The sequence below is a fragment of the Seriola dumerili genome, unplaced genomic scaffold (genome assembly GCF_002260705.1).
Source record: "Seriola dumerili isolate Sdu_G_001 unplaced genomic scaffold, Sdu_1.0 BDQW01001845.1, whole genome shotgun sequence".
Classification (NCBI taxonomy): domain Eukaryota; kingdom Metazoa; phylum Chordata; class Actinopteri; order Carangiformes; family Carangidae; genus Seriola; species Seriola dumerili.
The window spans coordinates 987432-1059520 of NW_019176100.1; the positions used below are offsets into that span (position 1 = coordinate 987432).

Sequence of the window (72089 nt, forward strand, 5' to 3'; positions counted from 1 at the left end):
ATTTTTAAACATCCAAGCGACTGCACACCACTCACGGTAGCCTGTTACATTTCTATTCGTTCTTGTTCTGCACCTTTACTACAGAAACCCACAAAACCAAGTCATGGTCAGTTGAGGTGCAGACATTTGTTATCCCTTTGATATCCTCCATTGTTCATGTGTGTCTCATTGAAGACACACATCAATCACAATAGCTTCTTGCGTCATTGCTATAGTAACGCCACATTGAGAGAGTACTGTCTGCAGTGAAAAAAGATGTTCCTGGCACCAAAAGCAAGTGCAGGTACAATGTAGTTGAGTTGGTACCATGTGGTGGAAAAAAAAAACGCTATTATTATTGATAATTCTCCAGTCAAGTTCATTTTAAGAGAAGAGCCCAAGTTAAAAAACGATGTTGAAAACACGATGGAAATGTCACAAGTTTGTGTCGTGTGATTTGGGGAACAGGGAGAGTAACCACGTTAAATATAAAGCTACAGCCAGCAGCCACCTGCAGCGCTTTGCTGCTTCCAGTCTTTGTGCTGAGCCACTGTAGCTTTATATATTTAAGGACATAGATGAGAGAGGTATTGATCTTTTAAAGCTTTTTATTGATCTTCTAAAGCTGGAATTACGCTTCTCTGGGCTGCATGTAAGCGAACGCACACAGGTGTTGTTCGGCCATGTTTGAATGAATGAGGATATACAGGACCACTAGGTAGCAGTGTCACATTTAGCAAATCACATTGTTAAAAAAAAGAAAAGAAGAAGAACAAATTGGCAAATTAAACTCAATTTCACCCTGATGACAATGTAAACAAACTTCTAGATCTCATTTGATTCTCGACAAGAAAGTGATTATGAAGCTGTTTCCCCAAATGTCAAACTATTCCTGTCAGGGACACAGTGTCTCAGTCTCTAAACTCAAACTCTATAACTTTATCTAATATGTATCACGGAGTGTGACAGGCAGATTTATGTCTGGTGTTGATGGAGGCAAAGGGAATCAGACAAAATGTCTTTCAAACGTCATGATGCCCCCCCACCCCCACCCCCACCCCCGCCCCACGACATCAGCATCTCTGCATGTGTGTGTGTGTTCACATGTTCTTACCAGCACCAGACAGCGCGTATAATTACCTAAGTTGGTGTGACAGTCATGGTGCATTAGTGATTGTGCATGCACCAACTGTGATGTGGATCAGAAACGAAGCAGCTGGAAACTGTGTGCGGACGGGAACACTGATGTTAACACATGTTTAAATCACTGTTTAGCTCATAAAGAGGCTGAATCACATGGTACCTACCTGCAAGCAGCACTGTTGGTAAACTAATTTGTTAAAAACAAACAAACAATGTCAGTAAAAACCTTTTTAAAGCCAATTGTTCTATTTGCATTCCTCTCTGCCTTGAAGCCACTGAGGGCTGTAATCTGACGGCAGATCAGTACTTAGGGGCCACTTGTGTTGCGGGGCAGGTGGACTGTTCTCCCTGCAGCCGCCCCATCATGCTTTCATTTGCATACCGGATCAGATTATCATTACATTATATATTCCAAGGACAGGCCTGAGCGTGATGGATGATTGGTGCAGTGTAGTAATCTTCACCAAGGTGCTTTGTCCAACCTCGTATTTCTGCCTCCAAACCCAGCAGCAGTGATCTACTGCTGTGCTGATCCAGGGTCAGACTCTCGGTTTACAGCTCCATTCAGAGATACCTTCAATTAATCTAAGATATCATGCACTGTTTTAAATTTCTTATAATCAATGATTTCTGTATATGTTTGTTGTAATGATCACACTCACGGGAAACAGTAGAGAAGTGGTTGAGTCTGGATTTAAAATCAACTTTTCCCACACAGTTTCCATTGTTTGATGTTTGACTGAAGCTCTTTTAATTATGTCACCTTGTTGCACCCTCCTCTGCAATGGTTTAGTGGTATCTGACTGGAGCATTGGCGCACAGCTGTTCATCTTGATGACCTCTCGATATTCACATAGCGGTAGCGAAGGGAAAGGTGCATTAGTTTGCATTTTCTTTTGCCGACTTTCTGGAAATTTGGTTACAATTACTGTTAAATTTGGATGCTTGAAAAAACACCAAAGCTTTTCCAAATATAAGATGCATAAAGTCTTAGAACATACAGTCATATACAGCTGTGCAAACATCTCAGGCACTAAAAGTAAAGTTCCTTCAATGACCACTAGAGTCTGGCTCCGAAAGTGAGTCAATCCACATAGACTCTAAAATGTCCAACTTTACAGCAGAAATAAACGTGATCACAGTCTGGTACAATGAATAGTACGACAGTGCGGCTCATACTTGTTAGTTGGATCAATTCATTGTTGTTTTTTTCTTTGATTTGTTGACAGTAAGAAAAATGTAGAACCTTTCTTTAATGTGGTATTATTGTGAAATATGATATATAACCTGTATAAAAAGCCACTTACAGCCATTAAAGGAAGTGAAAGAGGGCAGTGATAATAAGTTTCTGTTTTGTTGAGTGGTTAGTGAAGCAGAAAGATCTCTTAAAACTGTTAAATTAGAAAATGTCACCTACAACTAAATCTTATCTCACTGTTCTGCTCTCCTGGGACAAACCCTTTCTTTTTTTTTAGTTCCCATCACAGATGGATAATACAGAGTGGATGGCTTCACTAATATGGCAGCAGGAGTGGAATAACAGGCTGGTCCACACAGGATATGTGTGATTAAGGGTGATAAGATTTATCTGTGGTGCCAGTTACACAGATGGGGTTACAGAAATAAGCTGCTGCCTGGTTACAGGATGTGCTCCGATTGACGTTTTGGTGTGTGAGCTTCAGAAAATAGGCTGAAGTAGCAATAATGTCATCAGATACAACATCATGTGTATAAATATATAAATGCTTCTGTGTGGAGGCGTGTGAAAGACAGATAGATGATGGTGTGATATTGGAGATGTTCCAGTTGTTGGAGGCCATTTTAAAATGTGAATCTCCTGCTGAAGCTACAAGTCAGAGAACAGAGTGTTTGTGTTTGTTCTTGAACGTCGACTAAAACATGTTGGTGTAAGAGGAAACAACCCACTGAATGAATGACTGAAGTTTGGAGAAAAGGACTGAGACAAAATGAAGCTGACACGATGAAAACTGGAACTTATATTCTTTGGTGTAAATAATAATAATAATTATAAATAATAAATTGTTGTTAAAAAAAAAAGTTGATAGGCCTTAGAAACTTAATTATGAGCATTATAAGTGAAAAAATGAATGTGCCAAAAAAAAAAAATTAAGCTAGCCTGAGAGAGTCCTGATTAATAAAATGTACTATCTAACTAAATTATAATACAAAATGTTATAATTTAGTTAATTGTTTATCAGGTGACTTGAGTCACATGGTAAGAGGCTGAAAGCTCTGGACAGTTTCCAGTAAATGGACCTTGTGCGTAGAATTTCTTGTCAAATTAAATAATATTAATTTAGAATTAGAAATATTTATATGAGCCTCCTTGTGTGTGATGATTCACTTTAGATTTTTCTCATCAATACTCAATCATCAACATCTGGAATCTCAAAATGATTCAGTAGTTAATCTGGAAGTTGAATCTGCAGCCAAAAGAAAGAATGATGCGTAGAGACACAATCGTAGTGTGAAAACAAAGATGAAGTTGACGGAGTAGGGAGCTTCTATACGCCCAGAACTGGACATTAATTTAGTCAACTGAAGTCTATACTTCCCCGCAGTTGGACCACATTTCCATCATTTAATGGTCCTCTGTTTCCGAAACAAAACTTCCTTTTTTTAAGAGCTTCCTGTCCATATGGGTCCCTGTTTGCTGTTGACGAGAGACAGGAAGTAGATAAGGAAAGCTTAAAATTCCCAAATTATCTTGTGCAGGAAGTAAAATGAGAACTAAGAGAAATTATGACTTCCTCTTTGTGGGCACTAATCTGTGTGACTGTTCTCACAAAATCCTACATTAAAACCTTCGGATACATGTTTTTACCTCCAAATACAGTATATACACTGGTGAACAGACTCCTAACAAGCTATGTAATGAGGATTTATATTGAAAGCAACTCAAGAAACCAAATCTCCAATTTACTAATCACAATTTAGAGAAATGGACCAGAGTAAACTCCAGTCGCAGACCACACAAGGCCAGAATAACTGGATGTACCAAAAGAGAAAACTTTGACGTCTGAAACAAGCAGATTAGAGGAGAGAGTCTGCAGAAGCAGCTAAAGCTCCTCAACAAGATCAAACCAGGATCCAAATAATCCATTAACTTCTGTGGAGTCTCTGTCTTCACACATAAATAAATAAAAACTCCTGCGGTCATCCTCTCATATACATCAATGTACTTTCTTCTCCTCCCTTCTTTTTTTGACCCTGGTCGATTCGAATCAATAGACATGAAGATCTTGGTGAGAATGTAACAATAAGTGGCCTTAATCGAGCACCAGCAGTCTGGTCATTAACTATCCAGGCCTGTTGCCAAAGGAGGACATCGGAGTGTATATTATTATAATTATAGTTGTCTTGTTACACCCCAGCCTCCTGGTCCCTGTCACCCATAATATTAGTGTTGATCCGGTGTGTCAGAAGGTTTGGATTCAGACGGACTAAAATTTCGAATCCAGCTTTCAAGCAACAGTCTGGTTTTATCATGAGTGCCGACTCTGTGCCGCCAGTGTAGTTATTACTATTTCTTCTTAGCTCTGCTGTTTCTATATCGTCATAACGCCACCGTCCAGATGTGACTCACTGTATTGCATGAACACAAGGGCGTAGGTTTGAATATGTACGGTAGGGACATCTCCCTACCAATATCTGAGTGAACTCGTTCGCACTGTGTTTGGAGTGAAGTCACATTAGATCATTCCAATGTTTCCTCTAAGAGGTTACATCTCCAAGTCAACCGATTTAGGCATGCTATATTCTCTTTTGTTAGTCATTAGTTCATTTATATCATTTGCTTGTTTGTTTATATGAGTAACACTGTGGGTATTTGAGGTTATTTAGGTAGGTAGACAGATGTAGGACCAGCATGCACCTGGGTAAGCCTGTGGAGAGGCGGCAGGAAACATGACGCCTTTGTTCTTCTGTTTGTTATTTACTTGGATTGGATCCTGGTTTTGAGAAACCAAGTTACATAGTAGAACAAGAAATCTGACGAATGATGGATCAGTACACTAAAGTGAAGGGAAAATCTGTCCTGCCATGAATGCCTCATATTTCTCTTGGTTTCTCTCACGTTGCTTCATATGAGGCATTCAGAGGATCTGTTAACGACATTCAGTTATAATCAATCTACATTAATAATCAAATGTTACATGTCAGCACCATTAAGTTTTAATTGAATTCACAAAGCCATGTATATTTTCTTACACTGAAGTTGTTAAAAAGTTAATTAAAATAAAAAAGCAAATATCTTTGACCCTTAGATGACTGAGGAATTTTATTTTATTCTCCTATTATGGTGTAATTAATATTCAATTCATATCATTTGTGGACGTGTATCTTTACTTTCATTGCTTTCCAGATGATGGAAACACTATAAAAATCACTTTTCAGACTTATATTGAGAGATGTTTCACAGCCTATTTAAACTTATAATTATAAAGTTAAATAATAAATCAAAAGGTGTCAAATTCTCACACAGATTAAAGAAAAATAAAGTGGCTGAAAGAGCTTCAATAATAAAGAAACCAGATGTCATCCTGCTGTCAAAAAACTAATTTAATCAAAACAAAATGTTGATTCATCAACAAGTTTATAAAACAGTGATTTAGTTACATAAATAAATCAATCAGTGTATCAAATCTTAGTTTCAACTTCATGAGCATGTTGACATGGTTGTACAATCATTTACCTAACGCAATAAATAAAAGGGAGTAAAATCTGGTTTCTAAACAAAGAGGAGCTACTGACAGACTTTTAAAGAGACGACACTGAAAACAGATGAAATGAGCTTTTAAAGCACAGAAATACAGAGCCAAGTTCAGCAAAGAACGAAAAAAGACACCAACAGGTTGTAACCGAAGTCGGCTGGCGTATGAAAAAGGTTTGGTAGTTAGAACTCCCATTTGGTTATTTTAAAGCATTAAGACAAGGCAAGAAAGAAGGCTGTTCTCGTGTGAGGAATTCTAGAGAGAAATAAAAACAGTAGAAGAAGAGGAGAAATAAAATAATAATAAAAAAAAAAAAACACATAAAAAGTGTAAAGAAAAGTGGAACAGTCAAAACCTACAGTTTAGACCAACTTCCTGTAACGGTTTATTTAACCAGTTCTGTGTTCACCATTTATTATTCTGGAAATTTTCCTCCATAATTTCCTGCAACATAAGATGGATGTTTCCAAGAAAGTTTGTCCATTTCCCTTATCATTCGTACGTGTTGAGTTTATTATTGACATCCAGATACAGTTTAATGAGAGAAAGTGCTCATTTAAACCCCCAGTGAATATTTATTACTCTCAGTTTGTTTGCTGCTATCCTCTGATCAAAAGTCTCAAGGTTGTACTAGCTTAGCATTTAGAAATAACTGGATCACTTTAAATTTTACCGATAATTACTAACATATTATATGCTTCTTTCCAGGAAACATATTTATTATTTGGAAATGGCACCAAATTGCATAGGCCTTTCTTGGAGGTATCCTTGTAATTTACAGCTAAAAACAAGCTAATCTTCAGGAAATGATGAGGAAAATTTCCAGGAAAATTTGCTGGAAAACAAAAGGAACTCGTAAAATAAAGCCTTAGCCAACTTTCTGTCCTTCACAAAGTCGAGACATCAGCAGAGGAGGCGTGGACACTGAGCGTAAAACAGCTTCATTTTGTGAGCGAGTCACTGCAGGAGACGACGTGAAGAACATGGCAGCAGCTGCTCTGCCTCCACAGTCCTCTCTTTCTCTGACTTCTACCATCCTCAATACACTCCTGTGTTCAGGAGAATACACTCTTCCCGTCTTATGAGTGTCCAGTTTCTGCAGTTCATTACATGTCTGCAGAGCCAAACTTGCCTTTGTATGTACTACAGTTTGAACTGGCCCCTGATGCAAGGCGAACGTTTTGAAGTCCTTCTGATACGTTTTTTTTTTTCTTGTTTCAAAAACCAAAAGTACTGCAGCTTCAAGTATTGTGCCTTACATAGAATATTCTGTCATAAATTAGTTAACATATACATTTTTTTTTTCAATATTCAGACATATACTTTCATATATACAAGACAATAAAATGCTTTTCTCTTTTTTTGTCTGCTTTCTTTTTTTTTTTTTCTTTTTTTTCTTTTTTAGAGAAATCCCTGAGAATGTATGTTGACAGTTGCAAAGTTTCCACAAGAGCGAGCACTGTGACAGTTTGTCGTTGTGTTTCCGTGACAAATGCGTCTGTAAAATAAGCATATTGAACGTTTGAGACAACACTGCAAAGCCAAAAAAAAAAAAACAATCAGCCTGAAGATGGCCAGTAACCAGTAAAATAATTCTGATTGTGGATCTGGAGTTTTTACCTTTCACTCCGTTCAGCAGGCGGGGAGGCGAGGACTGGGTAAGGAGGGGGTGGGGGTGGGGGGGTAAAGCTGGATCCTTTAAAAAGAGGTACTCGTCACTTCAGATGGAGTTGCTCCGTTTGGTTTAAAGCCGTTTTGTTTTCTCTTTGAGGCTGTGAACGTTAGCTGAGGGACGTAGGAGGAGTGCAAGGTGGACATTTTGCCACTGGACAATACAGTATATACTCAGTGTAAAACTCTTACTCTCCTGCTTTCATACATGTAAAGGGAAACACACCAACTTCCACGAAATGACAGTTCTCTGCGTCTGCAAACGTAATGGTTTTATACACATCAAGACCAGGTGTTGCTTCTTTTTTTTTTTTTTCGATTTCAAAATTTACCCTAAAGCAGATTCATAACTAATTACTATTAACTTGGGCTGTCTAATTAGTTTTCCATCACTAAAATCAACCAAGGATCTGTCTGTGCTAATGCTGACACCAGTGCAGCTTGAATTAAATAGGAATTATTATTATTCCTATTATTATTTATTATCACATTAGATGAAAGACGCCTGCACCCTGACTCCAAGTCACAAACTTTATTAAAGGATCGAACCTAGTTGGAAATTTATCAGGTCAAAACTCTTCAAACTTAGATTTATTTTAAGTTGTAATGTCTTATCTGCTCAAATGTAAAATACAACACGTCTGCAGATTTTCTGAAGGGATTTCATAATTATGGGAAGGTATTGAGGTATGAAAAAATATCCATTTTAAGATGCTTTTTGTATATTTATTGATTTATATTCACATTTTCTGATGTATTGTTGATATTTTGATGAAATTCCTTTGTACTTCTACTCTTTGAGATTTAATCTTGCATTGTTAATTGCTTTGAAATATATATTGTGTTATATGTATGTTATCATATGGGTGTCGTATCCATTTTTAAGCATTGTGACCTTCTGCAAATCCGACTGGAAATCGAAACACTGCCTTTTTTTAAAAATAAGTTTTGTGGTTTGGAAGTTTGCAGGCGTAATTTTTTTCTCATTGATGCTGCTTTTTAAAATGGCCTCACACCTATACGTGATGTGCATATAATAACACCCCTTCAGTCCATTATCACATTTGACCCAGCAGTCCCAAATCATAGGAATAAGATTTGTGTGAATTGTTTTAAGTGGATTTTCACTTCAAGTTAGAAAGGATAAAAACAAGAGACTCAAGTAAAAAAAAAAGAAAAAAAAGAAAAAAAAAAAAGGGGCAGTTTGGTCTTTTGATACTCTTTCAACCGAATCTCTCTCGAACGAGCATCATGAGTTTCTTCTTGCCCTTGTATATCTGTTTCAGGTTGTCTATGAACTGTGTGAACTGGATGTGTCCGTCGTGCGCCATGAGAAACGTCTCTCTGGCTTTGCTAAGGAACTCGATGAACTCGCTGTAGTGGCGTGGGCTGATGTGCGTCAGCCGAGAGTGCGTCGTGTTGATGTAGGCCCCGATCGTGGCGTCCAGTAGCTGCCTGAGTGGAGCCTTGTCCAGAGACATCAGCTTCCCAGAGTTTCTGCGACTGTGCAGCGCCACCATGCCCGGCGTCGTTAACGTGCACCGCCGCAAAATGTCCGACAAGACAGTAGCGCACTTCACGCTCTTCACCACCAGGGGGATGACAGCTGCCAGTTCGTTTTTCCCCAACGAGTGGCTGAGCGCACAAGCCCAGAGCACGTCATTGATGGCCGGGTGTGTGTCTTGGTTGTAGCTGAGGTTCAGGTGAGTCATGGCTAATGTTGCTAGTTTGTACGCCCTCATAGGATAACCGCGGTGCTCCATGTAGCGTGCTATTGTAAACAGCTGTGTGTAGTTCATTCCTGTGGCGGCTGCATCCAGTACAATCTGATAGGCTGTCTCGAAGGCAATGTGGTCCTTCTCGCAGAGCGTCAGCGCTGACAGGGCACAGTTTTGGGGGTCCTTCATGGCACACTGCAGGGCCAGGGTGCGGGCGGAGTTGGCCAGGTTCTCTTGCTGGTGGCAGTCCAAATGCAGGCGGACGATGGTGCTGTTGGACATGACTGTGCTCGCCACGACACTGGTGGCTTCGGTGGGGGTGAAGAGGGTGAACCAGCTCTGCATGATGCTGTCCAGTGCAAACACACCTAGACAGAAAGGAGAAGAAATCTTAGTAAAGATTTAAATCTGGATGGAAAAGTCTTCTGCCTGTTTTAGAGTTCATTTGGTGTTCCCCAAGGCTCAATCTTAGGTCCCCTACTCTTTACATTTTATATGCTTTGTACTACGTGCTGTTTTGACAAAAATATGATATTCTCCTTCACTCTGGGTATTACATGGCCTTAACATTATACAAAATAAACCCTGGTTAAACAAAAAGGTCCAGTGATATTCTGTATTTTTCTTAGGGTTAACAAATCCCATGAAAAGACCGAAACCAACAGTAAGTGGGTGTTTCCATCCACCTGTTTTTATGGGCATTTTACACATAAAAAAATAAAGTGGTAATATTGAATTCCAAATATTACACGTATATACTGTATATATATATATATATAACAGTGGTGCTTTATTTATCCTAAAATCCCAATCCCACCATCCTGCTGGCCCAGACACTCACCAAATATGGATTAATACAACACTAAAAAAATATAGTCCAGCAAATGCACCATGTACTCCCGTTTGAGTAATGATTACAAAAACTAGAGTACCAAGCTGTTTTAGGAAATCACTTTCTTTAAAAATTGAATTCTATATTTGTAAGCTATTTTGATTTTAAAGTTTGAGATCTCTGAGTGCCACAGGCAGAAAGAAATTATCGAGAGATGGACTAACACGTTGATGGCTTTGGCATTTTCATGGAATTTGTTGACAAGAACAAAAATATAAAATGTCACCAGCCTTGTCCTTTAAATCCTGCAGTCTAGATAATATAAAACAGTTAAAATGACAATTATTTCCTTCTGGCAAAATTATAACGCTCTTTTTAGAGATTAAAAATCCAACTGCCACATGAATGTACAGATCAAATTACTAAAAATCCCTATTTTCAACCTGAACCTCTATAAAATCAGAATATTTTTCCATCTCCAGGGTACGTCAAACAAAATGTGTTGCCAGTTTTACAAAGGCTTTTTACCTTTTAATTCAATACTCTATTTCTAATGCTGTGACATTATACGGCCTGGCCCCACTCTACATCACCAACTGGCATGTTCTCAATGAATCCATTCAAACTCTGCTCACAGAAACAGGGACTCCTTTTCACTCCCTCTACATTCACAAGAAATCATCAGGGAGGAGGGTTTTCCCCTCTGGACCCAGCTTCCTGTCCACTTCAGGGAAATCAGCCGCTGGGTTTCAGTATTCAGGTCCAAACATAAGGCCCACTTAATCAGCCCCGAGCCCACAATCTTCCATAATTACTACGCTGCCAGTCATTCCTCCCCTCCTGCTGAGAGGCCTTCGAAATCCACTTTTAAGGTCTTTTGAAGACAGACCTGGTATTTCTCAAAAATCTGTAACATCTCAAGGCGTATACAGGGACACATCACATCATGGATACGTACATCTTTCCAAGTTATTTGAAACTGACATTTGTTAACATTTGCTAACAGTAGGCCTGTCGAGCTTTGGATTTCCCTGCATGTTGAAGCCGTGTTCATATTCAGAAACTCAAGAACCTGGATAGTTTTTACTTTAATCACCAATAATGAATGGATTAAACAGAGTGTTTGTCTGCTCTGATGTGAGCCGCAGCCATTAGACAAGCTCCTCTAACTAGCTAAATATAAATGTGTTTCCATCCACCTATTATTATGAGTATTTTGTTGAGTGAAAATGCTGAAAATATCAAAAAAGCTTTTTAGTTTTTGAGGCAAAATTGTGTAACTCTCACTGAACAAACTCCTAATATTTAAATAAAAGTCACGTACATTTTCTTTTGGACAATTTTTCTGGAAATTCGTTGAAATTTGCACCAAATTTGGACAGTAAACCTGTGTTTTTTGACTATTAACAGTAACCTAGCTTTACTTCCAAAGCGTATATTATGATTTATTGAGCTTGGGTCACAGGTTATGTTAGAAAAAGCCGTTACAGTTAAACGTTAGCGGCCCTGTCCTGTTCTTTACTTGATTTGGGGAAGTTTATGCACCAATAACCCCAGACTAACTCGTTACCCGAGATAACATTGTGTTTGTCAAACTCAGACAGACATGAAGACCTCATCATCCTAAAAGCCTTCTGTCTCTGAAAACATGAACAGTAAAGCATGAAACTAACCTTTATGTTGCTTGTCAGAGTATGTATTTCTGTAGTTACCATCCACACTGATTTATTTTAGAACAAAATCACATTTAATTGCCTTCGCATTTATGCTATGCTAAAATACTTGGGCTAACTAGCTCTAAACTGCAGTACAAGAACAGTGCTGCTCATTGGTTTTCTATATGTATCATTAACTGTTGAGGACACTAACATTTTTCTGGGATTTGATCGTCGGCTAGAAAGGAAAATTCAGGAATAGTTGCTTCAGAAATTTCCAGTGGTAAATAATCTGCCACTGTTATTACTGTAAACTGTGTGAGGTTATTTTCTTGTGGGAAAAACAAACTCACCAACTTCAGTAGCACAAGTGACGAGCCATCGCACCATCTCTCTCCTCCGCCAGTTCAAAGTCGAGAGGGTCATTCTCATCACCTGTAGGAAACAAGATATTAGCTCAGAGTCTGCATGATACGAAGTGTGTGTGTGTGTGTGTGTGTATATATGTGTTTGTGTGTGTTTGTGTTGCTCACCTGGAGGCCCAGCTCCAGGGAGACTTTGAGCAGCGTGATGTCCGGCAGGCTGTCCATGAGAGTGGCGATTTTGAAGGCATCCTGGGCCAGTTTGAAGATGTGGGATGAGGAGTGGATGTTCTTCTGGATGGACTCTAACACTGTTTGTAGCTTATGAGCATCGCCTGAGAGCACAACAAACAGATACAGACATTATACAGATATTCTTACTTGCCTGTAACATTACTAATGGATTAGTGCATCGCTGCCATCTTGTCAAAAAAATTAGTGCTTATTTTCTCATATTATAAAACTGTTCTTATTTCAAAAGGATCCTTGTCATGTTACAATGAGACATTTTCCATTTAATAATAACATTTTTCTGATTAATATATACCAAATTATACAACTCTTTTTTTGATAAAACTACAGTGGCAGACAAGGGCAAATGCGCTGCAACGGCCCAAAATAGAAACAAGTTGCAATTTCATAAACGATGCAGATTCAAAAACACATACGAAAATACCAAACAAATACAACAACGGCAACGTGCTGCAAATGAAAAACACACAAACCCCAAAAACAAATGGGACAGAAAAAAGCGCTGCATATTCAGACAACACAACGGAAGTGCTCCAGGCCTCTAGGGGGAGCGCTAAGTGGAACACCTTGACGTACGTGTGTGTGTGTGTGTGTGTTGGTACCTTTAGCAGCAGTGAGCATGGTGGAGGCCAGTTCACACTGTTGGGTCTCTATGTGGCTGAGAGTGAACCAGCGAGGGTAGCGGTTGGGCACCACTGACACTATATGGTGAGGCCGGGACAAGTCACCGGAGGGGGCCGTGGACTCCAGGACCGGCAACCTGAGCACAGAGGGAAAAAAAAAAACTTTATTAGACGCAGAAAGAAAAGACGTAAACACACAGGAACTGATCCGTCTACTCAGAGGAAGATCTCATGGAGGTGAAGAAGTTATTAGAGAGCAACGCTCCAGTTATAGAATCAATCAATAGTTTTCCTTTGCATGTCTGCCCACATAAACTCAGGTGGAGCTTCGCCTCAGGCCACAATAAAGACGGGTTTAAAAATAACAGCTCAGCTCCTTTTTTTCCTCCTCAAAACACACTCCTGATGCATCCAGTTATAACTGCTGTGATAAAGAGTTTCATATTCCTCCTTTGTAATTCAAGTCTGGAATTAAAAAAAAATGTAAAGATTTACATATAAAAAAATCAAAGGCGAGAGGAAATAGATTTTCCTGTGGCGGTCAGAGAGGAAAGCAACAGCATGTATTTATTATTCACACATTTTATAAAACTCGTTTTCTGCACTGTTGAATTATTTAGTGAATATTCCAGCAAAAGGAGGTTTTGTCATTAAACAGTGGCCCAGATAGCTTCCAAACTCTCTCCTGCTCCATGTCAGGAGAGCACAGAGAGCAGGAGGTGGATGACAACTCTCTGGCATCTTTAAATTTCTCTAATCAATCATTTTCAAACGTCAATACAGCTGATCTCATCACGCTGTGACTGGTCAGCTTAAGAGGAATTTGGAACATATGGATCAGTATCTGCTAAAACAATCTATCAATACTCAGTCGTTTCTTTACTGAGCTCTGCGGTGTTCTGTGGTGTTGCTGCTCTCCTGTACAACACTCAGGCCACACGGTGCAGCATTTCACTGCATATCAGAGTGTGTGGGAGTGTGTGTGTGTGTGTGTGTGTGTGTGTGTGTGTGTGTGTGTGTGCATGTGAGAGATTATTTGTCCACACTGGGGACTGACTAAGTTCAGACAGAGGTTGCATGTGTTTGCAAAGCTACAACGCTAATTATCATTAGCAAAGAGCAGCGTGCAAAGCATTCTGGTAGCAGCTGCTTCTTCTGAGAGTAACTTGATAACAGGCCAAAATAAAACTTGTCTGTTAGCAGGTTTGTGTTGCTCTCTGTGGAAGACGCTGCACTCTGTAACACCACTGAACGATCCAGTGTTTTTGTAGTTCCAACAACTACAACAGAGTGAGACATCTTCTCTCTAGTGAATGACTTGACATAATAATCAGCAGTTGAACTCGCACATCAATAATTGAAGATTATAAACTTAATAATTCTTGGATTTTTTAAGCCGGAGCTCCAGTATTTGGATCGAGTAGCTCATGCTGCAGCTGTTATTTCAACGTCAACTGTCAACACCAATCAGATTCATATTAAAGTAAATGTAAGCATCGGATCAGGTTTGGATTTTGGCAGATCCCCAATATTAAAGGACATCTCAAGTGTTTCTCTTGCTCACTGTGGACGGATATCTCTAATCGTTGACACCAATCGTTTTCTCACATAAAAAACAGTGTTGTAAGAATTAGCAGGTGAAACGTCGACATAATCTTGGGTCTTCTTAGACAGACAAGTGAGGTGGGTGTGGTTTATTTTTTATTTTTTCTTACCTCATGGCCCTCAGTGCAATTTTGTACGCCAGTTCGGCGTCGTGAGGTAGCAGCGAGGTGAAGAGATACTTGGCAAAAGTGTGCATGGGGACGCTTTCTCTGTAGAGTAATTCTCCCAGACCACTGTAAGGACCAGCTGCAGGAAACGGGGACACAACACAGAGATCAGTTCGGTCTGTGCACAGAGATGTGCAGCATGACGGTTCACATATGACTGGACTGTGGCCTTGTGGACCAGATATTTCCCTGCCTGAGACGTCAACAAGTTTTGATACCGCTGATCAAACGCGCAGAGCACAGAGAGTATGACTCAGCTTTGTATCAGTATGACGACGACTTTTGTTAGTCAAACACCAAAAGACTTTTGTCTAAGCCTGAAATAACATGAATTTGCACGTAGTGCAAGAGGGAAACTACAAGAATCACAGAACAGTTTGAAGGTTGACGGGTTCTAAGAAAATGCATTAAGATGGACCCAGCCTTTATTTCTCTGTACAGTTTGTTTGTCTTTGTACTTTAGTCAGAGCGAAACATGAAAAAGAATGAATGGCTAAAATTTCTTATATTATTTTCATAATTTTCAGTAAGTCAGTTAAATGAAAGCAGAGTTATTTGTGTGTAAAGATACAAACTTTTTAAAGTTCATTCTACATTTTTTTTCTTTGATATGAAGAGTTCATCTCTCTCGAGAGACTTTCTGACTTCTCTACCCTGTCTGCAGCTCTCATACGGGATTAGTTTTGTCTGTCGGATAACAAACCAGCCAATAATAATTGCAATCCATAATTAATATCAGCCCAAAGTGAAAATGTGAAATGCAAAACAAACATCTCGTGCATCTAAAATGCCAGGTTTAGTGTAACTGTGTTGCCTTTATTTGGTTTGACTCAGTGTTTCAGATCTTGGTCTTTACTGTAAATTGTCAAATAATCCAACACCTGTACTTGTGCACTCTGCCGCAAACCCACAGGTTACTACTTCAGATGTAAGTCTTTTACAGTGGGTCACAAATATATATACAGACATGTAAAATGGTGCATTCGTTCAAACCATTTGCTTTAATGACACAGAGTGAGCAGATGCCACATGCCTTGAACCATGATGAGCCACATCTTACACACACACACACCCACACCAGACACACGCATTCATCTGCACTACATCAGCAAGTACAAACAGTCAGAGTCTAAACACAGAACACACAAGTACACGGAGTTAAAACAACAGCACACACAAAGAGCTGGTTTGCGGTTACGGGTGTGAAAATGTGTCACTACTGGATTCGCTGAGGGGTTTAACATTTTTTCACTTTCTTACTGAGAGTTATATCAGAAGATCGATACCCTCATGTCCGTACAGTAAATATGAAGCGGGAGCCAGAAGCTGGTTAGCTTAGCTTAGCATAAAGAGTGGATACAGGGGGAAACAACTAGCCTGGTTCCACCTACCAACATCTCCAAGCTTTATTAATCAACACGTTATATTTTGTTAGTGTAATCTGTGGCGGTTTCTGAGCAAAAATACCAAACATTTGCTGATTTCATCCTTTCAAAATGTGAGCGTTTAAAGTTTTCTCATTGTCGTACACAGTGGTAATGTGAATATATTTGGGTTCTGGACAGTTGGTCGGACAAAACAAGACATTTGCTAATGGGTCCAAGGTGACACCTTAAATTTGTTATTTTGTCTCGACAACACAAAACCCCAAAATATTCTGTTTACTATCATATACAAGACAAAGAAAAGCAGCAAATCTTCACCATGTTTGAGTCTCACTCACCCTCTAGCAGGAAAACCGCTTGCTTCCGGAAGATCTTCACCAACGAGTCGCTCAGATCGACTTCTTGGAGCTTGGCCAACAGCTGCTCTTCGTTGCGACACACTTTCTCCTGTGCGTAAAGGCCGTCGGGCATCACCCTCTGCTGCCCCAGGCCAATCAGAGCCGTCTCCACGGCCAGCGACACGAACGACTCTCCTTCCTCCAGGAAACGCTGCGCGGGGGAAACAGGATGCTCCGTCTTCCTACCTGAAGCTAGCGAGCCTAGGGGGGGGGGTGAAGCAGAGAGGGGGAGGGAGACAGGATGAGAGGTGGACATGGGATTTTTTGGATCTGGTTACCAGGATTCCTTGAGTTCTGTGGCCAACGACTTTAGTCTTTAGTCTCCTTCTCTGACTCTGCAAGTATCAGTAAAGAAGAAAAAAAAAGTTTGATAACAATTTTATTGAATCTGAATTCTTCTGATCTTCCCTTATCAAATCTTTTTAAGGAGTTTGTTGGTGAAGATGTGTCCAAACAAACGACTTAAAAAGGATTCGATAAAGAATTCAGAAAGATCCAGATTTGATGAAGCTGATTCAGAATTGTATTGAGATTTGATAAAATGCCGTTGAACCCCAGCCGCAGTGTGAGTGACGACTCGGGGAGGAGAACGCTCCCTTTGGGCTGTTGACTGAGCTGAGTATTGATAGATCTATTGATCTATTTGTTCATTTTCGCGTTCCTTTTTCAGAGTGTGTGTTCTCCTGAGGACTGTAATCATGTGTTTTAATGGCTTAATGATGTCTTGGCAGACCTCACAGTTCATCCCAGGAGGGTTGACAGTCCCTAATGAATACACACACACACACACGCACGCACATGCACAGATATAAATAGCAGAGCTTTAAGTGAAATCTTTGAAGACTTCGTCCATCCAGCGGCTTCAACATGTCACTTCACCTACTTTCCAGGAGAAACAAACAGTGAGTGAGAGCTGACGCGTCCTCTCAGGCTGGAGTGTGTTGAAATTCGTCTTGCTGAGCTCCCTGCATAATTAATACATTTTAATTGGAGTGTTTTTCCTGCCGCATTTCTTATTCATGAGCTGTTATTGGAGGATGACTGCAGGCCAATCAGCGCGCTCGTGTCATCACTGCTGATTGCAAGCTGAGGGCCTGCAGCTCCAACAGGAAGACGCAATCACTGCAGTGTAAATGTGTGAGGCAGGAGAACGTGTTTGTGTTCTGTATCTGCAGCACTGAGCTGCTACTTGGTGCATTCACTACAGTTCTGTGCTTTAGTTTCGTTTTGAGGTATTTTGAGTATTTCTGTTTGCTGCTACTTTATGCTTCGACTTTTCACTGCACTACATTAACCTGACGGCTTTAATTACTTGTCAAATTAAGATTTTATACAATGAAATGCATTATTAATGACTAAACTAGTGGTTCTTAACCTTCTTGGCTTGTGACTCCTTCAAAAAAAAAAAATCTAACTCCTTCTCACATTTTAGATGCCTGAGTTCAACGTCTTCTTTCCTCTCCAATTAACCACCTCATGACCCCTCAGATTTGTCTGGTGACCATCTGAAAGGGCCCGCCCCTGAGGTTGGGAACCACTGGACAAAAACAATAACTGCATATAAAGCAGCAGCTACAACATATATAATTATTGTACATCAGTCAAATCCCTTTTTTCTGCATTGCGAGTACTTTTTCTTTGATACTTTAAAGTACATTTTGCAGATAAACGCCAACAACCTTTATGTCCTCAACTCCCTTTGACTGAACCTTAATTACTCATTAACCATCTTGTCCTCCTTCTTTGTATTTATGTTTCTAACATTTTAAGTTTCTTTAAAAAGGCTTATATTCTTTTATTTTGTATTTTAATGTTTTTATGCTGTTTTTCTTTCTTTTTTTAAATATTTTACTACATTGTGTGAAGCTCTTTGAATTGTTTTTCTGTATGAAATATACCACATAAATAAACTCTCCCTGCCTAAATAAAGGATCTGAGTGTGTATCAGTGTGTACCTGAGAAGTCGAGCAGGACCGTGGCCCCGTCCTCGCCGGCCTGACCCGTCTCCATCAGGGTGCTGAACAGTGTGCCGATGGGGTCCAGAGGGTGGCCCACCCAACCCTCCAGGTTGGTAACTGATGTTATGCCTTTATGGAGCAGCTCTGCAGTAACACATGCACACACAGACTGTTAATGAGCTGTTTACACTCTGGTGGTGTTACAACGGTGTTACACTGAAACGCTGAGTGTAGGGAGACAACGCAGAAAATGAAAATAAGTGCATACTTGTATTTAAAGCTCCTAAAAGCTCATACATGTGTTTTTAGAGTATTTTTATGTCTTACAACATGTCTGGATGAGATCTTTAAAAGGCGGAGCTACTGATACAGAAGATAATACAGAAATGGTTAATGAAGATTATGAACCAAAAAACATTTGTAGTTTTGTAAAACGAGCCTGGGCTAGCTGGTTAGCATGCTAACTTCAGTAGATGAAAAGGAGCGATAGAAATAGAAGCAAAACAAGGGGGTTGCTAGCTGGAGACAACTCTTGGCGAGTAAAGGAATTCTAGACTGGTCAGTAATCAGCTGTTGATTCTAACGTCGGCTACGTAGTGACACACACCGTAGCCTAAAACTTCCATATAGCACTTTCATTAAAGAATACAGTCATTTTAAGCTAACTTTTTTTTTTTTTACTGCTTTTTAGTGTCTAGGACGGTTTGATTGCGTCATGATTGACAACGCTCCAGCTGAACTCATATTAAATATGAAATCATGAATGTATGAAAGTTTATAGCCTAATATTAAATGTTCTGACACATGTGATCACTGGCTCCTCAGTGATGGATCACTGGAGTTATTTCTATGCAGTTTACGAATGAGCTGTGACATGAAAAACAATGAGTAAAGAAGCCTTGTATACACAAAGACACACGGGATGCCATGCTTTATATTCTCAATAATCATTAAAATGTTTTAGGAGCCTAAATACATACCTTAAAAAAGATTTAATAGCAACTTAATGGCATCATTTCAGTCAAATCAAACTAATTATAGTCATATAGTCCAAAATCATAAACCACAAATTTGCCTCAAGGGGCTTTACAATCTGTACAACAGTCAGTCAGATCTGGAAATACTCACTCAAAAACCCTTTAATGGGGAAAGAATGAGAGAGAAGAGAAGAAGCAGAGGAGAGCAACAGGGGCGGGATCTCTCTGCTATTAAAATGCTTAAATGTTAAAATAAAAAAAAATAAAAAAAGCTTGATGGAGGATAAACTGACCTTTTTTATGAGTGCGGAAGAACTCCAGCTGTTTCTGCTGTTGCCTCCTCAGTGTGTTGACTATGGCGATGGCCAGCCTGAGCGCTTCCTTGGGGTAACCGTGTGATCTCAGGGCGTCCACTCGGGCGCAGGCCGTGGGGACGTGCTCTGCGAGATGGAAGAAGCGGAGACATTTTCATTTTCTGCCTGTTCGGTTTCATCTCATTAATTTGACTTGTCTCGCCTCCGAACCACGTGCGGCCGCCTGCTCTCTCACCGTGCCACAGGGGCCACCCTCGGGCGTCGAAGAGGGAGCTGTCCAGGTTGTCATGGTAACAGTAGTTGGCATAGTGGTCCACGGTGATTATGTGCTGCAGGTGAGGGTCCTGCCAGTGCAGGTCGCAGGCCTCGATCGCTCGCGTGAACACGGTCCGGTGAGGCCGAGTCAGTGAGTCTGAGAGACAAGAGGTCAGGTGTTTTTAAAACCCACATGCTAGCACAGAGGTTTTCTAAGTGTGTGTGTGTGTGTGTGTGTGTGTGTGTGTGTGTGTGTGTGTGTGTGTGTGTGTGGCTGCTGATTTGCCTGGTTTATCGGCAGCTGGAGCTGCAGTTGCTGTGACAAACAGCTCATGGAGGCAATTAAGCGACTTGAAAAACCCTTAGCGCCCCATTTCTGCAATTAGCTTCAAAAACCATACTCCCTTCTCTGAGTCATAACTCTGTCAAATATGAACACACAGACATGATTCATATATTTTTTAATCCGGCGTGACATGCGCTTTCTTAGGACATCATTATCTTCATTCTCCACTGTGAATTAACATCCATAAACACGCTTCACAGAAATCACAGAAAAAAAAAAAGATAACTGGAGAACTTCCCTGAGAATCATCTTGTTTTTAAGATTTCTTCACTATGAACGTAATCCAGTGATAGTTGTGTGTACATCCATGAGTACACTGCAAACAGGAGCTGCTTTTACTTTTAATGGTGAGAATTTGCCAAAATCTAAACAAATATATACGTTAACAGCGCTAAAGCTGTAGCCGACAGCGTAACTCACTGAATCCCTGGCAACATTATACTTCCTGTTTACATCCCTCAAAACACAGGGACTAAATCTGAAAATTATAAATAAAGGTAAGACTGATAAAAAAATATTAATAGATAAAATAAAAAAATGTAATAGAAATGTTTGTGTGCTCGTGTTTTTCTCGGCTTCAGTGGAAGCACGAAGGAATAGAGGCCAGAGAAATCTCCAAGACCTCAACTGTGTTATTAGGCTCATTCTATTAGCTGCACTAAATGGGTAATAAGGCTCGCAGGCACGAGATTGAAGGAGGGAGACTTGATTAAAAGAGAGGGGGGAGGGTGGAGAAAAGCGACTTAAGTGTTAATACAGCAGCAGAGGAGGAGGGAGGAGGAGGAAGAGGAGGAGACACAGACAGAAACGTTCAGAACCTGAAGTGAGAAAGGATTTGGAAATAAAGCGATTTGATGTCTCTGCTTCAGCCAGGTGTCATCTCACCTGGGTTGCCGGGAGGGCCCTGGGGCAGAGCGTTGGTCAGATTGGTCAGCTCGCTGCCATGGTTACCGTCCTCCAAGGGGCAGACGTCCACGCTGTTCCACCTGCGAAGCTGTCGAAGCCAGAAGCCTTTCTGTTCGGGTTTACAGTGTGGGTTCAACACGATGCACATCCACAGGGCCCCTGCACAGAAACACACACATTTACAGTTAAATACAAAACACACACACACACACACACACACTGTACCCTCATAACATAATTCCAGATTTAGTGGCATTCATCAGTCTGTACACGAGGTAAACAAAGATTCACAGGATCTTTGTGTTTTACCAGTAATTCTAGAGTTAAAATGAACAGAGGGAAGTAAAGCTGCAAATAACTGAAAAAGTTTTAAATCGTTTGATAAATGAGGAATAAAATGTCACTATTCTCTGACGCTGCTGAGCCTTTTTCACTAAATCTCAATCCTTCATCAAACACAACAACTTAGATGACTGGATGATTTCAGCTCTTATGCCATGAATGACTGTTGGAAGACATTATTAAAACATGTCCATCGCAGCGTCCCAGAGTCTACAGTGATGTCTTTAAGTGTCTTGTTTTGTCCAACCAAAAGTCCAAACTCAAAGAATTTTAGTTCACAACAGCAGCAAACATTCCCACATAGAAACTGCAGGGAAAAAATAAAGAATAAAAAAAAAAAAATCTATTTCTGATTGAAGTAATCATTTATCATACTAGCAGCTGATTAATTTTCTGATGACTGACTAATTGATTAAATTGACTACCTGCATTTCTGGCTAAAAACATGAAGACACTGGACACAGATTGGAGGACAAAGGCAAGATGAGTATGTTGATAAATAAAGGAACGACAGGTGACAAAATGAAACAGGAGAAGAAAAGAAGAAGAGGTGAAGTGAGCGGGAAAAAAGGGGGGAGGACACGGAGGAGAGGTGAGGAGGAAGTGAATGGAGCAGGGAGGGAGGCTGAGGGTGGGGGGAGGGGACAGGAGGAGAGTCTCTTTGTTAAGGCTGCAGCAGGGACAACAACGAGCGGAGAGACGTGAGTGACGAAACGCAGAGCAACAACCTCCAGCAGCGGAGGGATGAAACCAAAAAAACAGAGGAGGGAAGGGGCAGAATTTTAACCTGCAGGCTAATTCATGATTTATTAACTAGAGGGTTTGTGATTAAACATTTAATACAACAGTTTTTATTATGGATTCAAATGTTCATGAGCAGCCAGCAGCAGACGACTGTGCAGCAGCAGAGACCCCGTTTCTGTGACCACTTACTCCAGTGCTGTATTCAAGTACAACTGTGAGTTAATTGGACAGAGATTTGCTGCTTTATTCTTGGTGTGGACTTCCTGTCACAAGTTTAAGATAGTTACTTCACCTCACATGGTTAGAATTAATTCATTGCTTGAGGCCTGTCGCGGAAACTGCATGAATATCATCGATAATAAAACACACAAAACACTGTAGTAGATGAGTGTGAAAATATATATTGTACGAAATAGAGGAATGTTCGCTTACACATGCAGAGTGTCGGCGGAGATTCCCCTGAACAATCAGGAAACTCCCTTTTTACACCGTAAAGGGAACAAAGAAATCCCTGTTTGTGTCAGTTATCTGATGATAACCCTTGACAGATTTATAGCCAATATCAGGAAGCAATCACATTTATCAGCCTCACATATATCAGAGCTATGGAGTAAACCACATGCTGGAGCGAACACACTAACACATACATCAGAAATACTTGGACATACAGGATATGTAATAACTTGTTATTGACATCCATTGCATGCCAAATCCAAAAATACCGATGCAAATAAACAGACACTGAACACATCATTACAGAAGCGCAACAATGACGACGACAACTACGCTTTTTTAGAAAGCTTTAATAAAAAAATAACTCATATATCATATGTAAAGAACCGGTAACTGGGTTTAATGTTGTGGTGTATGATGGTGAATGTGTGTGTGTGTGTGTGTGTTTTGTTTGGTTTCACGGTACCTAGTTCATCCCACAGCTGCCTGTACTTGTCAGTCATGGTGGTTCCCTGTTGCCGCCACAGCACCAGTCTGGGGTCGCCCATGAACTGCTCTGTGATCAGCGTTAACATGCGAGCTCCGTTGGAGTCCCTCATCCTCAGCATCTCTCTCACCTGCAGAGACAGGAGGAGGAAGGTTGTGGGTTTAACGCTGCCGCACAGCTGCTGCGGGGCAGTGTGTGATGTCAGCTGATGAACGTGCACGGCTGTCCGCCCTGAGGATCGTTACCTTGCTGAACAGTAAGTTGAGCTGCTTTCCCGAGCCATGGTACCCGCCCTGGGAGAGAAAGAGCTTCACCTGTTCCTGAACCTGTTCCTCGTCCAGATGCCAACAGTTCTCGTCGTCCACGCTCGCCCCCGCCGTCGGATCCGGAGCTCCTGCACCAAACAACGGAAATCAGTCAGCAGCTCATCTGATTTTCATACATTTAATGGTGGAAGAAGAACTCAGTCCTCTAAAAACGTAGAGGAGTACAAGTATAAAGTAGCAGGAAACGAAATACTCAAGTGAAGTACAAGTACCTCAGAATTGTATTAAAGTATTTTACTTGTGTACTTGGTTACTTTCCACCAATGATTGTTTATCACACATTTAAATAGAATTAAGTCTCTTTTCAGGGACATGAATACGTCTGCATCAGCATTTCGTTCATCTTTTGACCTAATGCATTAATGCAATAAGCTTAAACACTGATCAATACTATAAACACTGCAAATTCTGCATCAATAACCTTCCTGAGAATGCACAGCACTATTTTTAACACTTAACATGTGTCGCTGTGGAGCATTAAATCCATAAGACTCAAGCAAAACAGGTTCTACTATTTGCCACAGTCTCAGCCTCAGACAGACGTTATATTTACACGTTATATGGTGCTACGACACATTTCCCAAAATAGTCCTATTTACCACATACACATCTGTGAGGTATCCAAAAGTAATTAAGGGCACCACTCAGACACTACAAAATATGCCACAGTATATGAAACGTATGATAACATGTACCCAACACATACTCAAAACGTGTCCTAGATTCTATCAAAGCAACAAAACTACCACAAAAACAACCACCATGTACTGTAGAGATGAAATAATTAGGCGATTGAAAGAAAATTACTTTTTGGCAAATGATTAATTGTTTCATATACAAGCAAAAATACAAAACAACCAGTGGTTCCAGGTTCTCAAATATCTTTGTCGTGATTAGCAGGACATGTAGCAGGACAATGTATGACTTAATGTAGCTGAAATGGCAAAAAGAAATTCCACAAACCAGCTCAAGATATCAAAACTATATTAGGTAAAACCAGTAGGTAAAACAAGGAAAACCATAATATTAAACCATAGTACAGAGCTCACCCATAAAGAACCAAAAGATGCACCTTATATATTCTTCATATTGTACTATAGTTAAGTTACACACGTCGATGGAGCCATTAAAAGATGCTCCAATTACTGGTTTCAGATTACGCTGTAAACAGAGCTGCTTACATACGATGTTCATCACTCTCTTTTTGTTTCTAGTCTTTAGGATACAATATGCTGCACAGTGTGGTACTGAATAGTACTTGTGTAGCAGTCACTTGTGCATTTGTGTACTTTGTAGTACTTATATATGTACTGTACTGTAAGTATGTTTCTGTAAAAACCAAGACATCAACAGTTCAAAGACGTAACACAACACAAAGTCTCTTTACAAACTTTTCTGAACTTCATAAATTCCTGCAGCGCATTCAAGTCAAACTTGAACTGATTTAAGTTAATATGTGTGTGTGTGTGTGTGTGTGTGTGTGTGTGTGTGTGTGTGTGTGTGTGCGTGCGTGTCTTGCTATCTTTTTGAGGACCAGCGTTTTAAAGCCAAATAGTGAGGACATTCTGCACTGTGCAGACATGATGGCCGGTCATCACTTCTTTAAAGGACTGTTTGAAGGTTAAGCTTTGGTTTTAAGGTTTAAGGTCAGATTCAGGTTTATGTTAGAGTTGGGGACTAGGGAATGCATTATGTCAGTGAGGGTCCTCACATGTGTACATAGACAAATGTGTGTTTTCCTCCCATTCTCCTAAACAGCTTGTTGTTCCTGCGTCCTCTCCCAGGGCGGCAGCCTGCAGCTTCCACTGGTGCGAGACAGAGGAAATCTAACTCAGGTACCTGGTATTTGCTTGTGTGTGTTTTCCTTTCTGTGCTGTATATACACATTAAAGGGCGAGTTCAGCCTGTTCTTCTTGACGCCGCACTCACCATGAACCTGGTTGATCTCCGAGTTCTGCGACAGTATTTCGTCCGCCAGCTTCTGCGCCGTCGGCAGCACTTCAGTGTGATGCACAGTGATCAGGTACTGAACGAACTTCTGCAGCTGATCTCTGTTCATTTGGAAAAGTGTCTCTGAGATGGGCAGGCGCAGTTTGACCTGCTCGGGCTTCCGCACCCGGTACAGCGAGAGCGCCACAACATGGGCGCAGTAGAAGATATCTTTGTTGCCGCAGCTGCACGTCACCGCTGTGATTTTGCAGCGGTCGAAGCTGACGCTCACGTTGCAGACCAGCTCGGGCTCTGAGGACGTGGCGGGTTCCCGGACTGTGCCGCTGAGGTGAAACCCTGCAGAGAAAAAAAGGAAATAAGCAGTGTTAACATGCGGGATCCTTTAGCCTTAATAGCGCTACGGTAGATGTGTTTTGTTCACACAATCTCAACAAATTATAGATGGTTTGAAAGCTCCTGATGCAAAGCATTTTAGGATCTTCATATCACTGCAACAGCTCAATTCAGTAAAGATTTTTTTTTTTGGTGAACATGTTAGCAAACCATTGTTTATTTACACATCCTGCAACATGACCATTTATTTGGCATCATGTTTGTGTCTGCCTGATGAATCAAAATCCAGTACTCCTTCTCTTTTAGTTCTGATTTTGGTCTCTACCGACTCATGAGGGAAATATCTGCCACTGTTTCTGAACATGAACATGAGGATGGCAACATCAGCTGAGGCCTTTAAGGGACTGTTAAAAACTTTCTTTTTCAGGGGCAGGCAAGGAGGCAGCGAGCGCAAAGATCAAAATATTCTCATTTCTTTTTCATTTCCCTTCCACAACACCTCCAGTGCTAACCTTACCCTGAACACCTCCTCCCACTCTCAGGACTGACGCGATCATTTCACCACAGGCAGAGACCTGCTATTGTACAGTGAACCTAAAACCTATAGGTCTGTATGTTTGTTTGGGGAGGGTAAAGAAAAGAGTCAGAGAAACTGATTTTAATGTGGACGTGACCTTAGACTTTTTGAACTCACATTTCTCAAAGCCTTTGTATTTCATTTCCACATCAGTTTATACCACACACAACACGACCAGGTAAGTGTGCCCATGAAAAATATACAGATTTGAAAACGCTGGAAAAGTCCCACACTTAAGTAGAAGTACAGATTTAATGTACTGAAAGTATCAAAAGTATGCAGTGCAGTAAAATGTTCCCTGTGAGTGTTATATACATTATTATTACTCATACTTTAATGTTTATGCAGGATTTTACTGTTGCAGTTGGTAGAAGTGAAGGTACTTTTTTTACTATTTTATACAAACTAATGCAAATAATAGTTTTCATTATGAATTAATCTCAAAATTTGTTTTCTTGATGAATTGATTGATTGTTTGGTTTTTGTAAAAGTTCAGAAAATGGCAAGAAATGCCCAAAGTGTTTGTGTTATCCAACCAATGGTCCACAATTATTGAGATTATTAAAAGGAAAAGCAGACAATCCTCACATTTGTGCAGCTGGAACAATGAAAGATTATTTAAATTTATTTATCTAAACTAATTTTTTGTCAGTTGACTTATCAATTAATCGAATAATCTCTTGTGTTTACTTTTGGATGCTATAATAAAGCATTGTATCTTATCATCTCTTCATGTGTTTCATATACAAAAATCTGAATCTTTTAAGTCACCAGGAATTTAAGTAATCAGATAAAACTAGAGGGGTAAAAAGTCAAATATTGCTCTCTGAAATGTAGTGAAGTAGAAATGTACAGTGGCTGACAATAGAAATACTCAAGTAAAGTAACAAGTAACACTGATTTGTATTTAAGTACTTGAGTAAATGTACTTTCCACCACTGGAAAACACAGTTTTCACATTATCTCAGTTCAGAGGAGATGTGTTGGCAAAAGATGAGTCTGCAGCAACTTCATTATGACCAAAATTAGAAGAATCTGAGTATGTGATAGTATCTGTCTGAGTTAGTGGGTTAACAGCTATAACAGATGGCTTCAGAACAGAAGCGTGGCCAGAACATCGCTGATGCAATCAGTCACAGTTTATCATCTGTCTATGTACATTTAACAGTTTAAATGTCTGTACTGCTTCAGTTTCACTGTAAGGAGCACAGAGTTCTTGAATTAATTCACAGGAAGTTGCTCAGACTAAAATACCCCACAGAACTAGAACAGTATTTCTGACAAAAGCATTGTCTAATAAGTCAAGATACTCAGCCAGAACAGTTGTTTATTTAGTCGTAATGTTGTCACACAAGCTGAAAAACACACAGCGTGGCCGACCGTGAGGCTGATAAGTCAAATGCCAGAGAGTGACAGACGACAGACGAAATTATTAGACAGAAGTTTTAACCAAAGAGAAAGAGAAATCCTGTCGGTGGAGGAGTTTCTATTAAATATGAGTCCAGTAATCATGCAGCCAGTTTTAAAAACACCAAATAGGGGGACTTAAAGTAAAGTGATGGGGCGTCCTCCTGGCCGCCTGATGGTTAAGATGCCCAGTGTTTCCTGTCTTTATCTAAACTGTTAACATAAATGCAAAAGAAAAAGTCATTAAAAAAATAACTCTGCTTGCGTTGCACTGAATCTGTTACAGAGATTAAACTGAAAAAGATGGAGTCACATATTTTCATACTGCAGCTGTTACCATCACTATGCATGATAACAGCTGTATGGTTATAATGTGAAGTTGTTGATTTAACCGTGTGGTCATTTGCAGGATGTAGTCTGTGGTGCTGCTGAACTGTATTGCATCACACAGAGCGGTGGTTGAAAAGTGAGCAAAATAATTGAAACACTTGTCAGTATAATACAATATAACTGCACAGCACCACAAACTGTTGATTAAAACTCAACAGCATAACCGTCTAAGGGATTTATGACAGGGCTGTTGTTTTAGACTGTGTTAGTTTTATCTAGGTGTTCCTAATAACCTGGGAACTGACTCTACACTTTATCATGTTACATAAGTCTGACTAACAGCTCAATATGTGAAAAACACACATACATTTGCACAGAACACAAGCAGCGCTGTTCACGCTAGAACATTAAATGGCAGGTCTAATTTCCACTTTGCCCAAATGTTCTCACACATGTGACACACACCACACAGCTGACACATATCACCCCTGCTTGGTGGAAGAAAACAGAGTGGGTGTTTGTCTGCATATGTGGTGGGGCTGAGTGATATAGAAGTGAGCAAAAACAAAAAAGAGGCGGAAGGACTGGGAGACAATATCTGAGAGTGAAACCTGTGTAGAAATAGAAGAAAACAGTGTTTCAGTTCTTACTGCTCCCTTTCCTGCTGAGCAGAGACACACACTGAATCACACTTCACACAACACGACCATCAGTCCACATCCTGTCTTTTACAATACACAAACACACTACAGAAATACATGGTGCTCTCCGTTACGCAGCCCTGCCCCAGTCACGCCTGGCCCACAGCTGAACTACTGACGTAACAGAAAGAGAGAGGGTGAATCGAGGAGGAGGAGGAGGAGGAGGAGGCTGGAAAAATCGGTATGCCCTCAGCTGAGTGTGAGTGTGTGTGCACATGCAGCAGTGTATACTTGGCGGCGAGCCAAAGCCCTGAGCTCAGCATTCTGTAATGCACTTCCTCTCTGTGTGTGTCTGCGCTTCACAGCTTGCATAATACAGCCCTGTGCACTGCATAGCAACCAAACTTAACTCCTTCACTCCCAGCGGAGCATCATTTCAGACAGGGGCGTCGCGCCAAGTTACCAGCACTGGCGGAAAGTAACTAAGTGCATTTAATTAGTTACTGTATTTTCTTTTCAAGCTACTTTATACTTCAACTCCACTTTTCAGAGTCAAATATTGTGCTTTACAGTACACCGCTCATTAAACTCATTATTCATACACATGAATGAAATAATTATTATACAATAATATAAAGAAAAAGGCCAATCTGGAAGAACAACTCAAGAGCTTTACTTTACTTGTGCCAATACAACAATGTAAAAATACCTCAGCACAAGTAAAAGTCCTGCATTCAAAAGGCTGCCAGCACAATGTACTCACTTACTAAAGTACCTAAAGTCGACACTCAAAGTGTGAGTCAACATTGTGAATCAATCGATACATCTTAAATGTCTATATGACAACTTTTTATTGGCTCTCTTTCATGACGTACGCGTCAGTGATGATTGAATCATCAAGTGCTTAAAAAGTGTACATGAATTTCAACCGAATTATGTGAACTGTAAGTTTTCCATTTCCTCACTTGGATAAAGAAAGTGGCGGAGAGTCAGTGGGAGGAGCCCATGCACATGCACGCCTTTATGCACACCCCAAATGACAGGCACACAGAGAGGGCCAGTAAAAACATTTCTATTTTTTACTCAGACTATGAAGGGTTTGTTGTACCTGAGTGTTGCCCATGCGTAGTAAGCCAGCTGTGGGAGTTGAGTTAACTTAACTTAATAATAGCTAGTCAAATCTACCTTTCTCTCTCTCCTCCTCTTGCCTTGACCAAGTGTCGCCATGTGTCTCCGCTTTATCCATTGTTTCAAATTAAAAGCCCTCTGCAGAGTTGTGTAATTGTATGGCACCGGTGGCAATAATTTTGCAGTGGTGGGTAGCTGCCGCAAAATGTATACGAGGGAAACACTGAGGTACATAAGCTCTCCCAATAACCTGCAATCAGACACAAAAACATTTTAATAACTAACATTACTGCACCCAGCAGGCAGGAGAAAATATTTAAGACTCTTGTGAATTACATCTAACACCTCCCTACATTCAGTGCTTTTTCAGACTTTTCAAGCCCCGCAGATACTGATCACACACTCGCCTGGAAACCGAGGGTTTAACACTTCACTCCAATTAAGCCCGCGGTAGTCGACTTAACGCGTCTCTATAGGATTCAGCAAGGACGATGGCTCTGTGAGGAGGGGGAAAAACAACGGGGTGTTTTTGTGGCTGAAAACAAGGCCAGGACGTTAGCCTGTGAAAGAGCAGTAGCTCAGCTCCCTACAGAGTTCAGCCTGAGGAGACCTTCGTGCCAGAGGCCGTGTGCAACATCACCCACTGAAACTGTGGCTACAGGGGGTCTTTCTCAGCTATGTGACCAAAGCCCCATTTAACAGAGCTAGCAGCACACAAAAGCCAGATAGACCCTCCCCACCCCCCCACACTACATTACACACAAGCACACACACCAGCCAGCCATTCAGGCAGCTCAGCCTCCAAAGCTGGCCACTCAGGCGTAAGTGAGAGCCTCTCAGCCAAGGTGTGCTTTGTGTATGTGAGTGTTGTGTTGTGTGTGTGTGTGTGTGTGTGTGTGTGTGTGTACTTTTGATGACAATGGGGAACCTAATCTCTCACCCGTGGAGATGCAGAGGCACCTCTGGGGCTGTAGGAAGGAGAAGTAAACAACCAATCAATAGTCACTGTGTGCTGATTACCATCTGTCCTTAATGACTGGTTTCAGATCAGCCTCCTGTCACACTAAGTAGTACTAGTTGAACGGATTTGTGTGATTCCAGCAAAAGAGAAAAAATTAACTAAACTGAAACATATTTGTGGCCACTGCTTGGATCATCCATCGCCATGGAAACTGATACCAACTATGTCAAACAGGGTTTCTGCAGTGTTCACCAAATCAAATTAAACTTTTTTTTAAAGAACCTTTCAGAATCACAGAGAATAGAGTCCAATACCTTTTACAAAGGTCTGAGGCGTCAGGGGCCCCAAGTCCAGTGACTGTTAATGTAGCTAGTTTCAAAGTCACAGACCTTAAAGAGAGAGACTGCAAAAAGATAAGCACAACTATTCCAAAGAGACACAAAGTGAGACTCACTCACTCTACACAACTGTAGGATGCACTTCCACAAGGGCTCAGAACGAGGTCAATGAGGATTTGAGTTAACTGGGTCGATCTGTGTCCCCCTTAAGCTCCTCACACTACGACCATAAGAATCAATACCCTCTATTTATTGTGTATACTTTATATTTAGTACAAATTCTTTTATTGTGTTCATTTTCTAAAATATTATATTCCCTCTCATCCATTTTAGTTTTCATTGTCTCATATCTATTTTACTTATTTTAAAGCACTTTGAATTGCACTGACCTGTATGAAAGGTGCTATATAAATAAAGATTGATTGATCGATTGAGTAGGCTCACTATTATTATTAGTAGGCACTAATAATAATGCTGATTTTAGTTCACTGACTTCAGATGTAATAAGGAAAAGCAAAACTGCGGCTACAATCATTTTTTCCAATGAATTTAGTCGTTCAGCTGCTTCTTCCTCCAATCGCTTCTCCTGCTTTTGAAACCAAACTCTAGAAATAGCAAACTGCACTGAAATACTACAGGGAGGAAGGAGTCCTCTCCGACCAAGTGGACAGAAATTCCTCAGCTCTGTCAGAAAAACAAGAGGCCGCCTTTACAACGCATGAGAAATTGCAAACGATCTTGTCACTCAGACAAGAAAACAGGAGGAGTCCTCCAGCAAACACCACTGAAGCCACTGTTTTACGGCGTCCATTTCACCGTCCAATAAAAAACGGGGATAAAAACTTTTAATTGCAGCCATTCGGCTCCGATGCGGCCTGTCTGGTCTGTAGCGAGCACTGGGAGGAAACAGGTCCCGGCCACTCAGAGAGTGACTCAATCTACTAGTGAGAGGAGAGAGAGATGGGCCTTTTAACAGAAAGTAGTAGAAACCTCAGCGGTGGAATCGATTACTAAAACAACTATCAAAGCACTAAGAGATGCTGCACTCGCTGCTACTTGCAAGTTATATAATTTGAGCATTATGAAGGAAGGTGGAGTGAGAGTCAGCTGTAAATTAGAAATATAATGCAAGTCCAGAAGTGCAAACTGTTTTAAGGTCTTAAAACTATATTTAGACACAGGAACTGACCTAAACACCTTTATCATGTCGATTGAAACTGACATGATTATGGGTTTTGGGGCCCCTGGAGTTCTGGGGGCCCTGGGGAAGTTACTCTTGGTGAATCAGCCTTGGCTTTAATAGACAAACAGACACAGAACATACATGACCACACTGAGTTGACATGTGGATTAACAGATAGACGTCACACTCTGTGGCTTTTTAACAGAGGCCCTGTCTAACTGACAGTTCACACAGCAGCACTGGTGGAAAGTAACTATAAGTACATTTATTCAAGCACTGAAGTAAGGTACTTTACTTAAGTATTGCCATTTTGTTATGGAAATATTATACTTTTTAACTTCATTATATTTATTTAAAAGCTTCAGTTACTAGTTACATTTCACAGAATTTAACATTTTACATTTGAAAATGATAAAATGATAAAATATAATGCTTAATGAAAGATTAAACCAGGGTTTCCCTTAAAAATTCAGATGTAAATGAGTTTTGTAAATGAGATTTTCCATCAGATTTAAAATAAGTGTGAGGCCAAATCGAGTCAAATTGTTCAGTATTCACATACTGCACAAATTCATCTTGTGACCCACTGGAGGGACCGGACCCCTGGGTTGGGAACCACTGGACTTAACTACACATAAAATGTTTTAAGTACCCTTTGTTGCTAACACTTTTACATAAGTGGGATTTTCAATGCAGGGCTTTTACTATTTTACATTGTTGTATTTGTAGATTTTTCCACATGCACAGCAGCTACAATGATGGAGTGATTTCTAATGGAGCTCCAATGTTTCGAATTAATCAGGAAACAACCACCAGACCAACACAAACAATCTCGCAACATTTTTACGTACGTTTGTGTCTTTCCAGAGACTAACAACGGCCATCAGAGGTTTGACAACAAGCTTCTAAAGGGACAGAAGAGGATTTTTTTCCCCCCTCCTCATCTTTCTCCCCATTTAAAAAGCATTTGTTTGAGTGCTGTCTGTTCCCGGTGAGCTCAGTGAAAGTCATTTGTTTAGCCTCTGAGGACCATCAGCAGGCCAGACAGTGCCTCTCCTCTCCAAATGCATTTGTTCCCACTCCTGAGATACACCGCAGAGAGTCTCCACAGAGATCCTGCCTGAGCTGCACCGCTGCTGCTAATGAACGCAGGAATCCCATGAAGACATAATTAAAATCAAATAAAAGCTTTTAGTGTTTGCTTACATGTTGATCTGATTGTATTTTATTAAATCTCTTTCAAGACATAAGTGGCGTTTGTGAATATTCGGAAAGAAATAGGAACAGAGATTTAGATATGCATTATATATGAAGCTGAAACCAGGAGGCAGTTAGCTTAGCTTAAAATAAAGACTGGAAATGGGGAAGAACAGCTAACCTGTTTCTGTCCAAAACAACATCCACCTGCCAGCACCTCTTTAGCGCATTATTCAACAAATAATATCTGACTTATTTAAACCAAACAAAAATTGTGCAAAAAAAGTACAAAGTTAACCAATTGTGAAAAGAGCAGGGCTAGCGTGTCCAGACTTCATGCTAATCTAAGATTAGATAGCCATCTGTAGTTCCATTTTACTTTTATTTTTTATACCAGCAACTGAAATTTAAAAAGGGAAAAACTAAAAGAAGCTACAGTCACCAGCCAGTTAGCTTAGCTTAGCATAATAACTGGAAACAGCTAGCCTACCTCTGTCCAAAGACAAGAAAATCCCTCCACTGGCACCTCTGAAGCTTAATAATAAGCACGTTATATCTCCTTTGTTTTGTCCATACAGAGGTGTAAAAAGTGTAAAAGTCAGTCTTTATGCTAACGCTACGCTAACTATCCCACAGCTACAGCTTTGAAAGTGGTATCATTTTTTTCATCTAATTCTGAGCAAGACAGCAAGAAAGCAAGACTACATATTTCACAAAATGTTCCTTTTAACAGTTGTAGGATAGCAACGAATTAAAGATAATATGCAGCTTAAGTCAGTAGCAACAGGATCTGAATAAAAAAGGAAACAAGGATGAAGGTAAGCTCAGTCCTCTAAATTATTCACATCTCGTCTTTGATCACATCAGCTAAGATACTGACCAAAATAACCAGAAAGGAAAAAGCTAAAGAAAAAAAAAACTCTTTGTGGGAACAGGCAGCACATCAGTGAAGTAAGCCAACGAAAGGCAGAGGGGAGAAGCTCTCTGTGGGAACAAATGCGTTGGAAACCGTCGGCTCTCTGAGTGGATGAAGTTAACTCGGAGTAACCTGAATGTTTCTTCAGCTCCTGTGGGAGTGTGGTGGTGCAACTCCAGCTGTTTTCTGCATTTTGTTTTCTTTCTTTCTTTAATGTCACCATTTCCCTCCACTGAATCACCGTCTCCTGAGATTACAGCCTGTACTCTGCTACAGTCTCACTGCGGCAGTTTAATACACTTATTCCTACAGATTATACTGTCTTTAATGGTACGTTTAAGGACACTCTGACACGTGGCTTTCCATTCGGAGAGCATTTAATGATTGTTTTCATTATCAATTAAATTTGATGGTTATTTTCTCAATTGATCAGTTAATGTTTTAGTTAAATAATATGTCAGAAATGAATGAATGAATGTATAGGAGGTGTAGAGCTATGGAGTGTTAACAGTACCTTGAACGTTGAGACATGTCAAACACAAAATGAAAAACCCTGCAGGTTAAAAGTAAAGTCCAGTCTGCTATTATGCATGCACGCATGCACGTACACACACACCGAACACACGTACACACACACACAGACACACACACACACACACACACACACTGCAGACTGTGGTACAAGCCAACTAGAACTCCTCCTGAGCACCATATATATGTGACCTTTCACTTCTGACCAAGTTTTTTCCTTGAGGTCACAAACAGCCTGAAAACACTAGTATGTGGTGTGTGTGTGTGTGTGTGTGTGTGTGCGTGTGTGTGTGTGTGTATGTGTGTGTGCTACATGGGAGTATGAGCATGTGGTCAAACTGCTGCTGCCTGTGGGGGTGATGGTAGATAGCAGAAAATTCAAATTATAGCTACATGTTGTCAAACTTGGCACAAAAACTAGTGTATGCATCCATATGTTTTCACTGTCTTTTTTAATCTTAGAAACATTTGTAGCCTCACAACACAAAGAAACAAACAGCGTCTGATTTACAGCAGTTACTGTATTAAAAACCAAACAGACATGACATGGGCCAACCCTTTCCAGTAAGTGTATTTTCATATCTCACCAGTCACATGCTACGTTTGCATACGTATAAATATAAGCGTGAGCACAGATCTATGATAAACAGCGAACCAAGATGCTACACTTCCTTAAAGATGTTGTATTAAAGTAAATGAAGACTCGCATCATCTTACTGAGTCCTTCAGATCCGGGGTTGTGATCTTCAAATCTTCACCGCTTAACTAAACCAGACGCTGTTATCGGGCTCAAGTGATCCTTGTTAAGTGATCTTAACTTTATTTCGACTTAGTTAGAGCTGCAACTAACGATCATTCTCCACAATTGATTGGTTGGGACATAAAATGTCAGAGAAAAGGGAAAACTGTCCATTAGAATTTCCTAAAGCTGGCAGTGAGGTCTTTAATTGTTCTTATTTTGTCAAAAATGAAAAGATATTCAGATCAGGGAAAACCAGAAAAAAAAAGCAGCAAATCCTCACGAATGAGAAGCTGGAATCAGAAAACATTTGTTCTAGTGCTCTTATTTTGAAATAAAAGCACCAGGAGTAGAGAGTCGAAACCATAATCATCAACGAAATGATCAGCTGATTGTTGATACGATTGAATCATAATTATAATCGACATTTTCCCATCATTGCTCTTAGACAATAGGCCTGGTCATGATAGGGGCTGCAACTAACGACCACTATCATTACTGATTAATCTATTTAACTATTGTCTGAATTCATCACAGTCTATAAAACAACACAACACAGATACAGTGAAACATGCTGAGGTGATGCCATTAAATGTCTTGTTTTGTTTGACCGACCATGAAAATAACCCAAAAATATGAGTGTATTTTGTTAAGTACACTCAAATAAAGTACATCTAATTTAAACTTAAGTAAAGTATTTTAGTAGATCTACTATCATTTTTAATCACCATTAGTGTGAGGAAGGAGGATTAATATCTTTAAGTCTGATTTGCTCGTGTGTTAAACACTCAGTCACTGTGAGGACGGATCGAAACTGCGAGGTAACATGACGAGTCACATCACAGCTGAACAGGAAAACACCTCCAGCTGGTAAATGAGATGCAGAGAGGCTGGTTGGGACAGGAATAGACAGATAATGTGAGGGAACAGACACTGAAATAACACTGTTGCCCCAACAATGACTGAGCAGATCGATTAGGAGGAGGGCTGAAGGAGGATTTAACATGACGGTAGTACTGTTCATCTTCCTCTCCAGTTAGACCTGCTGTTTAAGCACCCCCCCCCCCCCCCCACACCACACACACACACACACACACACAGACCCCCCACACCCCCAGAAATGTTGAGCAAGCTGTATCGTCTGTTTAGCCTAAATAGAAAGGAGGTTCAGGGTGTGTAAATCTAGTTTGATGCACTTCCACGATAAGGTGTGACCTGCATCCTGTTTTAACAGTGAGGGGCCCCTCCTCCTCCTCTTCCCCCTCCTCCTCCTCTTCCCCCTCCTCCTCCTCCTCCATGACGCTGTAGGAAAGCATTCTTTCCTTTTCTAGGTACAACGTTGTGACGTTGTGTTGACAGTTAAACGGCCGCTCTCGACAAGCCCTGGGTATGTTGTTGGATAAGTTGTTCAACACGCACATAAAAACATAGATACGGAACATACAGACATACACAGGCTCAGCTTGACTCAGCTTGACTGGATTGTTGATGAGCCGCAACAAGTTCTTATATCCATTAGCTGCAGCTAATTCACAGTAATCATGACTAAACCATGACTGCTGAATGCGCTGCTGCGATCAGCTGATTCATCGATTTGTTGACTGAAAGAAAAAGCATCAGCAACTGTTCTGATAATCGATTGATCATTTTTCAAGCAAAAATACCAAAGATTTGATGGTATCAGCTTCTTGAATTAGATAATCTGCTGCTTTTCTTTGTCTTACATGAGAGTAAATTACATATTCTTGCATTGTGGACGGTTGATCAAACAAAACAAGACATTTAATGACATCATGCTGCGCTATAGGATGATGTGATGGATAATTTATTGATTTATTTATAAGATTTAAGGGCTCAATATTTGGCAGATTAATCGATAATGAAAATAAATAGATTTCACATGAATGATAAGATCAAAAAAACAATGAATTGTTAAAGATTAAACCAATGGCTCCCAAGTTGCAACAATGAGACATTTTCCCTCTAAACTTCTCAGATGGTGAGAGACGATGACCTCATTTACAGTCTAATAATGTCTTGTATAACAATATGCCAGATTATGCAGAATGAGTACTTTTACTTTGAATGCAGGGCTTGAAACTTCGTCCATCCTCAGCATTTACCTCAGCTACACTTGCACACATTCGTCTGATCCTCCCCTCCCTCCCTCCCTCCCTCTCGCCGCCCCTCCCTGCTTTAAACTGCATTAAAGTCCAGTCGATACAGTTCTCAAGTGCACAGCGTTCCTGTGCATTACTCATCATTAACAGATGAAAACAATGACTCAACCTGTAGGCGCATGCCAGGCATACCCCACGTGTGCGGAAACAGACCGCATGAGTTTGCAGGGCTTGTGAGAGCTTGTGTCATCTCTGAGGCGCGTGTGTGTGTGTGTGTGTGTGTGTGTGTGTGTGTGTGTGTTTTTTTTTTTTTTTTTTTTTTTATAAATAGAGCTGCTGGCTGTTTGAAAGAAACTGACAGTTGAGCATAATCATACATGGTTATTATTATCTTCATTATCGGATCACCTGCTGATTATTATCTTAATTTAAAAGGGGCATGAAACTCTGATAAAAAGAATAAGGAAATGACTGTTAAAAACAGAAATTTGAAATGGGAACACAGAATAGGAGAAAGAACTTGTGGAACCGGCTGCATTTCACAACTCTGTGAAAGATGCTTTTGTGTCACATCATGGGAAATACAGGATTCGGCGTGTTTGAATTTGATTTTAACAATTTTTTTGTCGCTTTCAAGTGCCCCACCTTTATGGTAGCAAAGTACTAAATCAAGGAGGTGGTACATGGTCTATAAAATGTCCAATAACAAAATAAAATCAATCGCAATGTCCAAAAGCCCAAGGTGACATTTTCATATCACTTCTTTAATTCGACCAAAACCCAAATATATTCAGTTTTCTTTATCACATAAGACAAAGAAAAAAAGAAAATCCTCTCCTAACTGAGAAGCTGGAAAATGGTAATATGTCACTTTAAACAGTTACTGATTCATTATGTTGGTCAGCTCTAATGACAATTAGTGATGAGATTGTGACGTCATGGGGAAACAGAGGAATGTTTAACATGTAGAGACAAAGTTGTGCAACAGTTTGCATGGAAGTCAATGAAGACAATGGATACATGATCAAATAGTTTGAGGACATGTCTTAAAACCTGGTTTTACTTGTCTAAATTTCAACACGCTGCTCTTTCAAAGCACATCGTACGACAAGCGGCGACAAATCTGTGAGTCAGGGAGCAACGCTGGAGGTTGGGGAAAGGCCGGCAGCGACAGTTGGACCAGGAGAACGAGATCATTTGCTTGTTGTTACAGATACAGATGTCAGTGCAAAGGTGGAGCATGCAAAGAGGCAGAATAATAAACCGAAACCAGACGGGAGATCCCTGAGTATAAAGAGAGGAGGCAGGAAATGAGTGGTTGTAGGTCCCGTGACAACAGTGAAGGGGGGAAATCTGCATGTGTTGGCTCGTCGTTGTGTTTACATTATGTGCCACGCAAGTGCTTTGTGAATTTGGCTAAGCAAACACTATGATGATTTGTCTTCCTGGGCCAAAAAAGAAAGGCCAGGCCTATAGATGCGGAGGGCAGATGGCTGGAGCCTTATCTGGCAGAACAGGTTCACATGCAGGAGGGAAACGTGTTGCAGTTAAAGTATAAGTTGACTATGAATTCTTCAGGCCTCTGTGGGGCGTTGCCCATAGCACCGGTTCACTGACATTTGAGGACACCGCGGTTACGCGACGATCATTGACAAAAGATGTTTTTTCAACAAGCTAGCATACTGATTATGTGCCGTTAGCATCTTCAGATCCGGCTAATGTCATCGCATGTTCACGTTATATCGGAGCTACTGTAATTACCAGTGTCCCACTTGTAAATAGCGTTCACATTGAAGTTGTAATTTTCTGAAGAAGCTATATATCGACTTGGCACTAACATCTCCAAAAGTCTGGGAAAGTGGACTTCCAGATCTCACATAGTGTATATATATGTATATATTTCTTTAACTGCTATAATGTATGTGTTTCTGTTGTCTGAGGAGGCGAGGACCATCAGTCTTCATTAAACATGCTCTGGCTGTGAGCTGTAAGGTAACGGCCTCTGATGGATGACACCTTTAAGTTCCCATTAAAAAGGAAAAGCATTGCTCATAAGCAGCTTCTGATCAACACTCACTTCCTATCTTTCTGTGGAACTTCAGCCTCTTTTTTCATGAGAATGAAAAATGAAATTGGCAAAAATCAAGAACAGGATATTTGGAGACGATGACCTCAGGAAACCGTGAGTAGTGCTAATATGCTGCATTATGAAATGCTTATGAAATGCTTGCAGCACTTCACCTGTTAACTAAAGCGCTCTGTTTGTAGAGCTGCGGAGGTCCGTGGGGCGCTGCTCTTCAGAGACCACCCCATGAGGCCCAGGGTTCCCATGAGGTGAGGACAGCGGCAGGCTTTGACTTGCTGAGACAGTGCGGGCTTTAATAAACCTCCCCACATGCCTCCGAGAAAAGAGACTGTTTCTACAAGCTCCGAGAGGCGAAGGCGTAATCTACAGCTGAAACGATTAGTCAATCAATCAATTAAGCAACTTTGTTTTTTTTATAACTGATTAATCATTTAATTAATCATGTTTAAGTTTAAACATGTCTCTTGCCTATCTTTATGGTATTACAGTGGAAATGCAGATTAATATAAGATACTATGAATCCAGAAAATAATTAGCAGATTAATCGATAACGAAAATCATTTGTAGTTGCAGCCCCGGCCGTTTCCACAATTGCTGTTCATGCTATCAGCAGCGTTACGTGGACAAGTGGACAAGCTGTGTGCCAGTGAGAACAAAACGGGATTTATCGAGTCGATTAAGGGCAGGCGGAGGTAAACTAGTTCCTCCCCTCCTCCACCCGCCTCTCTGCTCCGCCGCCTCTCCTTTCTCTGCAGTTGAAGGTTAATGATGAAGGGACGCGGCAGAGGAATACAGATCAGGGAGACATGGATGGATGTGGAAAGTGTGCTAAAGCATTCAGGAGCAGCTGCGGTGAGACTGTGAACAAAATTTAACTACGACCCAACCGAGACCTTTAAAGGATAAGGTCGGTGATATTCTAAGGTTTTTTTTATTGATATCAAAACCTGTGAAAAAAAAACAAAAACCAACATTGTATATATTTAAACTAACAAGCACTGTGTGTCTCTCAAAGTGTCTCATGTGTCTTATTCCTCTGTGACACAGAGCTCCATTGTTGTGAGAGGCTGTTGCTTACGCCAGCTTTTTTCTCAATTAATCGATTAAACGTTTTGTCCAAAAAATGCTGAATAACTGTGAAAAATTTTCTCAGAGCCCAAAGTGACTCATTCAAATTGTTTGTTAGGGCGGATAAACAATCCAAAACCCAAAGGTAATCAACACATTGTCATATATGACGAAGAAAATTAATAAAATCCTCACATTTCAGGACCCGGAAAAACAATATTTGTCTTCTTTCCTTGAAAAATGAAGGAAACAATCTGCTACTCAAAATACTCACCAGAGCACCAAGTGTGGATTAATCCACCGCTGAAAATAGTCCCCAACAAAGACAGCATTTACTCATGTAACGTTTGCTAAAAAACGTTTTATCAAATTACTGAGCATTTTTAACAATGAAACTTGACCCATTTATAAAGATTTACTGGAGCTAAGAGAAACAGATTGATTAGGGAAGTCAGAAAAAAAAAAATCTGGTTTGGGTTGGGCTGGCATTTTTTTTACAAAAAAAAAAAAATATATAGAGTAAGAGCAGGCTTATGATTTAAAAGTCATACTCTCCACTGAAAAATGAAATGTGTTACAAAAAGCTTAAGCCGAGTGTGGGTGTTCATCTTTGTGCCTTTTATCCATGTGAAAGCAGAAATGAAAAATTCAGCCACATTCCTCGTGGTGTCTGACACTGACCTGGAAAATACCTGGGCAGAACTCCAAGACTTCAACCAGCAACAACAACAGAACAACTAAGACTCAACATCAACATCTACCCCCTCCGTTAAAAAATGTTATACAAGTGTATTCAAAGTTGTGTAAACCCATACTTGCGTCAGGGTTGACCAGTGGCTGGCCTCATGCAGGCGTTCGTTTCAAAGCGTGAGCCTGATGTTCCTCCAATAAAAATTGATCTTCCAGAGCAGAAGCATATTGAGGTGCTTTGCATGCACCGTTAATGCTGATCAACAAACCCAGAAGCCTGAGCACGGTGTATGGTGTGCACGTGCACGCTCCCTCAGCATATTTACATGCACCAATTCATCGATTCTTCATAAAATTGCAGATGAGAGCGAGCCAGCAGTGATCAGTGTACACAAGACGCCCGAGGCTTCATGTAAGCATCAGTGTGTGTGTGTGTGTGTGTGTGTGTGTGTGAGAGAGGGAAATAAATTAGTGCTTTGATATGCTGAGCTCCAGTGTAATTCAATGTAGTTTGCTGACTTCAGCCGTTAAGAGCATAAATATTTACAGCATCACAACATCAGAGATTTAATATAATTTGCTCTAATAGAAGTTTTGAATGGACAGAGCATCTTAATGTTTGCTTCTCACAGACCTGAGATCATTCCTCTCATCAGCAAGACACCTGCTAATTATGTTCTTCATTAATTATTTGGTCTACAAAATACTAATAAATGTCACTCATTTTTTTGATGTCCAATGTGACGTCTTTACGTGAAATACTCAGGTTTCCCACTTGTTTCTGGAGATCATTTTCCAGGACTTTTTCCAAGACATTTGAAGCAACCCTAGCAAAGTAAAAAAGTGACGTTAGCAAGTATTTAGGACAGGACAACACAAAATTTTCCATGTGTTTTCCATGACTGGAAAGCTGGTCAACTGTTTTCCAGGTTTTCCGTGATGCGTGGGAACCCTGATACTTCGGATGATTTTGAAGGACTGTTAGTTGTAACAATATTTTTGCTGTTGTATCAGTACTTTTACATGGCCATCTGAGTACTTCCCCCACCACTGCAAATCAAGATGACATAATGATGACTGCAGAGGGAGTTAACACTTGTCTCAGGACACTGCACCTCATCAGATGATCACCGAGCCAAAACGTCCTTTACAGGGCAGAACGGGTAAAGTTTGTGCCTGGACTCTGTTTGGTCTCATTCCAGTGATGACAGAAGTGCACCACAGAGACCCAGTGAGATTTCACTGTGTGGTGACACTATGCAAAGCTCCCAGCCCAACCACAGGCACAGACCGGAGCACTTCTTAAATATCACATGATGAAATGTGAGGAAAACTGCAGATACACAAGATCCTGATGGTGGAGCCGGACTCCACAGACTGCAGTGACAGCAGTCTACCTCTCCCTCTCAGCCCCTCCATCTGTGAAGCAACAGGCCTGTGACAGACTTGAGGGCCGAGTCTCAAATTCTGCACTAAAGTGAACAGAATTACTGTAATGCTGACATAAACTCAGCTACAACCATTTCAGGAGCGGTACAAACATACAAATGTCTCTTATATAGAAAAGACAAAACGTCTAAACAGCAGGTCAACTAATGAGAAACCATTTTGATCATTTTTAATAGTTTTTCATGTAAAAACAGGCAAATATTCTCTAGTTCCGCCTCAGATTTTGCTGCTTTCCTTTGTGTAATCATTGCAAGTAGAAAATATCTTTGAGTTTTGGTCTGTTTGTTGGATAAAACAAGGAATTTGACGATTGCAGCTTTGGGTTTTAGGGAAATTATACTGGACATTTTTCACTGCTTTCTATTTCATAAACAAAACAATTAATCGGTTCATCGAGCAAATAATCACCTGATTAATCTATAATGAAAAATGGTGTGTTAAGATCATGGTGGACAACGTTCTTAGGTTATTACATAAATTGCTGTGTTGTGAAACTGTCCCTTTACATTAGAGCTGAGATGATAAATCAATTAACCAATTAGTGGATCAACATAAAATTATTTGGCAACTACTTTGATTTTTGTGTCACTTTTCTTTGTTTCCTTGTTCTTCGATAATAATAAACTGAATATCTTTGGGTTTTGAGCTGGTTGATCGGACAAAACAAGACATTTGAAGGCATTATCTTGAACTGTGATGGACATTTTTCACCATTTTCAAGAGTCAAACGATTAGTCAATTATTTGTTTAGCGAAGCTGATAATGAAAATAATCCTTAGATTCGATCCTAAATCCTGGAGTTCCTTTCATTCCTGGTTGTTCAGCTGAGTGAAAAAAATAAATGAGGGATCCCATTCTCCACTCAACTGCAAACACTGAATACTAACAGCACTGATGTTTCAATGACCTTTGACCTTTTACAGCAGATGGAAAAACATCAACAAAAGGAAGGTCTGAACTCTACATCATGTAAAGTGCATGCAGGTTGAATGTGATCTAATAACCGGGTAGCATGAGTGACAAACACATTACAGCATATGTTTTCCCGCCATATATAGAAACCATGTATTTCTTAGCTCAGGTAAACAAGACGGTGTACGTTCGTTTACATCTTTGATTATTTTTTTTTAGTCCCTCCATTTTGAAGTTGTTTTGACTGAGCTTCTCTGAACTGAAATAACCGTGCTCAGCGTACACATAAACACTGCAAGCCTATACTTCAACAAGTCACCGCAGCCTATACTTCAGCTCAAACCTATACATCAACGTCCCCACTGCACTGATATGTATGAAGTGAGACGGGCTGTTCCATGTCCACGTCATGTTTTAGGACGAAACCTTCAATATTCAAGAGGCAGCAGTCCTGGAGGACGGAGACAGAGAGCAGTTCTTGGCCTCTTTGGTGCCACAGTTAAAGTAAAATTTCAGAAATTCTCATGAATAAGCAGTCAGGCCTCTAATACTGACCACAAAGCTAGAATCTTGTCTTACATCCAGGAAATCTTATTATGAAATGCTGTTTTTAGCCATGCTGGAAAGATGGCTCTGAGGGAGGATCAGCGGAAATATTTCAACAACTATTTCATTTTATTTGTACAAACATTCACGTTCCCCAGAGGATGAATCCCAACAACTCCGGTGATCCCTGAGTTTTCCTCTTGTGCCACTGTCAGGTTCACGTTTGTGGTTTTGAGTAAAATATCTCAACAACCACTGGATGGACCGCAACGAAATGTGGTACAGACATTCATGATCCCCTGAGGGACGGACTGGAAAATCTTTGGTGATCCTGTGGCTTTTCATTTAGCATCATCATCATCACCAGCATGATCTCTTTTACAGAGAGAACCAAAGAGTCATATGGCCACATAACAACAAAACAGGACCTGAGATACATGACTGATAAAAGTCTATTTAGAAACAATGAGTGTGTCCATTGGTTGATCAAACAATTAATAAACGTCTGAGCCATTTTTCAAGCAAAAATATCAAAACATCCCGAGTTTCTGTTTCTTAATTTTGAGGATTTGCTGTTTTTCTTTGACTTGAATGTGAAAGTAAATCAATAATTAAGGAGATTTTGAAACATCAGCATTGGGTTCTTCACTACTCTCTGGTCTTTTATAGAACAAACAGTTAATTGAGAAAATAATCAGCTGACGAATCGATAGAGAACGTAAATGTTAGTTGCTGCAGTAACACCTGTGAATGATACAAATGCTGCCATCATCGTATCTTTGTGATGAAAGGACACAAGTTGATGCTTCTGACTGCTCTGAATTACAAACCAATGTCAATTAAAACTGTGATAAATGAAATCTGAAACATGTACTGTGTCGTTTCAATATGACGGTTTTAGCTTCAGGCCCCAGGCTCAACTGTTTATAACATGAGAGTGGGTTTGTTTAGGGGGAAAGTCACACTTTTTTCATGGCTGGACATTTCTTTGTATCTCAGACACAGTGTCATGTTGGTTTAATACTGCTATGCTCTTATTATTGTATTAAAACGATTATAATACGCTCCGTTTTAGTGCCCTGTAGATTGTTTTTTTTGGTTTGTCTTAGCACCAGTTACTGTCTGCACACAGGATGTATTTGTGCTTTCTGACCCGAGTGCAGTTCAATGAAAGCTGCTGCTTCTCTGCATGAAACTCACTTCACACCAGAGGAGCTGGTCTTCCTCTGTGGGTTTAAAAAGCTCATGGAGGATGTTGAATTGGTTTCAATATGGTGCCTACTGTCTCTGCTTTGTTTAGTGAAGATCTACTTCGCCTGGACACTGTAAAACACTTCCTTTTTTTTTTTTTTTTACTGATATGTTCTCATTTTGACTTGTATTGACCTCTAAGTTCACACATCAGTCTGCTTCAGCATTTTAAACAGCAAAATTTTCATTTTACTTTATCCATTAATCAGTAAAAGTCTTTAATTTTTATGTGTAAGGGCCTTGACTGTGACTTTCCTACTTTCAATTAGAAGCTCTGTTGAATTTTAAAGCCAATTAAACCTCTGATGGCAACCATAGCAACAATTAATGACCACTTATGAAGGAATAAATACTCTTTAAACCTCTGCAGCGGTCGTTAAAACTGCAAAAAAAAAAGCATTTGCATTTTTTTCTGTCTCTTTAATGTTTGATTTTTGAGTTGGTGCATGACATTAACAAGCAGAAACAAGCACTTTTAGACTATTGTTTGGGCTGTGACTAATGGCTCTTCATTATCGATAAAGATTTTTCCATGATTTACTGATAGAAGCTTGGACCATAAAACAGAAAATGGTGAAAAATGTTCATTTTTGAATTGCTTTTTTGTCCAAAACACCAAAATATTCAGTCTACTATCATGTAAGATGAAAAAAGAAGCTAATTATAATAATTATTATATTTAAGACGCTAGAAACATCAAATTATTGAGATTTTTAGTTTAAAAATTACTTAAAAGCCGACTAATCGACTAATTTCTGCAGCTCTAGACACTTTTGTTATTGTTTGGCATTAAATCGCCTGCAGCCGAGAGTATATTTGGAGCAGCAGCAGCAGCACACTTTAGTTATTTCTTTGGTGAAAAGCTTGGTCCGGCTCGCAGCTCAATAACATCACCACAACCTACAATATTGGCTTCAACCTGGGGAATAAAGAAGCCCTCAAGTCTAAACTCAAGAAGCTGCAGTATTTTCTCTTGTAAGAAAAAAATATGGCTTCCTTTATCTGTGCACTGATTAACAGTGAGGGTTTGTTGTGGAGGGTCCACACAGCAAATGTGTGCCAATTCATTTCCTCCAGGTCTGCTGTGAGAAAACCTCCCTACTCTGGTACAGCCCACACGTGGGGAGATTACATCTTTTATTTATCACTTCTTGGCTCTTATTTTTCCAGCAAATTCCAGGCTGGGGTGCAATCAGCCAAGAAACCCTCCCTGTGTGTGTGTGTGTGTGTGTGTGTGCGCGCACCACTGTTATTCCTCTTTGTGAGCATGCATATCAAGAGCCACCACCCCCCCTCACTGTGTGGAATAACAACCCAGATTCAGTTTCTTCCCTATAGAAACATTTCCAAATATGTGGGAATATGTAGGCCTCTCGCTTTGGCAGGACAGAGGTTTAGTGTGTGTTGTGTGTGTGTGTGTGTGTATTCCCTGCGAGCCCTTCAGTGAGTACACAAAGCCCACATGAACCTCCTGCATTTAAAAGTGAGAGGGGTGGAAAAGGGGGACGGCTCATGCAGAAACTCAAGTGTTCAGATTGCATTACAATTCAAATTAACCATGCAGAGTAATGGGATTACAGTCCTCTCCGGGAAGGTGTCCCGAGGCTGCTGAACTCACAGGTGACAGAATGCAACACAATCAAAGTCTCCCAGCTGACCGTGCAATGAAGGCTGTAAACCCGATGACTGTCTTCATTAAAGTGAGCTATCTCTCCAATTCAGCACCACGTCTGCTTCTCTCTCTTCTTCGTCTTCGCCCCCCCCCACCCCCCAATTATTGATACACGCACAAAAAAAAAAACCCTGAACCAATTGGCTGTAGACTGGTGTGAATCGTGGCCCATTTAAAAGAATCGTTGTGGCTCAATACGCTTCCTCCTTCCAAATCTCCTCTACTTAACAAGGGAGTGAAAAGCTGCTTTTGTTTGCCTTCCTTTTGGAAGCAACAGGAAGCTTGAAAGACACAAATGAACATGAAAATAGGAACAAAGTGCCGAGCTCACAATAGGAATGCTGGGTATTTGATATGTGTGCTGGGTGATTAAAATCTCAAAGAGGGCTGCGCTCTTTCTAGCACGTAAAAATAGGAAGGAAAAGCAACTAAATGACATAAATTCAAATGTTGCAGAGTCACTGATCCACGTTGCTGGTGGAGAAAAGTTGTCATGCACGAGCGACTGTCAACTTGGCGCACAGGTGTCTGTTCCTGTTTCACTCACAGTGGGTTAATAAACAAGCAGATACGGTAAGTCTGCTGGTCTGTTCTCATTTTTGCCCTCAGAAAAAGCACGTTCACTTCTGTATTGGTTTTGCTGCACTAAAAACACACTGTCACTCCACTAGATCTAAATATACAACAATATACCCCCCCCCCCCCCCCCCGCCCCCCCCCCCCCCCCCCCCCCCCCCAGGTGGATCACATTTTATAGCTTCTCTTTGCACAACAGTAAAGCACATTGCATCTGCTGATCTCACACACACAATTATTACTCATCAGCATCTCAACTGTGCCACGCTGAACAACTCATTCAGATGTAATGTGTGTCAGTTGAGACCCAACCCAGCACTGAGCACTTCCCTTATTACTCAATAGTTCTATGCAATCATTTCAAACAGATTTTAAAGCTCCTGAATGTGTTAAATGTGAACAAATCTAGCAAGAAATTGTGAGATTAAATTTAAAAAAGAGCTTTAATGTCTCTAAAATGGTTATTTTAAGCTAATTAAACTCAATCAATGAAGTCGTTTTAGGTGATTTCTGATGCTATAGCAGTCTGACCTGACCCCACACCAACTGAGAAAATCTTTTGGGCTTTTGTGTCACATTGACATAACTATATTTTACATTATTGCCTCTAAACCAGCAGTAGAAAGTAGATATGGGTATTTATCTTTATTCTGTTAACGTTTCTCAGCGGAGTCTGGTGGGGTTGAGATGTGGGGAATCCAGTTTTTGTTAAAGCCACAGCTTGATTTTCGCCGCAATTAGTGGATTTTGAGGCTTTGTAGTTGCCTTGCATTTCACATTCAAACTGCCCCCGAGCAAAACAGGATTTAAATGCCCCAGTCACACATTCCCATTCATGCACCCAACAGATTTAAAGCCCCATTGTAGCCTCTCTGTGTGTCTGTCGCCTGACCGCTTCACCCTTTGTTGTCAAAAGCCTGTCACATTATCTTCCTACGTTATTCTACAAAAATATATTTAATACAGGCCGTGTTGTTGCTTTCTGGGTGATTAACCGGTGGTATTTGTTCTCGGTATGCCCGGTCCCATCACATCACTCACCGACTTGCAGTACGTTGTCCACGCAGCCGCTCTCCAGCAGACCGATGCCCCGTCGGAATGGCAGCCGCGTGTCGTCGCCGCTCTCCGCGCTACTCCCGATCTCCTCCCCGCCTGTGTTGAACGACGAGTACATACAGATCTCCCGTTCGCTCCTCGGGAAAGACCAGTACACGATCCGTCTCTGAACGGGCTCCGGGATCCGCTCGAAACGCTCCTCTACCCTTTGAAACGGCCACTTCTCCGCGACTTTCCTCGCCGCGATGTCCAGGAGAGACTCCGGGCTCTGGGTTTTGCTCGACTCGCCCTGGGTGGCTGCCGAGCCGCCGCACGGCGCCCACACGGCCCGCTGGCCTTGCCTACATGTTGCATTGTAGCCCGGTCTACAGCAGAGCCGCTTGGCTGGGGGCTGCTGTACGCGCTCCGCCATGATAGCTCCGCTTTAACGGCGACGGAGGAAGTCAACGCACCATATGAACGGGATAGGGAAGGGAAAACGGTTACTCACGGCTTGATTGTTGGCCGTGTATGACCAAATCATCCTTTTATGGGAACATGGAGGCAGGGCTTCTCCGAGCTTGTCAAACCCCTTTGTTGACAAATTAAGAGAAGGCGGGGTCTGTCCGGTTAGCTCCGCGAGGGCGGAATTCCCGTACGGCCGTCCGTCCTTTGTGAGCCACTTGAGACCCGAATAAAAAGCTTTTAAAAACGGGAGCTCTCTTAACTAACGACTCTGCTTCCAGGCGGTGGTTTTTACTTTCTTACCAGTGGGTGTTAACAAATATTACAGGTGGAGAGACGGGCCTTTGTCCGGTGGTGAAGTGGTGAAGCCGGGCTGAACGCTGGGTGCCTGTGGGCGGTGATTGGCCTGTCAACACCGGAGCCTCGTGGTTTTGGGGGAGGGGGAAGTGAACGCAGCACCGCCCCGTGTGACGTTTATGGTCCGCTGGAATGTGGGGCGTTTAAAGATAACACAGCACATTGTCGAGAATGACAGAGAACCACTATGTATATGAGAATGAGTAGATTTACAGGAAAGCTACAGTGGAAAGATATGAAAATGTCGCCCATACATCAAAGAGGGGGTCTACTTATGTACTTAAACATGAGAAAAATAATGCAGTATACAAAGGTTACCGACTGGGCAAATCAGGCAACTGCCCAGGGTGGTTATTAATCCCAAATGTCATGGAAATTTGCCCCAAATTTGTTTTTGTTGGTATATTTTTGTGTCAATGTGTGAATCATTACTTCATAGAGTTACTGTAAGGCTGCAAGCATGACTTATTTTTCATTATCAATACATCTGATAGTTATTTTCATTATTAATTAATTGATTGTTCAGTGTATAAAATGACCATGGTGGAAAATGACCTCATTATTCCCTGAAGTCCAAGCGAACACATATTCAGTTTACTAGCAAATATTCACATTCAAGAAGCTGGGTTCAGTCATTTTTTAAATATATTTTTGCTTCAAACTATTACTACTATTATTATTATTATTTTGTCAACCGACTAATCAATTAATCAACTTTTCATTTCATGTTTAGTGTACTGGTTAGTTTCTGGGTACCTGGGGGTTTAATAAACTGACATGTACAGTGGTGGTCACATCAAATTTTTGACCCTGGGCTCCTCTGGGAGATTAATCCAGCCATGCAGAGGAGGATAGTACAAGGACATTGAGGTGCTTGATTTGATCAGTTTTATGCTACTTTATATGTCCACTCATTAAAGAGGCAAATATTTTACTTTTTACACCTCTTCATTTGTCTGACAGCTTTAGTTACTTTCTCCACACATTGTTAAATAAAAAAGAAACATTTCCCCTCTAAACCTTTCTCATAGTTTCATTTAAATAACTGCTTGAGACCCAAAGAGGTAAAATTATCGAATGTTTTTTCAGTACATAATACTTTTGCAGTTTTCCTCACTTTTACTATGTAAAACTTTCAAATTAGGACTTTTTCATATAATGGAGTATTTTTAGATTAATATATTGGCTTTTACTTCTTCTAAAGATCATTACTGGTGATGTAAAACACATTAGTGGAAGAAGTATGGCGAATGTGTCATAACTTCCATCTCCACTGGCTCCAGCTGCTCAGAGCCAAGAAACAGTCCGATACATAATGACCCCTGACAAAGGTAATTTCTACAGTTTGGTTTTTGCATAGAAAGGAAAAGAGCACATTATGACGTGTTAATTTGCTTTAGAGACACCAGTAGGTGGATTTTGTTACCTGTAGACGGAGCCATTTGCCAATATCCAGTCTTTATGCTACGCTAAGCTAACCGTTGTATTTATCGTACAGAGATGTGTGGTATCAGACAATTCAAGCCATAACTTCTGAAAAGGACTTCTGATTGTTTCTGTGACCCTCAACATCACTCACCTGAGGCCAGCTGTTCACTAACACAGTTCACTATGGACAATGGGCACGTTGTGTTTTTGCCCAGTTGCCCCCGGGGGCTCAACTGCTGGATTTCTGTGTTATCAGCTGGTTAATGGTGTTCACCTGGACTCCCAGGTCTAAACCAGTCCCCAAATAGATGGGTGCAGTGGAAACAATGGACTCAGTATGAAAATGTTTTTGCACAGTTTTTCTCTGCTTGAACTGCTGCGAAAACAGTTTGTACTAACGTTTGAAGGGCAATATTGTCACAGTGACACAGAAAAGTCTTTATATGCTGCCAACCAGTCACTGGTGGAAATAGTACATTCATGTTCATTTCTATGCTACTTCAAACTTTTACTCCACTATATTTATTTGACAGCTTTAGTTACTTTGCAGATGATTTAAATCATTAATACAAAATATGATCAACATATAAATGATGTCACAAGAATATTCATTAAGATACTAACAGTTACAATTAGCCCCACCCTTACCAGCTACAACATTAAAGCAATTCTTACACTTAACTGTATCATAAGTTATAATACAAAAATATAACATATATTGTTTTGGAAAAGGCCATTCTTCATAATGAGTACTTTAACTTTAGGTACTCTGAAGATATTTTGATGCTCATATTATTACTTTTACTTCAGTAAAAGGTCTGGGAGTTGGGTGGTGATTCTCTGTGGGTTCTTCCACATTGCATGAAGCTGGTTGAATTAGTGTTAATATTAGAAATATTGATTAATGGAGATTTAAGAGAAGAGGAGCTAATCTGGTCTCACTTGTGTTTCATAACCTGAGGGAAAATTAATAGCTAAAAGTAAAATGCAGAGGGCTGTGGCGTGTTTGGTCTGATCAGGGGCATAATTAAGGAGACCCTGAATGATTCAGGAGCCCCCTGAGCTGGACGGGGACCTGAGACTTGCCTACATATTTATTGTGTCAAAGCTGCTGTGGAGTTGTTCTCAGGAGTCTCAGAATTTCTTGCCATGCCTCGGAGGTTTGGAGCCTCTCCTCTCATGAGAAACTGCAGCATCACTCCTTTCAGAAAATCCCCCAAAAAACAACATATGTTGACGTTCAAAGAGGCCGTGGGAATTATGACTCTTGTCCGTCAGAAGGGAAAGAAGGAAGCAGTGTTATGTTCTTAACCAAGTTATTATTTTTCCCCAAGCCTAACAAAATTGATTTTCTGCACTGTAAAAAAAAACCACTATGCAAATAAGGATAATAAGTGGTTAAGAAATGCAAATTTTCAGCATTTAAAGTCTTAAACTGACACAACTGGCCAGTCTTAATGTTGAGTAAAGACTCGTCTTTTTCTTTTATTTATTTAAGTTTCTCAACTTTTTTGAAAGGTGCCTTGACCAAACCTCTGCCATATGTAAAATTCTGTATTATTATTACCAAATACATTTGGAAGGCTAGACAGAATGTCACTTACAAACAACGTATTACGTTTGCCTTTTAATTTGCAGGACGTGGAGAGAGGTTATTACAGCTAGAATACAAACTAGAGTACAATCATTTTTTCCCATACAGAGCTCAAGAATGTGGTCTGATGTCTCCTTTTGATCAGCACCGGGGGAACATTTCAGACCTGATTTTAAACAGTCTTATTCATGCATAAACACGCTGTTTGTCAATGTAATGAGCTTATCTGTCTCTTTTTCTTCCCATTATTTTCCAGTTACAGTACCACCTGCTGCTCCTGCAGGCCAGTGTTATCAGCAGCCTCATTTCAGCACACTCGCTCCATGCTGTGTAAATGATTTAAGCCCCCGGTTGAAAATCTTTACTATTGTCTCATTTTACCCTGCAGACAGCGCAGCAGAAGCAAAGTAATGACTGAGCCTATTCACTCAGTATGGTGGTAACAGTAGGTGGGCCGAGAGAGGAAGACATCGACTAACACTCGACACACTGTCTCGAATAAGATAGAGCCACCTTCTAACAACGGAGCCTGTGTTCATTTTCTTAGGCATTTTAGTTTCACTTTCACTGTATTGAATTTAAATTTAAAATGCTTATTATGGTAATAAGGTTCTTATCTTCTTTTCCACTGAGAGTACATACAGTACATTTCATCAGAACTCATTTAATATACCATGATGCTGTCTCTAGGCTGGCTCTGTGAGTCTGCCAGTTGGTCCACCATCACAAAAATCCCAGAAGATGAACCCCCATGACTCTAGAGATCCCCTTAAGCTTTCATCAACTGCTGCTATGATGTGGTTTCAAGTGAAATGTCACAACTTTTGAATGGATTGTCACCAAATTTATTATAAACATACATGTCTTGAACACTCTGGAGTAATGTGGACACCAGGTGTAAACGTAGCAAAACAGCTGCATTTTAAAACTGAAATGTAGCAGTGTGAACATAGTCTGAAGGAAGAAGGGACTAGTTCTTTTCTCTTTGACTGGTAATTAACATTATTCATAATGTTGAGCATTATGAAAATACAATGCAAACTTTGATGTTCATATACAAGCTGCAGTTTAGGAAAACACATCAGTTTTGCAGCAGGTCGACAGATCACCTGTAGGCCTTTCAGCTGCAGTCTTGCATAAATTTGATCTTCTTTTGTTATTGTTGTTTTCCATCCACATGTTTTTGAATGTGTAAAAACTGTCGAAACTGAAGTGAAACAAAAAACATGTAGAGCTAAAGAAAGGAAATCCTTTAAAAACAATTCATTTACATTTGACATATATATATATAACAATACATTTAAAGCTCTTTCACACTGTTCTTTGCATTGTACTTGAAATATTTTTATGACCGTATCTGTGCAAAATAAATTACTTTCCCGTCTACTTCAGCTGTAGTTTATGTTTAATGCTAATTAGAAAATGTTAGCATGCTAACACCCTTTGCTAAAATGGTGGAAAATTGGGGGTTTTTTTTAGCTTCTTGTGAAATCTTCATGTACACACTGAGCTCAGACAGAAATAAATGTATGGTAAGTGCATACTCAGCTTATCTCTGAATATCTAAAGCTCATTAACATACTTTTTCTGTCTTTTGTCCACAATACATGACTATAAATCTTACAGCATCTGAGCTAAACCTTCAATTTCAACTTTTGCATTATGGATTTTGTAATTTTTTTTTTTTTTTTTGTGTTTGTTGTTCTGAATAAAGCCCAAACAGCATTTCTTGCAACAAAGTGCATCATATGTTATATGCAATTCAGTTATTCGGGCATAAAGAACGCTTTAGGACTCCCATTAACATGATTTCTATGGATGGACTCTCTTCGCTCTGCTAAGATGGCTAGTGCGGCTGATAATGACACTCGAGGCTCACTCCTGGGGATAATCAGACGCACACATGCACATGCACAACACAAACCATACTATCCTTTCACACTGGACTCATTTGCATTCTCATCAGTATGCATGAAATTTGTCACTGAACTTTAATACCCTAACTGCTGCATAATACACTTTAATGAGCATAAAAGTGAGCATGACAATTAAAACTCGCATTAATCACTAAACGCTGAGGGGTGGGGATGTGGGGATGAGATGAGAGAGGGAGGGATGGTGTGGGAGGATACTGAGGACTGGGGGATAAAGAGCACTCCAGAGAGGATGGGAGGGAGGGGGGGATTGAAGTGAAAAACGAAGAAAGGATGGAGCAAATGGATGGTAAAGAGCATAAAAAAGGAGGAGAAAGAAAGAAAGAAAGAAAGAAAGAAAGAAAGAAAGAAAGAAAGAAAGAAAAAGAAAGAAAGAAAAAAGTGTGTTGAGGAGCTGGCAGTTGAATGATGTGTTTTTATCTCAGAAGTGTGTGGACAAGCAATTCCCTGTGCTTCCTGTTAGCGCTCCTTTTTAATTCTACTTTTTCCTTTATTCCTCACTTTCTCCCTTTGTTCCTCTTCCTCTTTGAAAGCTGACAGGAAGTATCATTCACAAAAGAGGTTCCCTACCACTGAAAACCAGGCAGGTTTTTGCACCTTTACCACCTTCCCCCCGCCGTGCTCCTTCCCTTCTCTGACACAGATGATGATTTCGGGTGGGGGGGGTGGGTGGGGGGGGGGGGGGGTTATGAAAATATTCAGATGAAAGAAAGAAAACACTCGTATGATCTCATTTGGGTTTCTCATGTTTCTGCCCCCCCCCCCAAAAAAAAAAAAAAAAAAAAACGACACTGACAGGCTCGGTTGTAAATTTTATTCTCCTCTTTGGTCGTGTTGCATGTTGATTCCAGATTTTCGCTGCCAAGATAAGCAGTGCCGCCGGGCATGCATGAAATCTTACTGTCACAGCAAGTCGTGCCGATGTCTGGTTGTGCAAACACAACAAAGAAAGACCATGAACAAGTGCTCACAAACACGTGCACACAGAAAACAAGAGGTGGAAAATATCTGAGTACATTTACTCAAGCACTGAACTTAAGCACTTTTTACTCCACTACATTTATTTGACCGTAGTTATATTAGTTTGCTTGTTAGATTTCAGATTTTACATTAAAAAAATACACATATACAACGCATTGTTAAACATTAAACAGGCGGTGTCCAACAAGCTTTTTGGTTTGTGATCTTAAGCGTGATACAGATGAATGTTAGAATCGCCCTGAATTTCTGTGCAGTTAATGTGCAGTTTGAAGTCATGATGCACGATCAGTTGCCTGACTGATCAATGATCTGGCTCTTGGACGATCAGTTGGGGTTTCCAGCAGGTCAGACATTTTGGTCGGCTGTGTTGCAGTTCAAGCTTCATGGTCTGATTTCGCACATTGCTGCTGTCAAAACATCATTTTAACATTTTAACATGTGAGTCTATGGGAATTGACTCACTGTTGGAGCCAGACTCTGGTGGTCATTAGAGGAACTGCAGGTTTTGGTTCTTCAGTGTTGGCTTTTCTTTTTTTTCATCCTCGGAGGTTGCCGCTTGGTTATAAACTGTAATGAGGTTGTTTTGATTTTTCTGGAGTAGTAATTTACCTGATGTGGCTACAGCATTCGTGACTTTGCAGCAGAAGAGACAGCATATTATGTAGCCTACAGCCTCCAGATTTCCTGACCAGCAGTTTCACCTCTAGACTTCTCACATTTCACACGTCTAAAGAGATAAAATGATCCAACATTTCACAAAAAAAATAAGAAATTGAGAAAAGTGAAAAAATTAATAAACATTTCTTTATCAGAACTTTGTTTTCTCTTCTTCCTTCTCCCGTCAATCATCTCATGACCCCTCAGACGGCCTGACTCTTCTAAAGGTTGTTTTCTTTTCCTAAAGTAAACGACCTGAATACTTCGTCCACCGCTGCAGAAAAAACAGGAATACAAACACAGATATTACACAATATTAAATAATCAACACATGCAGTCGACACACTGACCTGAGCATGAATTATTTGCTGCCTAAATTGTTGTATAATTTATTGTATCCTAAAACATGTTAATTACACCAGTTAGATATCAAGCTGTCCTAGAATTAACACCAGCGCCGACACACACACATATAGTGTATGTAGGCTTCACACACACACACACACACACACACACACACACACACACACACACACACACACACACACACACACTACAATCTAATCATCATTTCTGGTGCAACGTTGACACATTTCTTACAGTGTTTGACCCTCTTTGTCCTTCCTTTAGCTGTGTGTGTGTGTGTGTGTGTGTGTGTGTGTGTGTGTGTGAGGAGGAGGCATAATAAAATCTCCATCTGCATTTACATAAATCAGAGAGGCAGGTTTGTTGTCACCCAATTGAAGGGCCTGAGAGCAAGGCCCCGGGGCCCGCAGGGATTATAAGACATGCAGGCCAGAGGTGTGTGTGTGTGTGTGTGTGTGTGTGTGTGTGTGTGTGTGTGTGTGTGTGTGTGTGTGCATGTGTGTGTACATGCACCTATAGTATAACACATTTTTTGTCACGGTACCCACAAGTCATCATCGGTGCTGCAGACACTCAATGTTTAAAACATATTTTCTTACATTTTTTCATCTGTCTGTGTCTGTGTCTCCGTCCACCTTCTGTTATGCTGATCTCTCTCTCTCTCTCTCTCTCTCTCTCTCTCTCTCTCTCTCTCTCTCTCTCTCTGTCGCTCTGTCGCTCTTGTTTATTCACCTCCAGTCATAAATCTCTGTCCTCCCTTCCCTAATATCTTGGGGAAAATACACTGTAAAAAACTAAAAGGTTGAGGAAACTCAAAATTCCAAGGCATGAGGGAAATTTTGAGTTTAACTAAATATCTTAAGATCATGACCAGATGTTTTTGTATGGGTATTTTGAGAGTTTGATACAAGTCAAGTTCACACTGGTACGTACTGCCTCCAGGAAATAGCCTCAAGTCCAACACAGAAAAAAGCTTCACCCTTTCCTGCTTATTTGGCTTTTATATGTTACCAAACTGACTGCCAGCCATATAAATTATAGCATTACAACCTTAAATTCGTACACACTTGTAACACTCAACTCAGCTCGACTCTGCTGCTGCTGATAACAGCTCTCCTGCAGACGATCGGTATGCTGCTCTCGGTACAGTTGCATGCGTAGTATCAGAGGGTTGAAACAAATGACCTATATGGTTGTTCAGGTTGGAGGAGTCGTCGTGATACTGTGATGTTAATCTTGCCAGCTGACAGTTAACTCGTGATGGACGAACTTTCAGGAGACCCAGATGTTTTACCCAGATGTTTAACACTGTGTACTGCCACCCAGTTCTGTGAGTTAACATCCATTCAGGGCGTATTTAAACTTCAGGACACTCTCCAGAGGACCGCGGCACCTTGGACACAAAACCCTAAACAATGAATCACATTCACCGCAGTTATGTTGCTGTATTTCATGCAACACCTGTTCTCATGGGAAGATCCTGAAGGGCTCCAGTCTACTGACTGTTCACTCCCCTCAACTGACCCGAGGCAAGCTTTATCATATCTTTACGACCTTGGTTGCTGTGGCAACTGCAACTGGGTACTGGGCCAGCTTGCCTCTACTGGCATCTTCACACTATCATCGAGACGGACAATGAAATCCTGCTTTTAGGATTTACTTCTAAGTGAACTTTTATATGTATGTCGTTAATTAAATATTAACGTATATGGCAGCAACATGTGATTACATATATGGCAACATCAGTCTTGATATAGGGACATATATGGTCATATATTACATTTCTGTGTGGGTTTATCCAATCACCAACTTTTTTTTGCGATAATCTGACTTTTTGCATTTGCGTTTTCATTTCTGTACGGTGGCCCTGAGAGCTCAACACACTGCAGCACACTGTATATTTGGTTGTGTTGTGAGTATCTGCAGTGCATGTGTTGTCGAATTGATGAAGATGTTTTCTGAATTGTTTTCTGTTTAGTCTGTTTGCATGTGTTTTCTTAAGGTGCAGTGTGTTGGGCTCTCAGGGCCACCGTACTCCTGGCTTTTCAATGCACAAATTTAAAGTGTTCGTAAAAACAAGTGGATGGAGGTCTTTGTCACTTGAATGTAAACACTGCTTGTTGTTTTGGGGCATTTGCTGAAGTGACTTATGAACCACAACATAAAAGTTGCAATTATTTATTCAGAATTCAAAGTATTAAAATTTAACCTGGTGATGGCGCTATAGATGAAAAGTGTTTAAGTGCAAATATGCAAATGTGAAGCACAGTACAAAGGATTCACACTGAAATACATTTATAAATAATGCATGCACACCATATTCTAATACTGTAGTATATAAATTTTTATTATTTTTATATTAACATAAAAGTATCAACACTCAAAATTCAAAATCTGAACATACATAGTTTGTGTGATTTTCCTCATAGTTAATCAATGCAAGTTCGAGCAGACATTGAATTTAGCTGTAATCTTTAATAATTCATGATATAATGCTAATATAACTCTATTAATATGATATTAATGCAAACTGTGAACCAGACATGATTTTAAAAATGAGCTTAATTATTTATCCCATGAAGCCAGTAAATAAATGTTTTAATAATCTGTTGGCTTTCAAATACTATTAATGTAACACTGATAAAAGATGCTACTTGACTTAGTTTTACTCGTATTTGAACTTGTTGTTTTTAATATATTACCCAGCTTGTATCTCATATTATCCATCTACTTGTTTTTCATATTTTTAATGCTGACCAAACTGACACACTGGTTCACTGGGAAATTATACATATATTACATTAAATATAAGACTGTCCATCAAACATTTTATAATACAGGCAGATATTTACAGTAATTTCAATGTAGCGATTCATCAAGTGTGTTCTATGTAGAGGAAATGAGAAACAGATAACTGTAAATACTGGGTACCTACTGGTTACAGTAATGAGTAACAAATCCTGTCTTACAAATCAGTTCTATGCTCATAACACATTAATGCATGAGTAATAATCTAACATACAACAGCACAGGGGACATTTTTCTGCATAATGGGCACTTAACTTTCTTTCACTTACGACCAATGATCAGGGATAAAATGACACAAAATTAAAAAGGTGGACAGTGCAAGACCCAGTATATTTTGTAGGAAAAGTATTATGTTCAAGGCACCATTTTGTTTTCACCAGGACGTGGTTTGGGTGGAAGCTGAACACACCCTGATACACACACACACACACATCTGGGTGAAACAGGGGCATATGAGAAGATGGAGATGGAGGGAGGAGGAAAAAAAACTGACCCAGAACCTGTGGGCATGTCACAGAGCAATTTAAATTAATTTGAGACTCAAATACGTCTCTGAGCCCATCATTTAACTCTCATCATCATTTATGTTCTTTTCAATTACACGAAAGAGTTTTAAACTGTTATTAAACCGCAACCTCTTCTCTGAAAAGTTAATCAGAAAGTTTCAAAAAGAGTTTTTCTGATACGTTTTTTTTTTTTTTTTTTTAAATTGTCTCGCCTCAGTGTGAAGAAAGGACCCCTGAAGATTTCACCCCGGTCCTCAGAGGCCCTTCTTACACCCACCACAGCCAAAGACAGCGTGGGCGTTTTTAAATGCCCCGTCTGATCTGATCCAGTGGGTTTGCAGTTGGTGAAATTGATCCCTGTGGTGGATACACTGACAGGCCTGAGGAGCCAGTGTTCAAATGAATTAGGAAGAGGAGAAGAAGACGGCGAGGGCTTTCTGTTTGTTCTCCCTCTAAATAATACAGCACAATGACAGCCAGCAAACAAAAGCATTTGTGTAGCGTGGCGCGATACCAGGGATAGGATATAACACAGAGGAATGCTTAAATTACAGATGAGAATAGACACATCTTTTTTCTCATGTTGTGTTGTGTGTTAGATTTTAATGGGAGGGAAACCAGCAGGGGCGGAGACAACAAGGGCTATATGACCAGTAAAGGCACTGGAAACCTGGGAGCACTGGGCTCTGCTCCCAGATGGACACAACTTATTGTTTTTTTAATATTTGCAAATGTAGGATATCTTCCTTCTCTTTTTTTTTTTGCGCTTAATTGCATTGCTCCAAGGTGAGAAAAAAAACAAATGGCAGCCATGTGATTGTATCTAAATTCCCTGAATGTGATTAAACATAAATGTGTGGGGAGATTTAGCCCTGAATAATTGACAATACCGTATTATATTGCTGTAGGAATTATTCTGCCTTAAAATGCTCATTTCACGATGCATGTGTTTTTTAACATTCATGCATCTGAGGAGTAATTGAAGGGCCTGCGCGCTGCTGAATATTTCATCTCCCTCCACCTCCTTTTTTTCCAAATTTTCACAGGCTGAACGATGGCTTTTGCACCCAAAAAAAGAAGGGTATGAATTTTTCAGGCATTTTAAATAATTAAGACCAAAGTGTTTGGGGCGGCAAAGCCCTGATAAACTAATCTGAGATGGAGGAGAGAGGGAGAGAGAAAAGGTCTGAGAGGGACATTAGAAATTTATTATTTTATCAGCAGCTATTTATTATTAACATAGAGAGATCCCATTAGCATTCATAGACAAAGGGACTCCAGGGAGGATGCCCTGTGGATTTCAAGGTGATACATTAAAAACGGAGAAGTTAAAGGAGGGGGGAAAGTATCTGCTCCGGCCCCTGATCTGCACGTTAGCCAACATCTTTCAGTCAGCGCCGTCAGAGGGATTTCTCGAGGTGGATTTCGTGAGCGGATGGCAGATTTAGGACGTGAAAATTAATCACTCTGACTTCACAAAGTCACGTACTGAATACTTGATGTTAGAGTCTCACAAGAAATGCAGTTTCGGGGATGAAGCTACAAACAGAGGACACTGAGGTCAGTGTTTGTTATGGGAATTTAGGAGTTTGGGAGCATCTTGGGAGAGGTTTTACGTTTGTATGGGCTATAATTTAAAGCTGCTCTACTTTGGTCCAGACTGAAACATCTCAACAACTATTGGATGGATTAATATGAAATTTTGTACAGACTGTGATGATCTCCTGACTTTTCCTCTAGCACCACCATGACATTGATATTTGTGGATGTGAGTGAAATATCTCAACAACTATCAGATGGATTCATGTAAAATTTAGTTAACATTCATATTATCATCCGGATGATTTATAATAACTTTGGTAATCCCTGAACTGAAATAACTGCAAAACTAATGACATTCCCATCAGTTCTACAGATCATTTTTAGCATCTTTCAGCTCCTTGTTTTGGTTTTACGGCTTGCATCTTCTATGTTTTGATTCATTCTGCAGCAGGCGGCTCTTTCCCACAGAAAAGATCTGATAATCAGAGACGTTTCTCCGCAGACAACCAGCAGCATCAGTCTTTTCAGCAAAAGCCCAAAAACATCATGTTTACATTGTACTGACAAATCCCTCTAGTGGCTGAAGAAACTATTACAGGACCAACTGGAGACATTAACACTGGAGATGAATCTGTTCATTTCCCAATTTCCACCAACAGTCAGTGCTGTTTTTATTTACTACAAATAAATTATAATGTTGCTCTATGACTATGTGTAAATATGGAAATGTGCAAACAAATTCACCATAATTATCTTTTAAAAAGCATATGTCAAAGCAGATTTTATAAAATTACACATAATTGGGTATTTGCCTGATTCCAGTATAAATTCAATATAGTTTAATTTTAGAGATTAAGATTGAGATTTACTGTTTCCTAATCAACTGTTTATTCCTGGGTTTAACAACGAAGGCATAAATATTTCATAAATTATACAAAAATGAAAACTAGATTTTTCTGTGGTGGTGGCGGTGTAGGATGATGTTTGGGGGGGTAGTTGTACCCTTGACCTCAGTAGTTTAGCTACAGCCCTGTACGGTAAATGAAGTACATTCACACACCTGAAGAGAAACCTGTCAAGTCAAGCGTGACCAGACAGAGAGATGTGTAAGACAAAAAAAAAATCCAATATCTCTCTGTCTGCTTGATGTAAGAGAGCACCTGCATTGATGGGTGAAGGCATCGACCCCCTCCTTTCTGAAATCCTACAAGAGAAAGAGAGAGAGAGAGAGCGAAACCCACCCCCATCTCAGCCACATGGCCTTTATGAAAATATCCTAAATTCAATCAAGGATCTGCAAGTTTCATGAGCTGACCGTCCTCCTCCTGAATTTCTTAACATGGTGTCAAAACAATCGCGACGGTGACATGTGACACTCTGAAGCGCTGAATCAGAAAATCAGCTATTCCAGACTGAAACTGCCTTCACTCTGTTATTAATCTGTTCTTATCTCACACCCTCACAGCCTCATATGGTAACCTCTACTTCTCGCTTCGTGTCCAGCCCCAAAAATCTCATTATACTTGAAATTTGAGGGGAAAATGTAACACCACGGGATTGAATATTACCATGTGATACTTGGAGGGAAATGAAACAAGCAAGGCAAGGATGATGCCAGTAGCTCTGTGCAGCACAGGCATTGTGTTGCTTTGAGCTAAATGCTAACGGCAGCATGCTACGCTCACAATGACAAAGCTAACAGGCTAATGGTTAGCAAGTAAAGTACAGCACAGACTAATGGTAGTTTTGCAGGTACTGTATTTGATCATCAATTATTGGTTGGAGAAAGTGCTAGATGCAAAGTTAAAGAACTTCATCATCATTTTGTGCCAAACCATCTGGTAGATTTTGAGATATTATCTGGTAAGACACTGAGTTTGCGCACAATCCTGGTAATTTATACAAACAATGTATTTCTACAGTTTATGTCAAGATTGCGGTGAGAAAAGATAAAAACTCTTGCCACTGTGATAGTTTTTAAATTTTGTCGTTGAGTCTGTGCAGCATTTTTGCACCTGATAAGCCTTTAATAGATCAATCTGTTACTGCATCTCGACTACTCGGATCATATTTCATGTCTCATCAGTGTAAGGGCTGCCATTTTTCAAAAGGTCAAGCTTCAACAAATTCAAACCAATGTTAATGCTTAATGCAACCAGTACAGTATCAGGCCGTTACAGGAGATTGTACAAATGACATTGCTCCACTCGCTTCTGGCGACTCAGCAATTGAGTTGAGTGAATTTTTATTTATTAGCTTAGTATACTGATAGGCCAATAAAGCAGTCATAGGTCACTCTGATAGCACCCTATCCTGGACCAGAAGGGAAACTACTTAAAAAGGTCTGTTGCGATCATAGACTGGAAATTTTAAATTCAAAATTTTGTCCTGATATTGCCACTAAAAGAAAAATCAGAGGATCAGCAAAGCTATTAATATCCATCATGCAGGGAATGTGACTGTTTGTACAAAATTTAAGGGCAATTCATCCAATAGTTGTTGAGATATTTTACTTAAAACCACTAATGGTGGCATTAGAGAAGAAGTCAGGGGATCACCATAGTCAGATTCATCCTCTGGCGACCATGATCGCTTTTTATAAAAATTTTGTACCAATGCTTCTCGTAGCTGTTGAGTTGTTTCACACAATAAATGAAAACATCGACCTGCAAGTGGCGCTAGAGGAAAAGACATGGGATCAGCTAAATCACCAGCATTAATCCTCTGGGAACCATGAATGTTTGCACCAAATTTCATGGCAATCCAGTTGCTAAGATATTTCATGTCTTTGTAGTTTGCAGAGCGGCACCTCTCAGCCAAGAGAGACGAAAACAGAAAGAGAAATGCTAAATCTATATCTGGAAAAATAGAAAGAAACTGAATTAGATAGGCAAATGTTCCTGTTACTGTGACGATGTGTATGTTCGTCATTGGACGGAATATAGACAAGATTAAATGAGGGCATTGGATTTCATGAAAATCACCATTTGCAATTATAATTTTGAGGAAACACGTTCACGACACATTAAAGGATTTACTTAAGCTCTTCTCTGCGTGTTCAAAGAATCCATTTTCTTTTCAAAAAAAGAAAATCTGTAGACTCCCTCCTTTGACCTGTGCAGAGGATGCTGGGATATACGCCTGGAGTGGTGGAGCTCCTCTGTGACCAAATGCTCATCTCTTCTCTCATCCAAAAGAACCCATTAATATTTCAAATTAATGCAAATAACCTTAAATGATGAATAATTGCCCCATATCAAAATTCAATTACTGTTAAACACTGACGAATCACTGATTGAAAATTATGAATAATTTCTTTGACAGAGTAAGTCTCACAAAAAAAAAAAGAAAACGTGGCTTTCTCAACGAGAAGGACTGAGCAGTAAAATGTGAGAACAAAAGGACGATTTCGCAATAAAAGCACCTGTACCTTTGCATGCTATATGTGTCATATAGGGTTATTATTGTTCCAATATTCTTTACAAACATTGTAAAACAGTATCTCAATTTGTATAGGTGTACTCATTTGTGAATGTATATGCTATATGCTGCAAAGATTCATACATGTGTAAAAATATAAAATATTCACTCAATAATCTGAATGTAAATGCCTTTTTATTATGAGTGAACACTGTAATAATATTGCTGCAATAATACCCCTCCAGTATTAGCAATCCATCGTGCAATATTAAATGTCTTTCATAAGATAGAGGATCATTTTGTAGTTTTAATACAAAAGTCAAACTTAAACTTTTTAATGTTTTTTGAGCAAAAAGAAATGCGTTTACATCTAATACCTCGTAAAAAGACCATGTGGAGTCTGTGCGGTATGGAGGTTTATACATAAAGTAAGATAAATTCAATAAAATACTCTTTTATTGTATACAGTGTATAATGTTTAGTTGAAACATCGTCATGTTCATGCAGAATTAAAGAAGAATTACATATCTGATTTATATTGAAGGGTTATATCAAGGTACTATTAATATTAAAAACGTGGAAAAACACTTTATTAGATTATTATTATGATTATTATTATTAAAATTATTTATTTATTTATTTATTCATTCATTCATTCATTCATTGAACTTGGCTGGTTAACTAAACTAGATAACTAGTTGGATAACTAAACTAAATACTTATTTTTTTTAACCTAGAATAATATTCCTTTATTTTTGGTTCTTAAATTTACTCATATACTATTATTTATGGTTTTCCTTTTTTTATTTTATTTTCTTATTTTTTTATTTTTATGTTCCGTATCTTCTAATTTACATTCTGTATTTATGGACTGATATCAATATTTTATATTCATGGTATATTTCTTTATGTGATTTTCTTCTCCACATATTTATTTTTCATTCTAATGTGTTGCATCAATTTTTTATATATTTTCCACGAGTGTACATATGTATGTGTGTGTGGGTGGGTCAACACACAAGGCCAATAGCACTAGAATATATTGAATTATCTTTATCTAACGTTGAAACTACATACAGATACATTTAAGGAGAATATTCACAACATTAAGATTTAGTATCTTCCCACTGATTTTTAATATTATGTCCTTTTATTGTCTCACTGCAACTGTGACTATAGACATGCTAAGAGTTTAGGTTACTGTATGTTACACTATGCAACGCTTATAGCTCTCTGGTAACAGAATGAACTTCCCAGCACCCCTCTGTTCTTTCCATTAGCATGGAAGACACACGCTTGAAAAGCAATGCTGCCTTGTGCCTGTGGATACAGTGGCTTATACAGTGTGTGTTGTAGCGCGGCTGTTGGGTTCATATTTATGTGCAAAGTTGAAACCCTGTCTACTTTCACAACTCGGCACACCTGGGCTGCGTGACGTAAAGTTTTTCTTTTCCATTAAGTTTTCTTTACTGGCACAAAGAATACATAGATGCAGTGTTGATGAAAAAGGAAATAGGAAGTATTCTTTTACATTTTGTCTTCAGCTGTACTTTGATTTTAATGGAACAAACCAAAAGAAATGTTAGAAACTAGCAAACTGGACGGTAAAATGTCAATATTTCTGTGGGAGTTTTGCATTAAATTTGAGGCCAAAGTCCATAAGAGTGCTTTTCTCTTTCAACAGATTTCCCCCTCCGGACTGAAATATGAGAACATGCTGATATTATTCATCTTCCTCCACGCTGCAGTTTCTTGGAAAGAGCTGATGTAACTGCTCAGTCAGTAGGTGCATGTCATGTTTTTGCCCTGACTGTGAAAAAGAGTTTCCTCTCGGGGACATTACTCACACAAAACAGTAACCACAAGGCCGAAGCTGCAGTCCATCCCTCACGCGTGATACGACAGCGCCATCTTCAGGCAGTGCATCCGCAGAAAAGGTTCACGTGCATCAGTCCAACACCTTAATGAAACAATATTCGTCATGGCTTCAAGGTGTTTCTATTATTTCACCATTTACATCAGTGAAAGTAGGGCAAACAACAGAAACACCTCTGTATAATGCAATACAACTACACACACTACATCCTCAAATATGATCATACAGTTGAATAAATAAATTAATTAATAAATACTGAACATCATAACCTTCATGAAGGAGGATTTACTGCAGGGCTGTTGTTTTAAACTACATCAGTTTTATTTAGATGTCCCTAATAAACTGACAACTTAGTGTATTTGTAAATTATCAGTCTGCAAAGAGTATGACTGGAATTAATGGGTTGATTTCGGTGCTGTCCTCACCTATGAACTGATACACCTGGCAGCCTAAAGATGCTCTTTAATTTAATAGTTTTATCATATTTTATTATTATTATTATCACCATATAACATGTTTTACCCCTCCCCTCTTAAAATGTAACACGTTCCCTAAGAGACATTATCACTGACTCCCTTTGTTCTTTTACCTGAGAACATTTTAACACTGTAATTCAACTTCTACAAAACAACAACAACAAAACAAAAAGTTTTACACATCTGCAGTATTACCTGTGGGACTGTTCATTGCCACATGATGGAGCCAAAGTGACATCCCGGTGTTGAACTGCAGACGGGTCAGACTGTTTTCTGTGTCAGTAACAGGCCAAGAAATGCCATGCTAAGTGGTGGAAGAAGTACTCAAAACCTTTACTTAAGTAAAACAAAGTAGAAATACTCCATTACAAGTAAAAGTCCTGCATTGAGAATCCTACTGAAGTTGAAGTACAGAAGGATTATGAGTAAAATTTACATAAAAATATCCGCAGCTCTTCAGTAAAATCTCTCCTGTGAGCTTGTTTTAACTTCTTAATAAACAGTTAGATAGTTTAGTCCAGTGGTTTTCAACATAGGGGTCAGGCCCCTCCAAAGGGTCTCAAGATCAATCAGAGGGGTCACGAGATGATTAATGGAAGAGGAAACAAGAAAAAACAAAGCTCTGCTACAAAAATCTGTTTTAAATTTAAAATGTAAATCTAGTCTATTCATCTCACACACAGACGACTTCTGGGGAATATTTATTTAATTACAGGAAGTTCATAGAAAGGTTCATTAATGTCACTTCCATTTCTCTCCCCCTGGTCCACCTCCTGTCGTGTCCGATCTCTGTTTCTGGCTGAAGCTGAACTTTTCTGTCTGTAGCTTTTATGAACCAACTCCCAGAGCAGTCATTTGTTTTTAGAGCCGCTTCCTCTCTCCCTCCCTCCACCTCTCCTTTTCTCACAAGCCGTCTTCCCCGCTTTCTTTTTCACTCTTAATGCAGCATCAGATTCCTCGCGTGAGAACGTCGTATTGGGTCCGGTTGATTGTGATATTGGGTTACTTTATTTTTCCTTGTGTTTAATCCCTCATTCAGACAGAGCAGTCAGCCTTTTCTTCGGGGACAGATAGGATTTCAGAGCTGGACTTAAATGCTCTGTTTAAGAAAACAGCTAAAATACAGGTCTTAAGAACATTTTCTAAAAGCAAAATAATGGTTTAGCATTGCAGTAGGTGATTGCTCACTTAAAGAAGATGATTTTATTGAGGGAGAAACCCTCTAAGCACAACACAAGTGGTTATCCGAGGACTCAAACAGGATGCATTAACCCCTATTTCCAGAAGGAAGGATATATTCAATGGTTGCAGCCGACAAGAGTAGAATAGGAGGAAGGAAAATCCCTCTATTATTAATCAGCTTCCATTTGGAAAGTAATCAATAGTCATTATGTTCAGTATAAGCAAAGTACTTTCATAACAATGTCACAAAAGTAATGATGAGCAGCATGGATGTATAACTGAACAGATTTACCAGACGTAGGCTCAGGAGCACAATGAGTCAGATGGCCACACATGCAAAATGACCAAAAAGAGACACAAAATGATCACAAGGAGATGCAAAACCACCATGAAGCGATGCAAAATAATCACAAAATGCAAGAAAGAAGCCACAAAACAATCATAAAGAGATGCAAAATAATCACAGAGACACAAAAAAACAACCGCATATGCAAAATGACCACAAAGCCAGGGAACGATCACAAATGACGCAACATGTCCTTCAGAGATTCAAAAACAACCACAAAGAGACACAAAATGTTATTAAAATGAGTCAAAAAGAGCAGGAGGAGACACAGAACGACTGCACAGTAAAACACAACAATACAAACCACCACGAAGACACTTCCATTCTATCATAATCCTCATTTCTCATAACTTTTCCCGTCAAAATATTAAACTTTTACATTAACTTTGTAATGACTCAAAAGGTAGAAACTAAAAAACTACCTGTTTTACAAAAGTAGCTCTTCTTAAAGCTGCACTCCACAAAGAAGAGGTCAGCCAGTGAAAACAGCTGTAGGCTATGATCTCTGGAGGGTATTCCACTCACTGTCCTCCTATTACACTGTTGGACTCAAAATGGATATTCATGTTAACGTTTATATTAATATTAAATTAATGTTAATATGACATTAAAGGCCCCCTGACCCCCTGGGACCCTGGACCCGTGCAGAGCAGGAACAACAGGAAAAACACCTGTTCCAATGAGGTTAGCCCGAGTGCTAACACACACACATGTAGACACACATGAGAAATACTTTTGTTGTTTGTTTTACATATTTGTAGGCGTTTATTACCAAGTGGAACCGGATACGAACAGTTGCTCGTAAAGCATTGTTTAAACAGATATGATGTGATGTCAACGCAGCCTCACAGAGCTGCTAGCATGACTGTAGACTCTTGTTTGAACTTTAAAAGCCTTCTCTTTTTTTTTTTTTTTTTTTGTAAAGATTTTATGTCCAATTAAAGACAGAGTCCAGCTCAGAGGAGAGACTGAAGAGGCCGAGGGGAATATGCTTTGTAAGGGCAGACGGAGGAGGGGAGGCTGGTGGCGGTTACATAACGGCTTGTGGGAACACATATCTCAGTGGATAGATGATGTGGGAGCAGGAAGGCTGGAACAAAAACATTAAATGTGCCATCACGCCCGCAGATAACAATGCAAGTTGGCACTGGAGCCGGCCCTTAATGGGTTTAACCTGATACCTTTTCACGTCTGAGGTCGGCAGATGACCCACTTTGAAAACAAGCACACACTGTCCTCACACGAACCCCTCCAGGGGCAACGCTTCACGTGTGGCATGGGGAATAATGCATCAGACCGACTGAGGGGGTTACAACTCTTTAATAGCAAAAATAAAGTAGACTTGTCCCCATTGGTTATATTTTGTACACAAGGAATACAAAGCAGCTACAGTTACAGAGGCAGAGTAACATGGCAGTCATCTCCTACAGTTACAAATGATTAATGTGCATGTTTTACTTTGTGACTTGACAAGACAAAGAAAACAAACAAAGCTCCTCTTTGATACATCTGAGATGGATGCATGATTTAATGTGACAGTGTACAGTAGGGTTTTACAGTTGCCTTATCTATGTCTGTTCACAGTGAGCGCTGGAGCTGCCGTCTCTCCCATATAACATCAGGTGAAACAATTAGAAATAATGTTATTACTGGTCCCAACATTATCTTGAAGTGCCACGAATCCATCATATTGTACAAAATCTAACAGGCTTACAGGACCAATAATTTACTGTTACATTTAAATATAATTTAGCATCTGTAAGCAGTGTATTAACAATGAATAAATGGTTTATAAGACACTATAATGTAGTTGTAAGCAGATATAAGGACATTTTTAAGTGTTTATTAGTGTGTCAACGATTAATATTCCTACTGTGAATCATCTGTAATGTGTGTTTTAACAGTTAATGTTAAAATATAACACAACTGTAATAACAAAATATGTTCACATTTTTCCTATTCATTAATTACAGGTATTTATTTAGAAATTTTAAATAGAAATTTTTTTCAAGGTCGAGAATGAACATCAAAACTCAACATGTCACAACTGTAAATATTTATATATATATTGTTATTATTATATATATCATGTTTACAGCTATGACATACTGTATTATCCATCACTCAATAAAATAGAGAAACAACCGTTACAAAGGCTTCATTGGATGAGTTATAGTTGTTGATAAAAACGTGAATAATTAATGTTTAAAACGTCCTTATATCTGCACGATTATTTAAAAAAAACTGAATGTATATGTTGCCTCAAAAATGCCTCAAAAACCTCAAAAATGTCCTTATATCTGCATACAACTACATTACAGTGTGTTATAAACTATTTATTAAATGTTTATATACTTTTAATACATGCTAAATGTGTGGTAAAAGTAAAGTGTTACTGTTGGGGTTTAAGTGTCTTGCTCAAGGGCACATCAGTGACGGGTAGTGAAGGACGTGAAATTGATTTTTACAGTACTTTAACACTGTATTATGTGCGTTTCAAGCCTCACATGTGTATTCAATACAAAACTAAATTGTAGTTCCTTTAAAGCTGCCAGATAATTGGCAGATGTGAATATAACTGTGACTCTAAAATGGTCACAAAGTCACTACCACAGCTGCATGAGTGTTGAGTAAAATCAAAACAATCTCAACAAATAACAAGAAGTTGCTTTTACTTTGATCAAACATTAATGAAAACAAACATGAAGAAGGAATGAATGATACTACAGGGTCCGAGGCCTGATTTAAAGTCTGCTTTTTTAAAATATATACATATATACATATATATATATATATATATATATGTAGAGAGAGAGAGCGAAACCAGGACTTCCAGGTTCAGAAGTGAGAAAACCTCATTCACACCAATAACTAAGTCGTGTGG

The 72089-nt window shown here is 39.8% G+C and overlaps 1 protein-coding gene across 2 annotated transcripts; it reads right to left on the minus strand.

Moving 5' to 3' along the window:
* Window positions 1-8749: 8749 nt before the first annotated feature.
* On the minus strand, window positions 8750-49700 carry LOC111239042 (zinc finger SWIM domain-containing protein 6). Of its 2 annotated transcripts, none has more exons than XM_022768812.1 (14): window positions 49274-49700; window positions 25561-25917; window positions 23551-23699; window positions 23285-23435; window positions 21259-21438; window positions 20008-20184; window positions 19752-19898; window positions 18479-18625; window positions 16464-16715; window positions 14684-14819; window positions 12948-13105; window positions 12265-12428; window positions 12085-12166; window positions 8750-9612 (listed from the first exon to the last, which is right to left on the minus strand). In XM_022768812.1, the coding sequence occupies exons 1-14, from the start codon at window positions 49698-49700 to the stop codon at window positions 8750-8752; spliced, it is 3390 nt and encodes a 1129-aa protein (XP_022624533.1). The 2 variants fall into 2 exon arrangements, with proteins under 2 accessions (XP_022624533.1, XP_022624532.1); XM_022768811.1 differs by having other exon boundaries at window positions 16464-16724.
* Window positions 49701-72089: the final 22389 nt, after the last annotated feature.

Bases quoted from the DNA above. Each gene is read 5' to 3' on its own strand.
- LOC111239042 (XM_022768811.1), bottom strand. From the start codon at position 49,700: ATGGCGGAGCGCGTACAGCAGCCCCCAGCCAAGCGGCTCTGCTGTAGA. The intron at 23,700-25,560 runs GTGAGTGCGGCG...TGTTTGGTGCAG, and splicing joins GGAGATCAACCAGGTTCATG to GAGCTCCGGATCCGACGGCG. The intron at 20,185-21,258 runs GTGAGATGACAC...CTTGTCTCTCAG, and splicing joins GGGCCCTCCCGGCAACCCAG to ACTCACTGACTCGGCCTCAC.